Source organism: Somniosus microcephalus, unplaced genomic scaffold (assembly GCF_052327205.1).
Source record: "Somniosus microcephalus isolate GS21.2 unplaced genomic scaffold, FLI_Smic_1.0 unresolved_chr6, whole genome shotgun sequence".
Taxonomy (NCBI): Eukaryota; Metazoa; Chordata; class Chondrichthyes; order Squaliformes; family Somniosidae; genus Somniosus; species Somniosus microcephalus.
The window spans coordinates 16068560-16140648 of record NW_028225184.1 but is presented as its reverse complement, the minus strand read 5'-3'; positions in this window follow the sequence as shown (position 1 = coordinate 16140648).

The following is a 72089-nucleotide window of genomic DNA, read 5'->3' as shown; positions in this document are numbered from 1 at the left end:
TTTGTCACTTCTCTCTGTAAGCCAACTTACACGGCTAGCCGTGAAGTGCTCACTCTCTGTCTGGCCGGTTAACTAGTAGCTGTCTTTTGAGGCACTCTCTCCAGGGCTAATTGAAAGAGAATGCCTTCCAGTTTGCTCAATGTATCTTCGCAGTAAGCTGTGTTTGCACGTGTTTGCTCATTGACGTGCCAAATGTACTGTGTCACTTGGGCGTGCCTCGATTTGTGTACGCGTATCAGTGATGCGCTTGTATACTAATGTGTGCTTCCGTTTCTGTGTTGTCTTTTTCAGTTTTACGACGAGAGTGTTTCGGTCGAGCTTGACGAGAAAAGTCGAGCCTTGCGATTGTGATGGGAAGATATCGAGTTGCCAGCTATCTGTCTGCGGTCTACGTTAACGACTCGGATGTGAATGTCAAAGGTCCGATCGGTAAGTTCGCGGATGATGCCGAAATCGGCAGGGTGGTGTGGTGATTATTCCTATGTTTAATAAGAAGTCTTGTGATTGGTGAATGTGGTGGTTGTTCTCTGTGTTAGTAAGAAGTCTGGTAATTGGTTGTTTGTTTCGACCTTGAGATATATGCTGTCAACTCATTGGTAGTTCATGTCAGGTGATTTGTGGTGGCCGTCTTCAATTCGGTTCTCTCCAGTCATGCTCGGAGCCTGGGTGTTGAAAGATGTGCTACTGGATTTGTTCAAGTTAATCGAGCCTAGATTAGAAAGGCCAATCTCTTCTTTATTTCGGGCGGTCGATAGCGAGGAGGGTAGCCTCGGTGTGCAGGACGAGATAGACGGGTCGTTCAGACGGGCGGAACGGTGGCAGATCGGCGGTGTGCACCGAAGGAGTTATTTGACAACTTGCCAAACAAATCTCTTCCGCTGAGAAGAAAGGGGTGTCCGAGAAAAGACAGCCATCCATGGCTAAGTCCAGAAATGAAGGCTAGTATTCGACTCAAAACAAGGGCATGTAAGTGTCTTGATTTCTTTGTGGGTTCAATAGCGACTCATTTCTGAAAGAGATGTCTTTTTAATCTAAAGTCTATTCGACTCTTTGGAACAGCCCTTACAGAACACACCGTGCTGTGATGCATCGAGAATGAAACTGAAAGTGAAACTCTCTGCCTTGCGTCTCGCGGTCACGTGACCTCTGCCGGTCAGGTATAAGTCATCGATACCTGCAATCGTCATGCTATTGAGGCATCGTCGTCGAACAGGCAAATAACATCACTATTTGCTGATATCATTACAATAAGGTCGCCAAATCTAGTGGGAGGATAGAGGATTGGGAAGCCTTTAAAAGACAGCAAAAAAGAACTAAAAGATTGATTAAGAAAGGGAAGATAGATGATGAAAGTAAATTAGGCCAAAAGATCAAAACAGACAGTCCAAGTTTCTACAGTTATATCAAAAGACAAAAGGTGGCTCGAGTCAATGTTGGTCCCTTAGAGGATGAGACCGGGAAATTAATGGTGGGAAACATGGAGATGGCAAAAACACTGAACGATGATTTTGTCTCGGTCTTCACAGTAGAGGACACTAAGAAGATCCCAACACTGGACAAACAGGGGGCTCTGGGGGGGAGGAACTCAATACGATGAAGATCACTGAGGAAGTGGTACTCGGTCAAATAATGGGACTCGAGGCGGATAAATCCCCTGGACCTGACGGCTTGCATCCTAGGGTCTTGAGGGAAGTGGCGGTAGGCATTGCGGATGCGTTGGTCATAAATGTCCCAAACTCACTGGACTGAGCAAAGGTGCCGGCAGATTGGAAAACTGCTAATGTGACACCCTTTATTTAAAAAGGGTCGTAGGCAGAAGGCTGGTAACTGTAGACCTGTTAGCCTGACATCTGCTGTCGGTCAAATGTTAGAGTCCATTATTAAGGAGACAGTAACGGGACGTTTGGATCCACGTCATTTAATAGGACAAACTCGGCACGGTTTCACGAAGGGGAAGTCGTGTTTGACAAATTTGCTGGAGTTTTTGGAGGAAGTAACGTACAGGGTGGAGAGAGGGGAACCGGTGGACGTCGTGTCTTTAGACTTCCGAAGGGCATTTGACGAGGTGCCGCGCCAAAGATTCTCGCTCCGGATGAAAAAAATCACGGGATTGGGGGTCATCTTCCGGCGCGGGTGGAGGATCGGCTCTCTAAGATAAGGCAGAGAGTGGGGATAAAGGCTGGGGACCCTCCTCTCTCTCTCTCGCACTCTCTCTCTCTGCCCGACGCTACCTCTCCTGTGACTCCCTCACCTTTGGAGGCTGTAGGCTGGGGATCTGTGTCCTTAGACTGGTCCCTGGCCTTTGGCTTTTCCCTTTCTGTTAAGGGCTCTCCTGCGGCTGGGTGCATTTAAATTGACACTCGGGTGACCATGGGAGTTTCTGCGGTGGTATGCCGGGAGACCTCTGTCGTGATCGATAGCATGTCGTTCTATAGTGGACACTAGGTGGAGCTGTAGAGCTGTATGTATAAGACTACGCTACCCAGCTGTATATTATATTAAGACTACGTTACCCATGAGGCTAGGCTACCCACAAGGCAACAGTCAAGATGGCAGCCTGCACACAGGAGCACACGTGCTGCATCTCTACAGATACTGTATCCGGAGAACGTGGACCGAATAAATGACTAGCTAGAAGCTAGCTGTGTTCATAATAAGAATGTCTCGTTATTAATGAGCATAAGAACCTCCTTAGGGCTCCGGCCACTGGGGACGTGTCCCAAGTAATTGGCGGGAGGGCCTCGCCGGTGACGCGAGCCGCCGCCCCCGCCTTTGCGGTCTGCGAGTCTGCCGCGGCCGCAGGCTGATGCTCTCTAGTTTGAACACGGTCGGCCTTTGCTGTCCGTTCCCCTTTCTCGGGTTTAAACAGTTGACGCCGGACAATGTAAACGGCGGGCTGTTTTCGAGTCTCGTCCGCTGCCCTGAACAGGCCTTCTGCGGGCTCCCCGTTCTCTCTCTCTACCAGGATGGCCTTGAGGACGGAATCCTGGGCTCGGACCTGCTTTAGGTGCGGGGCCCAAGCCACCCCGTGTGCCTCCCTTGTCCCGGATTGCGGCTACCGCACCTGCTCTGCAGGGATCCCGGAACTCTCCTTTACCTAGCCCTCTGCTCGGCCACCTCGTCGGTCCTTGGGCCGCCCTCCCGCGTGGTAGGGAGGGATCCTAAATCTATGGCCAACGGTTTGGACCTTTCCCCGGCCTGCTCGCTCCCTGTGACTCCCGTCTGGCTGAACGGGACCTCCTCCGACCTGGGTGAATCGGTCGGGTCTTCCGAACGGACCGCCGTGCCGGAAGCTCCGATGTCCGCCGACTATCTTCCCTGCACCGTCGCCGCTCCCGTCTTAACACGGGGCCTGCCCCCCCCCTCGTCGTATTCGAGGGGACGTGAGTCGACGGGCTGCGCTGGCTCTAGTCGTAGGTCTGGGTTGTACGGGGCAGATGGGGTTAAAGCACCCGTGGCTGTGGCTACCTTCCCCGGGTCAGCCGACCAAACTCGAAGCGCAGCTACGGACGAATCGACTGCGGGGGGGGGTAGAGGTCGGTGTTTCTGTCTTTGGGCCGGGAGCTGGGGAGTTTAACCCGCACTATCCTTCCAAGGATTTCGACGGTCCCTTCTCCGATGCCCTCTTTTCCCACGCCCGAAGCAGTGACGCCTTGTGTCGGAAGGGTGATCCCCTTCCTGGTGCCGTTCCTGCTTACGCCGGCTGGGTTTTAACTCGTGAACCTTTCCTTTTGTTTGCGGTTCTTCTGCCCCTCTACCGTCGCCGTATGCCGGGGTCAGTTGTCTGACCGCTGTCTCCTCGGTGACTCGGGGGGCCCTTTGGGTCGAACCGCAGCTCGGCCTCGGCTCTGAACCGTGGCGAGCTGTCTGCCGCCGGACTCCGGAGGTGGCGAGCCGGCTCACCGGCTCGTCCTGGTTCGTGTTAGCCCGGTCGAGATCCCCATTACGGGCGCTCCTATACGCAGGCCGCAACCTGTCTGCGAAAGCCTGCGGGGTCTCCCCTGCTAACTGGGTCGTCTTCTCCACCCAGGAGAAAGGACGACCGTCGTTCATGCCCATCGCCTCCAGGAGGCTGAAGGGGATGAATGATGGCGGTCCTTCCTAAGGAGGCTGAAGGGATGTAACCTGTCGCCCCTGATCCTCTCTAACTTTTACCGCTGCGCAATAGAGAGCATCCTGACGAACCGTCTCACGGTGTGGTACGGCAGCTGTAGCTACCGTGACCGGAAAGCCCCGCAGCGGGTAGTCAAAACTGCCCGACGCATTACCGGCACCCGGCTGCCGACCTCAGAGCGCATATACCAGAAACACTGTTTACGGAGGTCGCGGTCCGTCGTCAAAGACCCTGCCTGTGGTTGATGTGCCTTTAAGAGCAATTATGGTGTATGTGCCTTTAAGAGCCCCAGGTTTGCGTAATGCCGGTAATTGCCACTTGGCTATATAAGCCTGTGTATTGTGTATATCCTTTAGAAAACCCCCCCCAGACTTGCTTAGTAAATACCTATGAACCAACTCCTGTCTTCAGTGTCTTTATCTACACACGGACACGACAGTGGCGACGAAGTGGAAACGGACTTACCTGCAATTCGGCAGCACCTCAAGGACATCGATTCCTCCAGCGTCCAGAAGACTCAAGGAAGTAAGAGAAACTGTGGTTTCACCAGCTGGCCAAGCTGGTGACAGGTACTGCGCTAATCCTTCCTGGGCGTCAGGCTGGAGCGCCAGCGGCGGGCTCTACAGCTGAGACAGGCAGCGAAATCGGAGGCAAGCAATAACGGACTGGGAGGGTGCACTCGAGAGACGGCCGGCGCGGCAAGCAGGTCAGCGTTTAGACCTCCGTCGGGATCGAGTCTCCAACAGTGAATAAACGGAAACCACAGTAAAACAGCGTTGTTATCGGTAGCAGCAGCGGGAAAGCGCGGGAAGCGCCATATCGTTGCTACAGAGAGAAAAAAAAAAAGCGCGGGAAGCGCCATATCTTTTCTGAAATGTCTAAATCTGGTAATATTGAGGCTTTTGATGGCGAAATAGAAGATTGGACCACATACGTGGAAAGAGTAGAGGTTTATTGCACTGCAAATGGAATAACAGATGAAAAAAAAGCTTCAGTACTTCTGAACTTAATTGGCGCGAAGACATACGGGCTGTTACGAAATTTAATCACTCCAGCCAAACCAAAGGACAAGACTTTTAAAGAAATTGTTGATACCCTGCAGGAGCATTTAAACCCAACACCGCTGCTGATAGCGGAACGATTCAAGTTCTTCAAGAGAAATCAACACAAGAATGAAAGTAACGCTGATTACCTAAACGAATTAAGAAAGCTATCAAAGTACTGCCAATTCGGAGCAGGACTATCGGATTATCTTCGAGACAAATTTGTTTGCGGTCTCTTAAGTGAAGGAACACAAAAAAGACTGCTTTCTGAAAAAGATTTAACATTGGACAAAGCTTTCAGTATGGCTGTATCATACGAAGCAGCAGCAAAAGGAGCTGCAGAGATACAACAAGAGACACAGGACTTCGGCACCCATAAAATGACACAGGAGTTCGGAAGATGTTATCGCTGCGACAGATCCACCCATAACCAGAGGGACTGCTGGTTCAAGGGCAAAGCATGCAGGCAATGTGGTAAGATTGGACACATTGCACGGGTATGCCAATCTGGACATAATAAATCCACTGACAGAAAACAAAAAATCAATAAAGAAAAGTACAGGAAGGTACAAATGATGACGGACAATAGCTCCGAAGACCAGAATAACGATAGCGACTCCGGAAACAAGAGACTAAGCTGTCTCAAATTACATAATGTACTTGCCAAAGAGGATTACCAAACCATTTGGGTTACCCTCACAATAGCAGGGTCCACAGTTAAAATGGAGCTAGATACAGGATCAGCTCTAACCGTAATAAATCGACGAGATTACGAGAGGCTATTTTCGCATATACCTCTAAAAGACACATCCATTATCTTAAAAACATATACGGGGCAGAAAGTCTACCCCAAAGGAAAAATAAGGGTGCCTTTGGTATCTAACGGCAAAGAAATACAAAAGTTGTATTTATACATTCTACAAGATGGTGGTCCACCGTTGTTGGGACGTGAATGGATGAGGAAGATACGTTTAGACTGGCACTCCATTCAGGCACTGACGGTGACCAGTAAGGAAAAAAACAATGATGACATCATACCTGAACGATTAAAAGACATCTTGGCCAACGCCAAAGAAGTGTTTCAAGAGAAACTAGGAACCTTGAAAGGCATCACCGCCTCAATAAAAGTGGAAGATACAGCAACTCCAAAATTTTTTAAGGCAAGACCGGTGCCATACGCAATACGTCCGGCAGTCGAGGCAGAGCTGAAGAATTTGGAAAAGGCAGGCGTATTATCCAAAATAGATTGGAGCGAATGGGCAACACCCATCGTTCCAGTCATGAAAAAAACATTGAAAAATAACTCTGAGGAACAGAAAAAAATTCGCATCTGTGGGGACTTTAAGGTGACTGTAAACCCGGTCCTTCACACGGTACAGTATCCTCTTCCGAGGATAGAAGATATTTTCGCCTCACTATCCGGAGGGAAACGTTTCACAAAAATTGACTTGGCACAGGCATATCTACAGATGGAGGTTGAGGTGACCTCTAAAAAGTATTCTCACAATAAACACACACAAAGGCCTGTACCAGTACAATCGACTGGTTTTTGGAGTAGCATCAGCTCCAGCTATCTGGCAAAGAGCTATGGAGCAAGTCCTGCAAGGGATTCCGGGGACTCAATGCTACCTAGACGACATCCTTATAACAGGAGAAAACGACAACGAGCAGCTTGCCAATTTGGAGCAGGTGCTCACTAGGCTGAAAGAACGGGGCCTACGAGCAAATCGCCCCAAGTGCGAATTTTTCCAAAATCATATCATATTGTGGCCACATAATTAATAAGGAAGGGTTGCATAAGTCACCTGAAAAAATTGAAGCAGTTATAAAAGCCCCAGCACCTGAATGTTTCAAATTAAGGTCATTCCTGGGATTAATAACTTACTATCATAAATTTTTACCGAACTTATCAACTATTCTACACCCTCTTAATGATCTTCTACAGACAGGAGTGATTTGGAAATGGAACGAAGACTGTAAACGTGCCTTCCATAAATGTAAAGACTTAATCACATCCGAGAAAATTTTGGCTCATTGCAACCCATCACTACCAATCAGACTGGCGTGCGATGCATCCCCTTACGGCATAGGAGCGGTATGGTCCCATAGATTCCCTGATGGCTCGGAACGACCGATAGCTTTTGCGTCACGCTCATTGAACTCAGCTGAGCGTAACTATGCCCAGATAGACAGGGAAGCACTCAGCCTGGTATGGGGAGTGAAGAAATTCAACCATTACCTACACGGACAAAAATTTACCTTGATGACTGACCATCAACCCCTCATCTCCATATTCAACCCTAAAAAAGGTGTCCCCATTATGACGGCACAAAGACTACAGAGGTGGTCCCTTTTTCTAGGGGCACACCAATACAACATTGAATACAAAGGGTCAAAACAGCATGGGAATGCTGACGGTTTATCACGCCTACCGTTGCCAACGATAGAAGAGGCACCTACAGTAGGCCCAGTAGAGATATTCCACTCTACCATAGTGGAATGTCTACCGGTGACAAATTCTGCCATTGAAAGGGAGACAAGAAATGACCCTACTCTCTCACGGGTCTACGATTTAACAGTGAAGGGATGGCCAGCACATAGCGACCCACTGTTGCCAGCATTCTCGCAAAGAAGAGAACAGCTGTCAGTGTGCCGAGGAACCTTGATGTGGTGATTCCACCCAAACTCCAGGATAAAGTACTAAAGGAGCTTCACGAGGGGCATCTGGGTGGAGTGAAAATGAAGAACCTAGCTAGGACGTTTGTATGGCGGCCAGGTATCGATGGAGACATCGAAGACATGATCAAGAGCTGCCTAGGATGCCAGAAGGTCCAAAATGCTCCGCCACAGGCCCCTCTACATCCATGGGAGTGGCCCTCATCTCCCTGGCAAAGGGTGCACGTCGACTTTGCTGGTCCATTTATGGACTCAATGTTCTTAATTGCAGTTGATGCACACTCCAAGTGGCCGGAGGTAATAAAGATGTCCTCCACCACCACGGAAAAAACCATCACAGTATTAAGGACCATATTTGCCAGGAATGGGCTGCCGGAGCAGATATGTTCTGATAATGGACCGCAATTTGTGTCCGAAGAATTCAGAAAGTTCTTAAAGAACAATGGGGTAAAGCACTACACGTCCGCCCCATACCATCCCGCCACCAATGGATTGGCTGAAAGGTTTGTCCAGACCTTGAAGGCCATCAAGGCCATGGGTAATGAAGACATAAAACTTCAGCACAAGGTGGATAACTTCTTATTTGCATATAGGAATGCAACGCATATGGTTACTAACCAAACTCCCGCCATGATGTTCTACAATAGAAACCTAAGATGCCAGCAGGATTTGGTCAAGCCCAACATCCGAAGGGACGTGGAGAACCGGCAGTTTCAGGGCATGAATGAAAGGCCAACTAGGGCCTTCCAGATAGGCCAACCGGTTTTGGCCCGGGACTACCGTACCGAGAAATGGCAGCCTGGAACTATCTGCACACGATTAGGACCACTGATGTATACCGTGGACATCGGAGACAGCATAATAAGGCACCATGCTGACCAAATCATCAAGTCATCCGAAAAGGGACAACCTACACCACCACTCTATACATCTAACGATGAAGTAGAGATACCCATATCTACCTCCGATCCGGTGATACTGGAGCCCGATGAACCCGACACTGGCCTTCAAGCTGACTCAGCCTTGCCAGAAGAACCTACTACACCACCAGAAACTACTACAGCCCCGAGGCGTTATCCGGACCGAGTCAGGAAGCCTCCTGAGAGACTAACTTATAATTAATTAATACAGCAATGTATATTATTTTGCATATAACATGTAATTAATAATTACTTAAAATATGATGTACTAGTTAGCTAGAAGGGGAGGAATGGTGGTGTATGTGCCTGGAAGAGCCCCAGGTGTGCGGAATGCCGGTAATTGCCACTTGGCTATATAAGCCTGTGTATTGTGTATATCCTTTAGAAACCCCCCCCCCCAGACTTGCTTAGTAAATACCTATGAACCAACTCCTGTCTTCAGTGTCTTTATCTACACACGGACACTACGCTGCCCACCCCAGCCACGGTCTGTTCGCCCTCCTGCCGTCTGGGAGACGCTACGGATGCATTCGCACCCGTACGACCAGATTTAGGAACGGCTTCTTTCCCGGGGCTGTCGTCCTAATGAACTCCACAAATAAACTCTAAAGCCTGCACATCTGCCGATGCGCTTTATCACGGTTATGTTGACGTTAATGTATTGCAAGCCAAGTGAATGTCGAACGTTGAAATGTCTTAATCTAAATGTCCACCCTCGGGAACCGCGAGCCTACATTTCGTTGTACTGCACTCGTGCGCTAACGATGACGATAAAAGTTGATTTGATTTGATTTCCGACTGGTTTCAGTGGATTTAGGAGAAATCATTAAAGGGTCCTGTATCCACTACCATTTGGACTGATTGGGTGATTGGGCAGAAACATGGCCAATGCACTATAACGTGGATAAATGTGAGGTTATCCCTGTTTTTGCCACAAATGTGAAGGCAGATTATTATTTGAATGGCAATAGATTGGGAGAAGGGGAAGTGCAAAGAGACCTGGGTGTTCTTGTGCACCAGTTGCTGAAGGTAAGCATGCAGGTGCAGCAGGTGGTTAAGAAGGCAAATGGTATGTTGGCCTTCGTAGCGAGAGGTTTCGAGTACAGGAACAAGGATGTCTTGCTACAGTTGTGCAGGGCCTTGGTGAGACCGCACCTTGAGTATTGTGTGCAGCTTTGGTCACCTTACCTGAGGAAGAACGTTCTTGCCATGGAGGGAGTGCAGCGAAGATTCACCAGGCTGATACCTGGGATGGCAGGAATGACGTATGAGGTGAGATTGTATCGATTGGGCTTATACTCAATGGAGTTTAGAAGATTGAGAGTGGCTCTCATCGAAACCTATAAAATTCTGTCAGGCCTGGACCGACTAGATGCAGGAAGGATGCTTATGATGGCCGGGGAGTCCAGAACCAGGAGTCATAGTCTAAGGATAAGGGGTAAGCCATTTAGGACTGAAATGAGGAGGAATTTCTTCACCCAGAGAGTGGTGAACCTGTGGAATTCTCTGCCACAGAGGGCGGTGGAGGCCAGTTCATTAAGTATATTCAAGATAGAGTTGGATATGTTTCTTGAGGCTAAAGGGATCACGGGACATGGGGAGAAGGCAGGGACAGGGCACTGAAATTGGATGATCAGCTGCGATCTCATTGAATGGCGGAGCAGGCTCGAGGGGCCGAATGGTGCAAGGTAGATTTATTAGTATGATACCAGAAGTGAGAGTTTCTAACTATCAAGAGAAGCTCATCAGGTTGTAGCAAAGAGAACACCGAGGGGTGAACTCATCGAGCACTTTACGATAATGAAAGTGTTTGATAGGGAGCGACTGTAGGGCCAGAAATATAAAATAGTCCCTTATTAACACCAAATGGAATTCAGGAGCGACTTCTTAACCCAGAGAGTGGTTAGATTGTGGAAGTGGATAACACAGGGATCAGTTGGGGCGAATACCAAAGATGCATTTAAGTTTATACTAGATAAGCACATGAGTAAGAATGAATGGAAGGATGTATTCAATTCAATTCAATTCAAATCGCTTTATTGGCATGACAAGTTACGTCTTATGTTGCCAAAGCATCGGAAAACATTCATGTTTGTTCACAAAAAAACAGATCTATCCGTACAGTGTATAAACATATGAGTGTATAAATATACTTTCATATAATTTATATATACTCTTACCTTCAGTGGTTGTCCCTCTGTTTATGGCAAGCTGTAACATAGTGTGCCGCTAGTGTTACGCAATCTCTCTCTTCCCCGAGTAGCTATGGGAGTTTTTGGTCGTCATTCAAATGTCTGAATTCCGGGCATATTTTTGTAAATTTTGGGTAGAAATTCTCCCTTATGCCCTGATATTTTCTACAAGCTGTGAGGAAGTGCATCTCTGTCTCCACCATTCCCTGACTGCAGTGAGAGCATATCCTGTCCTCTCTTGGTAGCCGGGTCTGCCTGTGTCTACCTTTTTCGATCGCCAGGCTATGTTCCCCAAGTCTGTACATTGTCAAGATTTTTCTCAGTTTGCTGTCCTTTACCATGGTCAGGTAATCAGCTATGTTCTATTGTCTGTTTAGGGCCAAGTAGCAATTGAGTTTGCTTTGGATTTTGTTGTTTCTGCCCAATATGTCAGATATTTTTCCTTTTGCTTAGCGACGATTGTGTTGGGTCGAATACTTTGTGTTACGCTGTCACTGTCCTGGGGCTGGTTATTGTTAGTAGTGTTAGTAGTTACTTCACTGAGTCCCAGGACTAGTTGACTGAGGGTATTCTTCTTTATGGTCATCTCTTGGCATTTCAGGGCGTCGTAGTGATAGCATTGGGGGTTGCTCACTTCTAGGTGTTTCCAAAATTTGGTGGCTCTTTTTTGGATAGTGATTATTAATGGATATTGGCCTAGTTCTGCCCTGCATGCATTGTTTACTGTTTTCCTTTGAGTCCGGAGGATACTTTTACAGAATTCTGCATGTAGGATCTCAATTGGGTGTTAAAGAGGGGTGGGAGGAGGCTCGTGTAGAGCATAAACTCCAGCGCAGACCATATGGGTCGCACATTCAGTTAGTCTGCTGTAAATATTTTGTACTGCTTCGTACTATTTAGACCACACGTCACACAAACATGGCCGATACATCGTACATCACACAATTATGTGTGACCCAACGCAAGGCATACAAACATAGCCGACCTGATGTCAATCAAACACGGTCGAAAATTTCAGGAAATCATGGCCGCCGCATCACACAGCACACAATCGTGGTCGACACACAGTAAGTCAGATAAACATGGCCGACCTGACTTCACACAAAGATATAGCCCTTGTGTTCATTAATAAGTAGACATTCTTATTATGAACACAGCTAGCTTTTGCTAGACACTTTTATTGAGCACATGTGGACTAGGTACAGTATCTTTAGAGGCATCCATCTTGACTGCTGCCTTGTGGGTAGCCTAGTGCCTCATGGGTAATGTAGTCTTAATATACATACAGCTGGGTAGTGTAGTCTTATACATACAGCTATATACAGCTCTACAGCTCCACCTAGTGTCCACTATAGAATGACATGTTATTGATCATTACACTAGCCACCCGCCTTTGCCCTTTGTCCTGCAGTGGGTAATGCCACAGTACTTGTGCACGTCTCAGTGACCGCGACTGATAGTTTCTGATGTCTTCGGCTCTATCCCCACGCTCGGCTCGTGCCGCCTGTGACCCCGAACTTGGCTTCAAATCCCATGGGGGATGTCCTGAGCTTGGAAAAAGGTACTAACTAAACAACAATGAGTTATTTATTTTAGTATAAACGTTTCATTTCGAAAATTGCGATATTGGAGAAACAGTGATGATGACACCGATCGACTGCAACAGGACATAGAAAGGCTAGCAGAATGGGAAGACGTGTAGCAGATGGAAGTTAATACAGAGAAGTGTGAGGTGATGCATTTTCGCAGAAGGAACAGGGAGAGGCAATATACACTGAATGGTCAGTTTCAAAGAGTGTGCAGGGACAGAGGGACATGTGCCTAGGTCCCTGATGGTGGCAGGACATATTGAGAGAGTAGTTAACAAAGCACATGGGATCTTGGGCTTCATAAACAGAGTAATTGATTTCACAAGTAGCCAAGTTATGCTGAACCTTTTATAAAGCTCTGGTTAGTCCACAACATCCAGTTCTGGTCACCACAATTTAGGAAGGATGTGAAGGCCATTGAAAGGCGCAGAGCAGATTTATGAGATTGGTTCCGGGGATGGGTGATCTGAGCTACAAGGACAGGTTGGAGCAGCTGGAGTTCCTTTCTTTATAGCAAAGGACGTTGTGGGTTGATTAGATTGAGGTTTACAAGATTATGCCAGGTTTGGATAGGCTAGACGTGGAAAGGCTGTACCCACTAGTTGATGGTTTAAGGGCTAGGGTACACAGATTTCAGATTCTGTGCATGAGATAGTGAGGAAAAACATATTTACCCAGCGAGTGGTGAGGACCTGGAACTCGCTGCCCACAGAAGTGGTGGAAGCGGAGACAATCACTATTGTCAAAGGGAGATTGGAAAGGCACCCGAGGGGAATAATCTTACAGGGCTACGGGGATAGAGCGGGGGAATGGGACTGACTGGGTATCTTTACAGAGAGCCGACATGGACTCGAAGGGCCGAATGGCCTCCTTCTGTGCCGCATTGACTCTATAAACCAGTGGCACTCACAGAGGGTGGTGCCTCATCATCCATCTGGCTCCAAGTGAGAGATGAGTGCAGGATTGACGCGACACCCTGGAAGTCCATTTCAACACTGACAGCAGAAAGTGTCCTTTTTTATTTGATCAACTTAACAATTAGAGTAAATGGATATTTTACCACCTTAAGCAACTCTTTTCTGAATTTAGTCTGAGCCAGCGCATAAATACATGTGTTTGTACAGGAGCTAAGCAGTTGAAACATTTCACCAGTGTGTTCAGCGATAAAGAAAGGGTCGTTGTAATCTCTAGGGTCGTAATGCTTCAATATGATCCGGGAAACCAGGAAAAACGTAACATAAGGCACCCACAACACGATGAAACTGCCAGAAATGGTGAAGAGTAAAATGATGGATTTTCTTCGGCTCTGGGTCTCTAGATCACTGTCATTACCACTCGAGCACTGCCCCCGAAGGGCCCGACGGATTGCATTGGCCAGCAAAACATGCCTTATGGTCAGAGCATTGAAGAATCAAATCAGAAAATACGGCAGCAGTGGGCAGAGGATTGTGTCGAGCCAGTCAAACGCCAGCCAGCCAGGTTGCTCGTGGTAGCTGGGTTTGAAGCCGGCTCCCCACTCTGTGTCATCAATTATAGAGACTGGCTGAAAGGCGAAGTACAAGGGGAGGTTTTTTAAACAGAACACAACGCACAAGGTGCATATAACCACCGCCGCCGCTTTCTCAGTGCAATAATTAGGTTTCAGCTTCTGCCAACAAATGGCCACAAATCGATCAAAAGTGAAAGCGACCGTGAACCAGACAGAGCAGTCAATGGACACATAGTTGATAACCTCGTTCAAGGAACGCACGGCTGTGTAGTGCAGGAATGAAAATGGGAAATAGTAACACAGAATATAACTGACCATTACATTAGAAACGATAACCAGCAGATCCGCTGTGGTCATGGCCAATAGGTAGAGAGTGACACCTTTAGAAAGACCACAGTTGCCTCTGAAGAGAACGACGATCGTCAGTAAATTCGCTGTAGAGGAAAGAGAAAGATGGCAAAAATCAGGAGCAAGGTTACACTTTAATAGGATAGATAACAAAATGCCGCAATGAATTGAGAACTCGATTAGTAACAGGGCAGCGTGGTTGAAGGAGTAATACTCCATCTGTGAAGCAGTAACTAATGTTTGCAAATGGGGATCAGTTTAAGATGTTGATATTTGTGCATCGCCTGGTTCAGGATGTGACAGAATCGACAGCGTGGGCAGAGTGGAGCAGGTTGTGGCATGATGGGGTTAATGGGACAGGGCCGGGGTGAATGGAGCAGGATGGGGAGAATGGGACAGGATGGGGGCTAGGGACAGGGTGAGGAGAATGGGGCAGGATGGGGAGAATGGGATAGGATGGGGAGAATGGGATAGGATGGGGAGAATGGGACAGGATGGGGAGAATGGGGCAGGATGTGGAGAATGGAGCAGGATGGGGGCTAGGGACAGGGTGAGGAGAATGGGGCAGGATGGGGAGAATGGGACAGGATGTGGAGAATGGGACAGGATGTGGAGAATGGGACAGGATGTGGAGAATGGGGCAGGATGGGGAGAATGGGGCAGGATGGGGAGAATGGGATAGGATGGGGAGAATGGGGCAGGATGGGGAGAATGGGATAGGATGGGGGCTAGGGACAGGGTGAGGAGAATGGGGCAGGATGGGGAGAATGGGACAGGATGGGGAGAATGGGACAGGATGGGGGCTAGGGACAGGATGTGGAGAATGGGACAGGATGTGGAGAATGGGGCAGGATGGGGAGAATGGGAATAGATGGGGTGAATGGGTCAGTATGGGATAGGTTGAGCACGACGAAACACTGACACATGCTGAGAAATATTCAATGGTAAATCTGAGCCTTTATATCTCGATTTAACATTTACAGTAAGAAATTAGGTTAATTATGAATGAATCTGAGAATTTCAATAACACGTGCTTGTTGCTAACAGTTTGTCAATCAGGTCATTAGGACTCAGTAAATACAAGATTGAAGGTGGAGTCAGTCGGCTCATTTCACACACGGGGCCATTAGAACATGGAGTGTGTAAGGGTAAGCATGTATAGATTATTCAACAGAAATAGCTAATTGACATTATGCAGAATGATCTAATACAGAAGCTTTTAAACACACTAGTGAGAGACACAGAGCGATGCCAGGCAGGCTATTTATCACAGCAGGGTGTGTGTGAAGACCCCAGTGTAGATAAGAGGGTGCACTTCCTTCCATGCTGTCCGTGGTTCCTCTCTCTCTGCAAAGAGATGATTGGACAAGAACTCATGGGTTTCGGAACAGTAAATAAGTGAATCTAAAGTTCATAGAGTCATAGAGTTATACAGCACGGATAGAGGCCCATCGTGTCCGCGCCGGCCATCACGCCCTGTCTAATCTAATCCCATAGTCCAGCATTTGGTCCGTAGCCTTGTATGCTATGGCATTTCAGGTGCTCATCCAAATGCTTCTTGAATGTTGTGAGGGTTCCAGCCTCCACAACCCTTTCAGGCAGTGAGCTCCAGACTCCAACCACCCTCTGGGTGAAAAAGTTCTTTCTCAAATCCCCTCTAAACCTCCCGCCCTTTACCTTGAATCTATGCCCCCTAGTTATTGACCCTTCTACTAAGGGAAAAAGCTCCTTAGTGTCCATCCTATCTATGCCCCTCATAATTTTGTACACCTCAATCATGTCCCCCCTCAGCCTCCTCTGCTCCAAGGAAAACAAACCCAATCTGCCCAGTCTCTCTTCATAGCTGATGCGCTTCAGCCCTGGTAACATCCTGGTGAATCTCCTCTGCACCCTCTCCAAAGCTATCACATCCTTCCTGTAGTGTGGCGACCAGAACTGCACACAGTATTCCAGCTGTGGCCTAACCAGTGTTTTATGCAGCTCCATCAAAACCTCCTTGCTCTTATATTCTATGCCTCGGCTAATGAAGCCAAGTATCCCATAGGCCTTTTTTACCACGTTATCCACCTGTTCCGACGCCTTCAGGGATCTGTGTACTTGTACACCCAGATCCCTCTGACCCTCCTTCTTGCCTAGGGTCTTACCATTCATTGTGTATTCCCTTGCCTTGTTAGTCCCCCCCAAAGTGCATCACCTCGCACTTTTCCGGGTTAAATTCCATTTGCCACTGTTCCGCCCATCTGACCAACCCATCTATATCGTCCTGCAGACTGAGACTACCCTCCTCGCTATTTACCACCCTACCAATTTTTGTATCATCCGCGGACTTACTGATCATACCTTTTACATTCATATGCAAGTCATTAATGTAGACCACAAACAGCAAGGGACCCAGCACCGATCCCTGTGGTACCCCACTGGCCACAGGCTTCCAGTCACAAAAACAACCTTCGACCATCACCCTCTGGATACAAAACTGGCTTAGTGGCAGAAGGCAATGTGCCAAGGCACCCTGGATTGCATGGGCTCTTACCTTCTTGACCAGTCTCCTGTGCGGGACTTTATCGAAGGCCTTACTGAAATCCATGTATACCACATCCACTGCGTTACCCTCATCCACACATATTTGAACAGACAGCATAATTTAACAAAGCTTAGGTAAATTTCCTCCAATCATACACATATAAAAACCTTGAGCAATGCGCTGCCTTTATCAACTCGAAGCACTTTTGGAAGTTCACGTATTGAAAGCTCACGGCAGTCTGCTTCCCTGGCCAAACTGGTACTAGCCTTCAAACCAAAGAGACTTTTAACTCTTGGCACGTTGACTGATCTCACTGAATGACTGAGTCCAGCCTGTCTCTTGGTGGCCAACAACACTCTGTGTGCGAGGAAGTCCCAGCCCAGCAAAGACTGAGGTACCGCTCTCGGAGGGGGCGACTAAATGCTCCGTCAGTCAGGAGTGGAGGCTGATGGGAAATATTTCACTATTCAAGAGGGGACGGTCAGTAAAAAGGGCAGAGGAAGAAGCCTGGGGATGGGAGTGAGAGATGGCCAATCATGTGGATGGATCAAGTGAGGAGGCGAGGCCTATCATCAACCATTTTTTGATCGAATCTTGGATCTCTACAGCAACAAACATGATTTGGACCATTTAAGGGGGCAGTCACTCTGTGCAGTGAGCGACCATTCATTGTTTCAGTTAACTGATCCTGTGAGACAAACAAAGCCATGGCAACTCATAAGGAGGGATTGGTTAGGAAAATAGGGGCAGGAGAAGGTTCTCAGCCCCTCGCGGCTGTTCCACAATTCAATTGGGTCATGGCGGATTTGTACCTCATTGTCGGTCCATGATGACATGGTGAAGCTGGGAGAGTTTGAATCAGCACAACAATCCTGCTGAAGTGTCACTGGGAAGCAACGGTCTATTATTTGGTGTTCAGATTTCTCCTTTCTTCTGTTGAAGGAGTTAACTCCACAAGTGTACCATTCACTGTCCGGTACCTCGCCCACGTAAACGCTGTCTACGGAGGTCACGGTCCATCGTCAAAGACCCTACCCACCCCAGCCACAGTCTGTTCGCCCTCCTGCCATCTGGGAGACGCTACAGATGCATTCGCACCCGAACGACCAGATTTAGGAACAGCTTCTTTCCCAGGGCTGTCATCCTACTGAACTCCACAAATAACCTCTAAAGCCTGCACATCTGTCAATGTACTTTATTATGGTTATGTTGATGTTAATGTATTACAAGCCAAATGTATGTTGAATGTTTAAATGTCTTAATCTAAATGTACACTCTCGGGAGCCGCAAGCCTACATTTCGTTGTACTGCACTTGTCCACTAACAATGACAATACAGTGAGCATTGAGGACCCTATAGCTTCAGTATATATTCTACATTCACAACTTTACTGCCCTGTTGTAGTGCCCAAGAATAGCGATCATCGAACAGATCAGCAATCGGAGCTACCACCTTGAATTCTGCGGGGTCCTGAATCAGGAGGAACATATTCAGAATAAAATGATTTCCTCGGAACTCAGAACATAACATAGATGCAAAAAGGACATCATAAACCATAAATCTGATCAATGGAGCCACTCTCCTTATTAGAATAATAAAAGGAATCATGAACTGCACCAGAGGAGAAAAGAACCCACGTTACAATATCAGGCAGACAAAAAGAACAACCCGGCAGTCAAACAGAAAACAACACATCTGGTTTGAAATCTCACCAGGAAGTCCAAAGAACGCAAGGACGTGATAGTAGCTGAAGACTATCTGCAGGATGACTGGTATTTCCATTTTCTGGGAGCAGGGAGCAATGACAACTGGGCAGTCCCGTTTGTGGTCGTGACACAGGCAATATTCACCCAGAGCCGCCGTTATTTGTACCAAAAAGGGAATCTCCCGGGATGCAGCTAATGTGCTGTGGGAGTGGAATTTGTTACAGTCCTTTAAACAAACAAATTAAGGTCAAGCGTGTCTAAACTTGTCGTGTTTTATGCAACTTATTTCAATAAACTAAACCGCTGGAATTGTCGAATATTACATTACTTCCAGGGGTGAGTGTCGGCCTGTTTGCTGCATCACCTGCTGCACATGTGCCCTGTGACTGCTGTAACTCCGGTCTACAGGAAGTTCTGCAGTAACTGGACCAAAGTTATTGGCCCGCGGCTCCAACCCCTGCCCCCCACTTCACCGAGAACGACAAGAGCAGCAATGTCGTGGTCGCACATTTATCTCCAACTCACCAACCGTCCTGACCTGAACATGCGCACGGTCGTCCCGTCACCCTCACTGATGCACCAACAACGATGAGTCAGCCTACAGAGAGGAGGTCCAGCATCTCGTGAAGTGGTGCGCCGATAACAACCTGGCCCTTAACATCAAGAAAACCAAAGAAATCATTGTGGACTTCAGGAAGTCTAAAGGCGGAAGTCACACCCCCATCCACATCAATGGGGCTGTGGTGGAAAGGGTGGACAGCTTTAAGTTCCTCGGAGTCCACATCATGGAAGACCTCTCCTGGTCCCTCAATACCTCCTCTCTGGTGAAGAAGGCCCAGCAGCGCCTATATTTCCTAAGGAGGCTGAAGATATGTAACCTGTCACCCCTGATCCTCTCTAACTGTTAGCGCTGCACAATAGAGAGCATCCTGACGAACTGTATCACAGTATGGTATGGCAGCTGTAGCTCCTATGACCGGAAAGCCCTGCAGCGGGTAGTCAAAACTGCCCAACGCATTACCGGCACCCGGCTACCGAGCACATATACCAGAAACGCTGTTTACGGAGGTCACGGACCATCATCAAAGACCCTACCCACCCCAGCCACAGTCTGTTCGCCCCCCTGCCATCTGGGAGACGCTACAGATGCATTCGCACCCGTACGACCAGATTTAGGAACAGCTTCTTTCCCAGGGCTGTCATCCTACTGAACTCCACAAATCAACTCTAATGCCTGCACATCTGTCAATGCACTTTATTATGTTTATGTTAATGTATTACAAGCCAAATGAATGTTGAATGTTTAAATGTCTTAACCTAAATGTACACTCTCGGGAGCCGCAAGCCTACATTTTGTTGTACTGCACTTGTGCACTAACAATGACAATAAAGATGATTATGATTATGAATTCCCGACCTTGCGGGATCCTGTGAGCACCATCCGTACAGGAACGGCAATGGTCCGAGGCCAATGGTCAACAGCCCATTCCCAGGAAACTAGGGATCGGCGTCAGCCACATCCACAGAACTATGAGAACAGTACCGACATTAACAAGCTGACTGGATTATCGATCTGTTTAGAAAATAAACGGTGCTCATTATTACATGGTACCTCGAAAGGACATTGAGCTTCCTCACTCTATTGCCCTCTTAATTATGTGAACTCGAGCAGCAAGGAGTTGACCTATTTATTAGATTCTTTATTGAGGTAAATAATATTGAAGTAGCACAGATTACAAATGATGAAACTCACAGCTGATTTAAAATCCATTAATATCCTTTTTAGGTACAAACACAAGATGTGAGTAGATTCTTGGATGGATGAAAGGGAACAGGGTAATGATGTTAGCTGCAGACTGTAACTTGGCACTGGAACTGTGGAAAGACATAGATTAACAAAGTAAAGATTTGTCTTTATACAGTAGCTATTTATTAGGTGAATTAATATAGACTTGTGCTTAAGGCATAGACAGGATGAGCCGAATTAGCACCTTCTAAGAACATAAGAAATAGGAGCAGGAGTAGGCCAATCGGCCCCTCGAGCCTGCTCCGCCATTCAATAAGATCATGGCTGATCTGATCCTAACCGCCAATCTACTATCACAGAACCATCTCCTGAATCTAACAGAATTAGACACACGAAATAGGAGCAGGATCAGGCTACACGGCCCCTGGGCCCGCTCCGCTACCCACAGGGCCACGACCGATCCGAACCTAGACTCATGTGCAAATTCCTGCCCGCTCCCCGTAACCCTTAATTCCCTTTACTTCTAGGAAACTGTCTATTTCTGTTTTAAATTTATGTAATGATGTAGCTTCTACAGCTTTTTGGGGCAGCATCTTCCATGGACCTACCACCCTCTGAGTGAAGTAGCTCCTCCTCATCTCAGTTTTGAAAGAGCAGCCCCTTATTCTAAGACTATGCCCCCTCTAGTTCTAGTTTCACCCATCATCGGGAACATCCTCCCCGCATCCACCCAATCCAACCCCTTCACAATCTTATATATTTCAATAAGATCACCTCTCATTCTTCTGAACTCCAATGAGTAGAGTCCCAATCTACTCAACCTCTCCTCATATGTCCATCCCCTCATCCCCGGGATTAACCGAGTGAACCTTCTTTGTACTGACTCGAGAGCAAGTATGTCCTTTTCTTAAGTATGGACACCAAAACTGTACGCAGTATTCCAGGTGCGGTCTCACCAAGACCTTGTACAACTGAAGCAATACCTCCCTATTTTTATATTCTATCCCCCTAGCAATGAAAGCCAACATTCCATTGGCCTTCTTAATCACTTGCTGCACCTGCATACTAACCTTTTGAGTTTCGTGCACCAGGACCCCCAGATCCCTTTGTACTTCAGCACTTTCCAGTTTCTTGCCATTAAGATAATAACTTGCTCTGTGTGGTATCATTCTATGATTCTGTGATATATAATAAATGTATAATTGTGAGACATGTGAGAGAGCATAGGAAAGGCCAACACATGGCATTGATGGGTTCTGCTATGGAAACTTTCTTTTCATGGGCGGATTAAAGGGAGGTTATAACCTTTAAGATACAACAGGGGAGGAATGAGCAACATAAATGGCACTGACAAACCATTCTATGAAGTATATAAACAGTAGAAAATTAGCCACAATGGGGGTACGACTGCTAAGAGATGGAGGAGCAATGGTCGGGGAGGTTGCGGGTCTGGATAAGCTGGTAATGTGGCGGAGTTTACCAACAGGGGATGGATATTGGGATTGTAGAATCGCCATACTGTTCAATGTACCTCCAACAATTGCTCATCCTCCAGCACTCACCTGATCTTCTGTGGAATTTCATGAGGATATACCCTCAGTCCCTGCTCTTTCGAATCTGTACACTGCCACTCGGTGACATGATGTGTGGACACGATCAACTCACAGTGGATTGTCTATGACACCGTTTAGCTCCATTAAAGGCCCTATATAAATGTAGGTGGTTGTTGTTGTTGTTGTCTTGCCTGCCCCATTACCACTGCGCCACGGCTGTGCTCCCAGACTGCGAGTAACGTTCAATCGCAGACGATCCCGAATTTCCTCCCATTGACAAAGGCATAGACCCATCCCATCCCATCATTTTCTGGGCCTGGAGGAACTCTCCATAATCAGCCCCGGACTCACTTCTTTCCCGTGGCTGCTGGCTCAGTTTTAATCTGACTGTACACAACCTCAGCATGCTGTTCAACTGAGATCTGTGCCTCAGCCATCAGACCCCCTCTGCCCCCTTCACCACCACTAGACTGTACTTCCCCAGTCTCCTATTTCCTGGAACCCAGTCCTCCACTTTCCATGAAATATATGGACAAATGTTCCGCTTCGTACCCCGCTCGCCAATGGCCCCTATCCTTGATAATTTATATAAATGAAATAGTTGTGTTTTTGAATTATTTTTACAGGACAATACAGAACTGCTAATGTATTAAATACTGTGGTGTATGTGCCTTTAAGAGCCCCTGTGTACTGTAATGCCGGTAGTGGCCACTCGGGTATATAAGCCTGTATAGTGTCTTGTATCTGTTAGTTCACCTCCAGACTTTGTCCAGTAAACACCTGTTAAACCAACTCCTGCATTCCGTGTCTCCATTAACACACGGATACAACAAATCCTGTTAAAGTTCATGAGCATTTTAAAATTGGTTTGACCTGTACACGTGTAGGTAATCAAGAACAGTCAGCATGGTGTTGTGAAGGGAAGGCCGTGTCTGACTTACTTGATTGAATTCTTTCATGAGGTAACATGGAAGGTCGATGAGGGCAGTGCGTTTGATGTAATCTACATGGATTTAAGCAAGGCTTTTGTCGAGGTCCCACATTGCAGGCTCATCAAAAATGTAAATAGAGAGTTTCAAATTGGATCCATAATTGGCTCTGGGCCAGGAAGCAAAGGGTATTAGAAACATAGAAACAAAGAAGTTAGGAGCAGGAGTAGGCCATTCGGCCCCTCGAGCCCAATCCGCCATTTAATGAGATCATGGCTGATCATCCAAATTCAGTACCCTGTCCCTGCCTTCTCCCCATATCCCTTGATCCCTTTAGCCTTTGGAAATATATCCAACTCCTTCTTGAATATATTTAATGAATTGGCCTCAACTGCCTTCTGTGGTAGAGAGTTCCACAGGTTCACCACTCTCTGGGTGAAGAAATTCCTCCTCATCTCAGTCGGAAATGGCTTACCCCTTATCCTTAGTGTGTGACCCCTGGTGCTGGACTCCCCCGCCATCGTGAACATCCTTCCTTCATGTAGTGTGTCTAGTCCTGTTAGAATGTTATAGGTTTCAATAAGATCCCCTCTCATTCTTCTGAACTCCAGCGAATATAAGCCTAATCGACTCAATCTCTCTTCATACATCATTCCTGCCATCCCAGGTATCCGTCTGGTGAATCTTCGCTGCACCCACTCCATGGCAAGAACATCCTTCCTCGGATAAGGCGACCAAAACTGCACACAATACTCAAGGTGTGGTCTCACCAAGGCCCTGTACAACTGCAGCAAGACATCCTTGTTCCTGTACTCGAATCCTCTCGCTACGAAGGTCAACATACCATTTGCCTTCTTAACCGCCTGCTGCACCTGCATGCTTACCGTCAGCAACTGGTGCACAAGGACACCCAGGTCTCGTTGCACTTCCCCATTTCGCAATCTATTGCCATTCAGATATTAATCTGTCTTCCTGTTTTTGCCAACAAAGTGGATAAACTCACATTTATCCACATTATACTGCATCTGCCTTGTATCTGCCCAATCGCCCAACCTGTCCAAATCATACTGGAGTTTCTCGGCATCCTCCTCACCACATACACACCCACCCAGCTGTGTGTCATCTGCACATTTGGAGATATTACATCTAGTTCCCTCGTCTAGATCAATAATATATATTGTGAATATCTGGGGTCCTAGCACTGATCCCTGCGGTACCCCACTAGTCACTGCCTGCCACTCGGAAAAAGACACTTTTATTCCAATTATTTGCTTCCTATCTGCCAACCAGTAATCTATCCAAGTCAGTACCTTACCCCCAATCCCATGTGCTTTAACTTTACAGTCCAATCTCTTATGTGGGACCTTATCGAAAGCCTTCTGAAAGTCCAAATACACCACATCCACTGGTTCTCCCTTATCTATTCTACCAGTTACATCATCAAAAAATTCCAGTAGATTAGTCAAGCATGCTTTACCTTTTGAAAATCCATGTTGACTTTGTCCGATCTTGTCACTGTTTTCCAAGTGCTCTGCTATTACATCTTTTATAATGGCTCTAGCATTTACCCCAATACCAAGGTGAGGCTTACCGGTCTATAATTCCCCCTTTTTCTCTCGACCACCTTTTTTGAATAGTGGGGTAACATTAGCTACCCTCCAATCCATGGGTACTATTCTAGAGTCTATCGAATTTTGGAAGATGACCAGCAATGCATCTACCATTTCTGGGCCAATTCCTTAAGTACCCTAGGATGTAGATTATCAGGCCCTGGGGATTTATCGGCCTTCAATCCCGTGAATTTCCCTAACACCATTTCCCTACAAATAATGATTTCATTCAATTCCTCCCTCTAATTAGACCCGATGTTCCCCGAAATCTCTGGAAGGTTATTTGTGTCCTCCTTTGTGAAGACAGATCCAAAGTATGTATTTAATTGGCCTGCCATTTCTTTGTTCCCCTTTATAAAGTCTCCTGATTCTGACTGCAAGGGACCTACGCTTGACTTCACCAATCTTTTACCCTCCACATATATATAGAAGCTTTTACAGTCAGTTTTTCTGTTCACTGCAAGCTTAATCTCATATTTTATTTCCCCCCTCTTAATTAATCCCATTGTCCTCCTTTGCTGAATCCCTAACTCTTCCCAATCCTCGATTCTGCTGCTTTTTCTGTCCAATTTATATGTCCTCTACTTGGATGTTATGCTATCCCTAATTTCCCTTGTTAGCCACGGTTGAGTCACATTTTTGTTTTATTTTCATGCCAAACAGGGATGAAGAAATTCTGTAGTTTATCCATGCAATCTTTAAATGATTGCCATTGCCAATCGACCGTCAACCCTTTACGTAACGTTACCCAATCCATCCTAGCCAACTTGGGCCTCATACCATCGTACATTCCTTTATTTAAATTCAGGACCCTAGTCTCTGATTCAACTACTTCACTCTCCATCTTAATGACGAATTATTTCATGTTATGATCTCTCCGACCCAAGGGGCTTCACACAAAAACATTGCTAATTAATCCTTTCTCATTACATAATACCCAATCTAAGATGGCCTGATCTCTAGTTGGTTCCTCGACATATTGGTCCCGGGAGCCATCTATACTCTAGAAATTCCTCCTCCACAGTATTGTTACTTATTTGGTTAGCCCAATCTATATGTACATTAAAGTCACCCATGATAACTGCTTTGCCCTTATTGTACATCTCTAATTTCCCATTTAATGCCACCCCCAAACTCAGCATGACTGTTTGGAGGTCTGTATGCATCTCCCACTAGCGTTTTCTGCCCCTTGGTACTTCTCAGCTCTACCCATACAGATTCCACATCATCAGAGCTAACATCCTTCCTTACTATTGTGTTATACTGCTCTTTAACCAGCAATGCTACCCCACCTACTTTAGATTTTTGCCTGTCCTTCCTGAATATTGAATAACCCTAGATGTTGCATTTCCAGCCTGTGTAACCCTGGAGCCATGTCTCTGTAATTCCAATTACATCATATCCGTTTACATCTATTTGTGCAGCTAAATCATCCACCTTATTAGGAACGCTCCTCGCATTAAGACACACCTTCAGGCTTGATTTTATAACGCTCTTAATCCTTTTAGAATTATTATTTACTGTAGCCCTGTTTGATTTACACCCTTGATTTCTCTGCCTTCCACTTTTGCTTTGCTCCTTGCTGCATTTTGTTTCTATCCTTGCTTCACTTCCTTCTGTCTCCCTGCAGATGTTCCCACACACCTGCTCTCTTAGTTTAAACACTCCCCAACGGCACTAGCAAACACTCCCCCTATAACATTGGTCCCGTTACCGCCCAGGTGCAAACTTTCCAGTTTGTACTGGTCTCAAGTCCCCCAGAACCGGTTCCAATGTCCCAGGAAATTGAATCACTCCCCCTTGCTCCATTCCTCTAGCCACGTATTCATCTGAAATATCCTTCTATTTCTGCTCTGACTAGCTCATGGCACTAGTAGCAATCCTGAGATTACTACCTTTGAGGTTCGATTTTTTTATTTACCTCCTTACTCACTATTTTCAGCTTTAATAACTCATCCTGTTTGTTACCTATATCTTTGGTACCTATTTGCACCACGACAACTGGCTGTTCACCCTCCCCCTCCGGAATGCCCTGCAGCCGCCCCGAGACATCATTGACCATTGCAACAGGGAGGCAACATAACATGCTGGAGTCTCCTTGGTGGCCGCAGGAAATCCTATCTATTACACTTACAATAGTTCCCCTATCACTATCGCTCTCCCAGTGGTATATCTGTTTGAGAGGGGGATGGCCACAGGGGTCCCCTGCACTACCCACCTGCACCTACTAATCTGACTGGTGGTCACGCATTCCGTTTCTGCCTGTGCAAACTTTACCTGCAGTATATCCAAATCCCTAAACGAGCTATCCATGATGTCCTCAGCATTGCGAAATCTCCAGTATGTATCCAACGGCAGCTCCAGTGCCGCAATGCGGTCTGTCCGTAGCTGCAGCTGGATACACTTCCCGCACACATGGTCGTCAGGGACACAGGAAGTGCCCCTGACTTCCCACATAGCGCAGGAAGAGCATGCCACGGCACCGAGCTGTCCTGCCATGAATTAGCCTTTAATTAATTCAAATTAATTTAAATCAATTCAATACCACTAATTACACTACAATTAAATGATATACACATAGTTGAGGGAAGCTTTTGCGACAGGAAGGTTGTTTCCAGTGGTGCTCCAAAGGGTTCACTACATGGTCCCATTCTTTTGTATTATATATTAATATTTGTAGGGAAATGGTGTTAGGGAAATTGATGGGATTGAAGGCCGATAAATCCCCAGAGCCTGATAATCTACCTCCAAGGGTACTTAAGGAAGTGGCCCTAGAAATAATAGATGCATTGCTGATCATCTTCCAACATTCGATGGAATCTGGAACAGTACCCATGGATTGGAGGGTAGCTAATGTTACCCCACTATTCAAAAAAGGTGGTAGAGACAAAACAGGGAATTTCAGACCGGTAAGCCTGACATCGGTAGTGGGGAAAATGCTAGAGTCCATTATAAAAGATGTAATAGCAGAGCACTTGGAAAACAGTGACAGGATCGGACAAAGTCAACATGGATTTACAAAAGGTAAATCGTGCTTGACTAATCTACTGGAATTTTTTGAGGATATAACTAGTAAAATAGATAAGGGAGAACCAGTGGATGTGGTGTATTTGGACTTTCAGAAGGCTTTCGATAAGGTCCCGCATAAGAGATTAGCGTGTAAAATTAATGCACATGGGATTGGGGGCAAGGTATTGACTTGGATAGAGAACTGGTTGGCAGATAGAAAGCAAAGAGTTGGAATAAATGGGTCATTTTCTGAGTGGCAGGCAGTGACTAGTGGGTTACCGCAGGGATCAGTCCTTGGACCCCAGCTGTTCACAATATATATTAATGATCTATACAAGGGAACTCGATGTAATATCTCCAAATTTGCAGACGGCACAAAGCTGGGTGGGCGTGTGTGCTGTGAGGAGGATGCTGAGAAAATATAGGGCGATTTGGACAGGTTGGGTGATTGGGCAGAAGCATGGCAGATGCAATATAACGTGGATAAATATGAGGCTATCCACTTTGGTTTCAAAAACAGGAAAGCAGGTTATTATCTGAATGGCAATAGATTGGGAGAAGGGGAAGTGCAACGAGACCTGGGTGTCCTTGTGCACCAGTCGCTGAAGGTAAGCATGCAGGTGCAGCAGGCGGTTAAGAAGGCAAATGGTATGTTGGCCTTTGTAGCGAGAGGGTTTGAGTACAGGAACAAGGATGCCTTGCTGCAGTTGTACAGGGCCTTGGTGAGGCCACATCTTGAGTATTGTGTGCAGTTTTGGCCGCCCTATCTGAGGAAGGATACTCTTTCCATGGAAGGAGTTCAGTGAAGATTCACCAGGCTGATACCTGGGATGGCAGGAATGACGTATGAGGAGAGATTGTGTCGATTGGGCTTGTACTCGCTGGAGTTTAGAAGATTGAGAGGGGATCTCGTTGAAACTTATAAAATACTGGCAGGACTGGACAGACTAGATGCAGGGAGGATGTTCCCGATGGTCGGGGAATCCAGAACCAAGTGTCACAGTCTAAGGATAAGGGGTCGGCCTTTCAGGACAGAAATGAGGAGTAATTTCTTCACCCAGAGAGTGGTGAACCTGTGGAATTCTCTACCACAGAAGGCAGTAGAGGCCAATTCATTAAATATATTCAAGAAGGAGTTGGATATATTTCTTGAGGCTAAAGGGATCAAGGGGTATGGGGAGAAAGCAGGGACCGGGTACTGAACTTGGATGATCAGCCATGATCGCATTGAATGGCGGAGAAGGCTAGAGGGGCCGAATGGCCTACTCCTGCTCCTTTCTTCTATGTTTCTATTTAGAGTTAAATGCAGGTGGGATAATAAAGAAATTTGCAGATGATACAATAATTGGCCGTCTAGTTGACAATGAGGAGGAAGGCTTTAGACTGCAGGGAGATATCGATGAACTGGTCAGTTGGGCAGAAAAGTGGCAAATGGAATTCAATCCGGAAAAGTGTGAGGTAATGCATTTGGGGAGGCGCAACGAGGCAAGGGAATTCACATTTAATGGGAGGATACTGAGACGTGTGGAGGAACAGACGAACCTTGGAATGTATGTCCACAGATCCTTAAAGGTACGTTGATATGTCGATAAAGTAGTTAAAAATGCGTTGTTGAGATACCGCGGCAAACGTGGGAGTCGAGACCAGAGCTATTGAAAACACAACTGCTTTATTCCAACCACATGACAAACTGGAACTAGAAAAGCCCGCGCATCCACCTAAATACTTCGCAGGCAGGAAGTGCTCCCGGCAGCCTGTCCCTGCGGGAAACAAGTTGCTGGAGGAAAGGGCCCCCGGCTGGGGGCTTCTGCTTAGACTGTCTGTGCCGCCGTGAGCGGATTATGTCCAGTGGTGGCGTGTCGCCACAGTGGCTCTTTTTTGGATAGTGATTATTAATGGATTTGGCCTAGTTCTGCCCTGCATGCATTGTTGACGGTTTTCCTTTGAGTCCGGAGGATACTTTTTCAGAATTCTGCATGTGGGATCTCAATTGGGTGTTTGTCCCATGTTGCAAATTCTTGTGGTGTTAGCGGTCGCCACACCTCACTGCCATAGAGTGCAATTGGTTCAATGAGTGATTTGAAAATTTGGAGCCAAATGCTCATTGGGATTTCTATTTGTATTGATTTTTGAATGGCATAGAAAGCCCTTCTTGCTTTCTCTTTCAGTTCATTCGCAGCCAGTTTGAAATTTCCCGTCGAACTGATTTTTAAGCCCAAGTATGTGTAGTTAGTGGTTTGTTCAATTTTGGTTGTTCCTAGTGTGATATTTATTTCGGGTCCCTGATGTCTGGATCTTTGCTGGAACACAAGGACTTTGTTTTTTTGGGGATTTCTTGTCATGGCCCAAGTCTGGCAGTACGACTCCAGCAGATCCGGGTGCTGCTGTCGACCCTCCTTAGTTGGTGACAGCAGAACCAGGTCGTCTGCATAGAGGAGGAATTTAACCTTGGATTCATACAGGGTGAGGCCGGGTGCTGTAGATTGTTCAAGTAGTTTTGCCAATTCATTTATGTAAATATTAAAGAGTGTCAGTGAGATTGCTGAGCCCTGCGTCACCCCCCGCCCCTGTGGGAAGTCTTTTGTTTGTTTGTCTGCAATTTTAACTGCACGTTTGTTGTTTGTATACATTGATTTAATGACATCGTATGTTTTTCCCCCTACCCCGCTTTCGAGAAGTTTCAGGAATAAACCGTCGTGCCGGGTGGAGTCGAAAGCCTTCTGGAAATCTATAAAGCATGCGTAGATTTTGCTTTTGTTTGGATGAACGTGTTTGTCGATGAGGGTCTGTAGGGTCAAGATATGATCTGATGTTCTATAGTTTGGCAGGAATCCAATTTGGCTTTTACTCCAGACATTGTGCTCCTCAAGGGAGTTTATCAGTCTTTTGTTTATGATGCTACAGAATACCTTCCCCAGGTGACTGTTTACACAGATGCCTCGATAGTTATTTGGGTCGACTTTGTCCCCACTTTTGTCTATGGGCGTTATGAGTCCTTTGTTCCAGATATCAGGGAAGTCACCGACAACTCAGAACCAAGTTGAAGAGTTTCAGGATAGCCGGTTTCATTTTCTCGTCTGTGTGTTTAATCGTCTCGTTTAGTATGCCATCTGGCCCGCAAGCTTTTCCTGGTCGCAGGTCCTTGAATTTTTCAAAAAGTTCTTTTTTTGTTATTATGGAGTCTAGCGGGTTTTGGTTATCTTTTCTGGCCATTTCTAGCTTTTCCAGTTTTTTGCATATTTGGTGTCGCTCTGGCCTCAGTGTGTTTTTCTGCTCTCATTTTTCCAAGTGGTTTTCCCACGTGTCTCCATTTTGAATGGCCAATTCGTCGTGTTATTTTCTGTGTAATGTCTTCCAGTTGTCCCAGAAACCATTGGAATCAATGGATTCCTCAATGGAGCTGAGTGTATTCTGAATATCTTGCTCTTTTTGGGTTCTGAGTGTGTTTCTGTATTGTGTTAGTGTCTGACAATAAGTAAGGCGTAATTCCTCGTTTTCTGGATGTCTGTGTTTTTGGTTTGATATTTTTCCACGTTTTTTCCTCATGTTATGGCAAACTGGGTCAAAGCATTTTTCATAGTTTTTGGTTTTGGGTTTGTTCTTGCGAGCTTTCAAGTTTGACCTTGTTGCCAAATGATCCAAAATATTGCTGAGGTTATTCACTGCCCGGTTTGCGCCTTCTTTATTGTGAGTGTATATGTTATCCGGAAAGGTGTCCGAGAGAGCTTGAGTTGATTCATTGCTAATTGCTTTCTGGTCTTTTTCCGTGTCGTTTTTGGCCCATCTGTACGATGTTTTGGTGTTGTGCGGTTTACTGGGTTGCGTTTCTGTGTTGTTTGTTTCTGTCTTTTTAAGAGACATAGTAATTTGACTGTGATCTGACAGTGTTGTTTGTGGTTTGACTGTGAATGCTCTGAAAGAGGATGGGTCCAAGTCCGTGTCCCTGACCGAGACGTGTGCCAGAAATGCATCCGGCTGCAGCTACTGATATAAGAACGTCAGAAATAGGAGCAGGGGTAGGCCGATCGGCCCCTCGAGCCTGCTCCACCGTTCAATAAGATCACGGCTGATCTGATCCTAACCTCAAATCTCGTATCACTGTGCATCCAGCCGAACCCATGTGATCTCCCGGGAGAGGCGAAAAACCAGATAAAGAGCCAATGACCAATTTGGGAGAAAGAAATCTGGGCGATTCCTCTCCGAGCCATCTAGGCGATCGACATTCTTCCAGGAGCTCACTCTGTGCCTGTATTTTCTATCGTACTTACCTTCTGTCAAGGCAATCTCCACCCCAGCCAGGAACAGGAATAAAACCATCTCCTGAAAGCTAACACCGAACTAGAACACAGGTAGGAGCAGGATCAGGCTACACGGCCCCTGGGCCCACTCCACTACCCAGAGGGCCGTGACCATCCCGAACCTAGACTCGTGTCCGATTTCCTGCCCGCTCCCCGTAACCCTTAATTGCCTTTCCTTCTAGGAAACTATCTCTTTCTGTTTTAAATTTATTGAATGATGTAGCTTCCACAGCTTTCTGGGGCAGCGAATTCCACAAACCGAGACCGGAGGAGCAGCGGAGGTTAAAAGGGAGCGACCAATGGGATACAGAGTGGAGCTATGGTAGGGGGTGATTTCCAGCCAAAGAGGGAGGAAAAAACAAGTCGGCTGGGAAGGCGGAGCAAATATATGAAGGCAAAAGGGAATACGGCAAGGCTGGAAGGCATTTATTTGAATGCAAGGAGTCTTGCGAATAAGGTGGATGAACTGAAGTTGTTGTCGAACACGTGGGAGTACGATCTTGTCGCTATCATGGAGACGTGGTCGAGGGAGGGTCAGGACTGGCGGCTCCTTATTCCGGGGTCTAGAATTTTCGGCCGAGACAGAGGGGGCTGCAAAAGGGGAGGGGGTGTCGCGAGATTAACGAAGGAGTCGATGACTGCTGTGAGGAGGGGTGATATATTAGCGGGTTCCTCTAATGAGGCCATCTGGGTCAAACTTCAAAACAAAAATGGGGCGAGCACTTTGCTGGGCGTGTACTGTAGGCCCCCAGACAGTCAGGGGGAGACGGAGGAACAGAGATGTAGGCAAATCTCAGAAGTGCGAAAAGAAGAAGGCCATAATAGTGGGGGATTTCCACTTCCCCAAGATGAATCGGGATAGTCAGAGTGCGAAAGGCTTAGCGGGTGCAGAATTCTTGTCTCTCGGTCCCTCTTCCTCGGGGAGATATCTGTCCGCTGACTGGTGTCTCTCAGTCGCTCTCTCTCAGGGAGATATCTGTCTGCTGATTGGTGTCTCTCGGTCGCTCTCTCTCAGGGAGATATCTGTCCACTGACCAGTGTCTCTCGGCCCCTCTCTCTCTCGGGGAGATATCTGTCCGCTGACCGGTGTCTCTCGGCCCCTCTCTCTCTCGGGGCGAGATCTGTCCACTGACTGGTGTCTCTCGGCCCCTCTCTCTCTCGGGGAGATATCTGTCCGCTGACCGGTGTCTCTCGGCCCCTCTCTCTCTCGGGGTGAGATCTGTCCACTGATTGGAGTCTCTCAGTCCCTCTTTCAGCAAGATATCTGTAAACTCACTCGTGTCACTCAGTCCCTCTCTCCCATCGCCCCCTGTACCCACTCTCAGAGAGAGAGAGAGAGAGAGAGCCCCTATCGCCGCCTCTACACTGTCCCGTCAATCACGCCCAAGGCAGGTACAGCAAGGGTTAAATCTAGAGCGAAGCTCCCTCTACACTGTCCCGTCAAACACTCCCAGGGCAGGCGCTGCAAGGGTTAAAGGCAGAGGGAAGTCGATCGCGCCCGGGGGGCAGGCGCTGCAAGGGTTAAAGGCAGAGGGAAGTCGGTCGTGCCCGGGGGGCAGGCGCTGCAAGGGTTAAAGGCAGAGGGAGGCTCCCTCGACACTGTCCCGGCGCTGCAAGGCTTAAATCTAGAGGCAAGCAACTCAGTGCAGCTGAAGGCTGTTAACAAGGGCGAGTGCAGTCATCTGATGAAGCTGCTTCTCCTGCAGTCGGACTCAGCAAGTCTAGCTTGCAGGGCCTATAAAGAGAGGCTCGCCAGTGCGTTCTGCAGGGAGTGCGGGTTCGAACAGAGTGCCGGCAGTTGGGGGAGTTAGGGGAGGCGAGGGCGAGGAGCTTCGGCGGCACAGCGGGCCTGCGAGGGGCTCCGGAGACCAGGTGAGACTGACTTTACTGGTGGGATTGAATGAATTGAATTGAAGTGGATTCCAGGGGTGGGCCGTGCCGGGAGAGCCCAGCCCCGTGACGTGCTCCTCTCGCTCTGTGTGGGAATTCGGGGATGAGGTCCTGTGGCAAGAATTGAGGGAGCTAGGTAGAAGATTAAAGAGCAGCACCTCCAAGGTTGTCATCTCTGCATTACTCCTGTGCCTAGAAATTCAGTGGGTTGCGCCAGCCGCTAACGCCATAAAAGGGCTATATTTCCAGCGCTAGACACTTAGCGCCTGAATGCAGTCCGACCTGCGCCGACGCCCAAATTCAGTTGACATTTAGCGCCGGCGCAAAGTGTTTGTGCCCGCTCAGGTGCGCGCGCAGCTTATGACGTCATATCGTCGCGCAACGCTGTTTGTGCGCCCCAAACCGGAAATTCAGTGGCGCCCGCCCAATGTGGGCGTGGCGCTGCTAAGAACTGTGAGGTGGAACGCAAAAGAGGCCCTGTGGGCCTCGGGGAGCGCAAATTAAAGGGCAGTTACACTGACCTATAAAGCCCAGCCATTTTGCTGCAATAACTTTACTGCTTTGGATTTCTGGACAGGGACCAAGGGACAGAGGTTACTGATTTGGGACAACATAGGAGAGGTATTTTTGGCTTCTGGCCAGTGCTTTGACATTTGATTCATTGTGATTTATCTGTCCTCAACTTTATTATGGGGGCTCTATGGGGGGCCAACCCTCAGTTGCAGCATGATGTGTGAAGGGCTCGCAGACGCTGTGAGAGAGGGCCAGCCATGCCTAGACGCAGAGGGGCCATCAGGCGTCGGCAACGTAGGCCTTACCCACTCAGGCAATACCGGCAGCAGGTGTCCTATCTCACCATGACTGCGGCGCATTGTGTGAAGAGGCTGCGCTTCAGAAGGGAGGTGGTTGCAGAGATCTGCCAGCTGCTTCACACAGATCTGCGTCCACAGCTGATGTGCAGGACGTCTCTCTCGGTGGAAGTGAAGGTCACGGTGGCTCTGAACTTTTATGCAAGCGGCTCCTTCCAAGCCGCTGCTGCGGACATAGCGAACATCTCCCAGTTCGCCGCACATCGCTGCATCCGGCAGGTCACCGATGCACTTTTCGCGAGGAGACACCAATTCATCTCCTTCCCCATGACCCGACAGAGGCAGGAGCAGCGTGCAGTCGGATTTGGCAGGATCGCGGGCTTCCCCATGGTGCAGGGCGCCATTGACTGCACGCATGTGGCTATGCGGGCACCTATCCACAATGCCGAGGATTACCGCAACCGGAAGGGCTACCATTCCCTAAATGTACAGCTGGTGTGTGACCACAGGCAGCGCATCCTAGCTGTCAATGCCCACTTCCCAGGAAGCAGCCACGATGCATTTATCCTGCGCCAGACTACTGTGGCTGACATGTTCGAGGCACAGCCTCCACCAAGGGGATGGCTTATCGGGGACAAGGGCTACCCTTTGTGTACATGGCTCATGACCCCGCTCCGCGCGCCCAGGACCCCAGCGGAGGAGGCATACAACGAAAGCCATCAAGCCACAAGGAACATCATCGAGCAAACGATAGGCGTCCTCAAGCAACGGTTCCGCTGCCTGGATCGTTCCGGGGGATCTCTTCAGCATTCGCCGGATAGAGTCTCCCAGTTCGTCGTCGTGTGCTGCATGCTGCACAACCTGGCTATCCGCAGGACTCAGGCACTGCCACCTGGCATTGCACCACCACCTCAGGAGGACGAGCAGGAGGAGGAGGAGGAAGAGGAGGAGGAGGAGGACCAGCCCAGGAGGGAGCGACAAGGGCCAAGGGCCGTCCGCCGGGGGCTTATTGATCGACACTTCTAGGCCCCCTGTCAGGGAATGGCCTGTGGCAATGAACGCACCTGAATGCAGCCGCTCCGCAAGCCCTCAGCCGGTTAACGCAACAACCACTTCAAACATGACACCTGGACATGCTGAATAAATCAAAAGCTTTATTTCACAAACTCAGGGCCCTTCCCACATGAAACAGAAAAACAGACAAGACCCCCAAAAAACAGTCAAAAACATCTGTCACTCCCAAAACCTGGGGAGGACTAACAAAACTTGCCCATCCAAAAGGCCTTCAACAGCGGCCTTACAAAAATAAGCCCCCCCCCCCACAACAGAGACACCCCCATGAAAACAAAAAATGCCGTGATCCTCGGCCTTAACAAAATAATGCCCCCCACAACACAAGCCCCCCAATAGAAAAGAAACTGCTCTCACCACACTCTAATGGGTGTGCCGAGAGGGCGAGTCCTTAGACAGGCTTCTCCGGCCCCTGGCCGACCTGCTGCTCTGCCTCAACCTGGGCCCTGCGGGTGTGGCGAGGCTGGGGGAAGGCTCATGAGGGCTACAAAGCGTGTCGGCAGATGCCCTTGGGGGTCGGCCTAGACGAGGCCTGGCCCGGGAGGGGCCGGCTGCTGACTGCTGCAGCTGTGGCTGGGCAGCATCAGTCTTAGCAGCAGCTCGTCGCACCTTGGCTGGGGGAGTGGCAGTGTCGGCAGCACCATTGGGGGCAATCTGGCTGATGGCAGGTGCGCGCTGCTCGCCAGAGACACTGGCACTCGGCCGGGCTGGCAGTGTAGCAAGCGCAGCAATCTGGGGGAGGCCAGACCGCTGTGCTGCAGCAGGGCGGCAGGTGCCCTGGCGATGCTTCCATGACACTGCGAGTGTGGCAGAAGTGAGTGCCCGAACTGCCCTGGTCTGTGCCCGCATCGGATCAGCCAGTGTCTGGACGGCACCACTCATCTCGCGAGTCGCGTCCTGCACTGCCGCCAGTTGCTCCACACCCCTGTCGTGCGCTGCGGCCAGTTGCTGGACACCCCTGTCCTGCGCTGCCGTGAGTTGCTGCACACCCCTGTCGTGCGCTGCGGCCAGTTGCTGGACACCCCTGTCGTGCGCTGCCGTGAGTTGTTCGAACCCCCCTGGCCTGTGATTCCCCGAAAGCCACCACACTCTGAGCCAGGGACTCAATGGCGTGAGGCATCTGTTCGACCACCCCCATGAACTCCTGGTGGCGCCGCTCAGACGTCGCCGACATCTCATCGAGGACGCGCACCTCCTGGGCGAGGACTGTGTCCGGACTGGAGGGCAGACTCTCCCTCCGGGGAGAAGGCCGCCGTGCTGGCCGACCCTTCCCGCGTGCGTCGACCCCACTTGGGCCAGGTTCTGCCCTCCCCTCCAACACCTCCCCCCTCTGGGCAGAAGGCCGGCGTGCTGCCGGAGCCTTCGCACGTGCGTCCACCCTACTGGGACCAGCTTCGGCCCTCCCCTCCAACACCTCCCCCTGGCTCTCCTGCAGGCCAGACGTCTCCCCTCCATTGCCATCCCCTGGCGCGGAGGAGGGTTCCCCCGATGTGCCACCTTCCTCCTGGTCCTCGACGTCCTCCTCCTCCAAGGGCCTGGCTCTCTGCGCTTCAGGGACCACCTCCTCCTCACCAGCTGAAAGCAGGAAGGCACAAGAGTAGCTTTAGAGTGAGGACAGGCCGTCAGCGAGGGAGGCCTGAGTGGTGGCATTATGCGCATTTGTCGGTCAGTGGGAAAGGATGAAGATCTGAAGCGCGAGGGCAACGAGAGAGGTGCAACCATTCATGTCCTTACCAGTGGGTACCAGTACAGGGTCCGCCTCGCCGATCGCGACAGGGCCAGTCACCCGGCCACGCATGAGTCGTGCCACGCCCTCCTCCAGATCAGTGAGCGCCTGGTACTCGGGACGGCCTCCACCAGTGACAGCCTGGCTCCTTACATTGCTCGCCAGCTTGGCCTGCAGGAGAAAGGACGGCCTCTAAGTGCAGTGTGGTGCCCTGTCGCTGTGTGCACTGCCTCCCATGGTCGAATAGCTTGGCCAGTGTGGTGCCCTGTCGCTGTGTGCACTGCCTCCCATGGTCGAATAGCTTGGCCAGTGTGGTGCCCTGTTGCTGGGTGCACTGCCTCCCATGGTCGAATAGCTTGGCCAGTGTGTTAAGTGCAGAAAGTGCTATTGATGATCATGCCAGTGCCATTGCTGCGGGAGGAGGGCTGCCCATTAGGCCTTTGAGGTCCCTTTGCCCATAATGTGAGGTGCACATGCAAGGATGAGGGGGACACTGGAAAGGGTACTCACCTTCACCATCTGAGTGAGGTCGTTGAACTTCTTGCGGCATTGGTCCGCACTCCTGGGGACATCACAGGTGGATGACACCCTGCGGGCGATTTTGCCCCAGGCTCTCCTGTACTGGCTCCTGGGAGCCTTCCTGCCACTGTCCGGGCACAGGATCTCTCTTCTCTTCTCCACACCATGAATGAGCACACTCAGAGCATGCTCTGAGAAGCGCTGCACTCGCTCACGGGCCCTCTCCATTGTTCCAGGCGCCATTTTGGCACACCAGTAGTGCTGAGGCCTAGCTGCAGGGCTCCAGTATCCAGGGCGTGGCAGCAGTCAAAGTCGACCCTTCCCCCTTTAAGAGCTGGCCGGCGTCAGGGTGTCTGCTGTCAATCAAAACATGACCGCACCTGCGCTGCGCCCGGCCTCGGCGTTATCAGTCCGCATCGCCGGCTTAGCGCCGGAACACAGCATTTCAACGCCAGTTTCAGCGCTCGGCCAAACTTAGGGCCAACTCTACTGAATTTCGGCGATGTGGCCTACACTTTCCGGCGGCCGCTAACTTTAGCGAGCGCCCGACTTTAGCGCCCCAAAAGTGTCCAGACTGAATTTCTAGGCCCTGGTGTGCTGTCTCTCTGTAGCGATTGATGTGAGTTTTCCAGTGAATTCAGGGGTTGCAGTAAGTTGGGTCGATTCCCATTGTGCGCTGCCACCCGCTGGCTCTTTGGTACCTAGCGACTGCGGTCAAAGTGCAGTCGAGTGCTGTCGAGCGCAGTATGTGTAAGACTTCGCAATAATTGACAGTTCCGAAGATTCCTTTTTTGGATTAAAGTATCCCTGGGCGATGTGCTTTTAAATTTCCAGGGATCGAATGGCAGTCGCCACGTGGCCGAGACAGGAAGGCTTGGAATGTAGCTTCCTGTGTCTGGAAGTAAGGTTCCATGAAGACAAAGGACAATGCTTTGTTTACAAAGCAACTGAATGCTATTAGCATTTGTTTAGATACACCTGAAATTGCAGAAGAGACTTTTGCACCGTGAATGGGAAGCGTTCACATTGCAATGGGTTTCCAATCACCCAGTGCTGGACAATAGAGCAGCTGTATCTCCCTTTTTGTTTCAGCACAGGGAGCTCTGCAAATCGCATTCACTCAATCTAACCACTTTGAGTTAGCCTATCACAGCTTTCGACCCTTTTGGGTGGGGAATTTTTGCACGCAGCCCTTGCGAGGCAGAACGGCAGGGGGGGCTCGCCAGATATCAAGATAGGTTGAGAAGCCAGCTCGCTCTCTTGACTTCCTGGGACCATAGGTGAGCTCTCTCTCTCTCTCTCTCTCTCTCTCTCTCAACATGTGAGCAGAGTTTCTGACTCCACACAAGGCAACCTAGCAGGAGTAAAGGGGGGATGGTGATTTAAGGGAATTGCTAAGATTGTTTAAATAACATTGTAGCCATTGTATCCCTCCTTTTTGCCGTGTGTACCCCCTTGTTATATACTTTTACCATTTTACTGTGTTCGTGTGGGCTAGTTTGATAGTGTGATGGTAGTTTCTTTCAGTTAATGAAGCTTGATTTTTCGCTCTCGTCCAAACCGCTTGTTCCGTTTTCATATCATTAATTATAAGTTCCTCCGCTCGGAACTAAAGGAGGGGTCGCGATTCCAAACCGCTGTTTTCAAAGTGGTTTTATTGGAATTGGTCTGATGTGCAGGCAAAGGCTGCAAGAGCAGGACAATTACTTTAAACCGGTTTAAAGAAGCCCCCGAAATCCTTACATTGGTGCGGTCGAGTAAACTGCAGACCTACGGCGGCACGTGCTCCGGGAAGTTGTCTGGTTCCCGTGCCCGAATCCTGGATATTCTTTGTCTGTAAGGACTTGAGAATGTTATCGATGATTAGTGTACACTGTATGTTGCAGGAAATGTTGAGTTTGTCACTTCTCTCTGTAAGCCAACTTACACGGCTAGCCGTGAAGTGCTCACTCTCTGTCTGGCCGGTTAACTAGTAGCTGTCTTTTGAGGCACTCTCTCCAGGGCTAATTGAAAGAGAATGCCTTCCGGTTTGCTCAATGTATCTTCGCAGTAAGCTGTGTTTGCACGTGTTTGCTCATTGACGTGCCAAATGTACTGTGTCACTTGGGCGTGCCTCGATTTGTGTACACGTATCAGTGATGCGCTTGTATACTAATGTGTGCTTCCGTTTCTGTGTTGTCTTTTTCAGTTTTACGACGAGAGTGTTTCGGTCGAGCTTGACGAGAAAAGTCGAGCCTTGCGATTGTGATGGGAAGATATCGAGTTGCCAGCTATCTGTCTGCGGTCTACGTTAACGACTCGGATGTGAATGTCAAAGGTCCGATCGGTAAGTTCGCGGATGATGCCGAAATCGGCAGGGTGGTGTGGTGATTATTCCTATGTTTAATAAGAAGTCTTGTGATTGGTGAATGTGGTGGTTGTTCTCTGTGTTAGTAAGAAGTCTGGTAATTGGTTGTTTGTTTCGACCTTGAGATATATGCTGTCAACTCATTGGTAGTTCATGTCAGGTGATTTGTGGTGGCCGTCTTCAATTCGGTTCTCTCTAGTCATGCTCGGAGCCTGGGTGTTGAAAGATGTGCTACTGGATTTGTTCAAGTTAATCGAGCCTAGATTAGAAAGGCCAATCTCTTCTTTATTTCGGGCGGTCGATAGCGAGGAGGGTAGCCTCGGTGTGCAGGACGAGATAGACGGGTCGTTCAGACGGGCGGAACGGTGGCAGATCGGCGGTGTGCACCGAAGGAGTTATTTGACAACTTGCCAAACAAATCTCTTCCGCTGAGAAGAAAGGGGTGTCCGAGAAAAGACAGCCATCTGTGGCTAAGTCCAGAAATGAAGGCTAGTATTCGACTCAAAACAAGGGCATGTAAGTGTCTTGATTTCTTTGTGGGTTCAATAGCGACTCATTTCTGAAAGAGATGTCTTTTTAATCTAAAGTCTATTCGACTCTTTGGAACAGCCTTTACAGAACACACCGTGCTGTGATGCATCGAGAATGAAACTGAAAGTGAAACTCTCTGCCTTGCGTCTCACGGTCACGTGACCTCTGCCGGTCAGGTATAAGTCATCGATACCTGCAATCGTCATGCTATTGAGGCATCGTCGTCGAACAGGCAAATAACATCACTATTTGCTGATATCATGACAATAAGGTCGCCAAATCTAGTGGGAGGATAAAGGATTGGGAAGCCTTTAAAAGACAGCAAAAAAGAACTAAAAGATTGATTAAGAAAGGGAAGATAGATGATGAAAGTAAATTAGGCCAAAAGATCAAAACAGACAGTCCAAGTTTCTACAGTTATATCAAAAGACAAAAGGTGGCTCGAGGCAATGTTGGTCCCTTAGAGGATGAGACCGGGAAATTAATGGTGGGAAACATGGAGATGGCAAAAACACTGAACGATGATTTTGTCTCGGTCTTGACAAGTAGAGGACACTAAGAAGATCCCAACACTGGACAAACAGGGGGCTCTAGGGGGGGAGGAACTCAATATGATGAAGATCACTGAGGAAGTGGTACTCGGTCAAATAATGGGACTCGAGGCGGATAAATCCCCTGGACCTGACGGCTTGCGTCCTAGGGTCTTGAGGGAAGTGGCGGTAGGCATTGCGGATGCGTAGGTCATAAATGTCCCAAACTCACTGGACTGAGCAAAGGTGCCGGCAGATTGGAAAACTGCGAATGTGACACCCTTTATTTAAAAAGGGTCGTAGGCAGAAGGCTGGTAACTGTAGACCTGTTAGCCTGACATCTGCGGCCGGTCAAATGTTAGAGTCCATTATTAAGGAGACAGTAACGGGACGTTTGGATCCACGTCATTTAATAGGACAAACTCGGCTCGGTTTCACGAAGGGGAAGTCGTGTTTGACAAATTTGCTGGAGTTTTTGGAGGAAGTAATGTACAGGGTGGAGAGAGGGGAACCGGTGGACGTCGTGTCTTTAGACTTCCGAAGGGCATTTGACGAGGTGCCACGCCAAAGATTCTCGCTCCGGATGAAAAAATCACGGGATTGGGGGTCATCTTCTGGCGCGGGTGGAGGATCGGCTATCTAAGATAAGGCAGAGAGTTTGGATAAAGGCTGGGGACCCTCCTCTCTCTCCATCTCTCTCTCTCTGCCCGACGCTACCTCTCCTGTGACTCCCTCACCTTTGGAGGCTGTAGGCTGGGGATCTGTGTCCTTAGACTGGTCCCTGGCCTTTGGCTTTTCCCTTTCTGTTAAGGGCTCTCCTGCGGCTGGATCCATTTAAATTGACACTCGGGTGACCGTGGGAGTTTCTGCGGTGGTATGCCGGGAGACCTCTGTCGTGATCGCTCGCATGTCGTTCTATAGCGGACACTAGGTGGAGCCATAGAGCTGTATGTATAAGACTACGCTTCCCAGCTGTATATTATATTAAGACTACGTTACCCATGAGGCGAGGCTACCCACAAGGCAACAGTCAAGATGGCAGCCTGCACACAGGAGCACACGTGCTGCATCTCTACAGATACTGTACCCGGAGAACGTGGACCGAATAAATGACTAGCTAGAAGCTAGCTGTGTTCATAATAAGAATGTCTCGTTATTAATGAACGTAAGAACCTCCTTAGGGCTCCGGCCACTGGGGACGTGTCCCAAGTAATTGGCGGGAGGGCCTCGCCGGTGACGCGAGCCGCCGCCCCCGCCTTTGCGGTCTGCGAGGCGGCCGCAGGCTGACGCTCTCTAGTTTGAACACGGTCGGCCTTTGCCGGCCGTTCTCCTTTCTCGGGTTTAAACAGTTGACGCCGGACAATGTAACCGGCGGCCTGTTTTCGAGTCTCGTCCGCTGCCCCGAACAGGCCTTCTGCGGGCTCCCCGTTCTCTCTCTTTACCAGGACGGCCTTGAGGACGGAATCCTGGGCTCGGACCTGCTGTAGGTGCGGGGGCCCAAGCCACCCCCTGTGTGCCTCCCTTGTCCCGGACTGCGGCTACCGCACCTGCTCTGCAGGGATCCCGGAACTCTCCTTTCCCTAGCCCTCTGCTCGGCCACCTCGTCGGTCCTTGGGCCGCCCTCCCGCGTGGTAGGGAGGGATCCTAAATCTATGTCCAACGGTTTGGACCTTTCCCTGAAGAATTTGGAAAAGGCAGGCGTATTATCCAAAATAGATTGGAGCGAATGGGCAACACCCATCGTTCCAATCATGAAAAAAACATTGAAAAATAACTCTGAGGAACAGAAAAATTTTTGCATCTGTGGGGACTTTAAGGTGACTGTGAACCCGGTCCGTCACATGGTACAGTATCCTCTTCCGAGGATAGAAGATATTTTCGCCTCACTATCCGGAGGGAAACGTTTCACAAAAATTGACTTGGCACAGGCATATCTACAGATGGAGGTTGAGGAGACCTCTAAAAAGTATCTCACAATAAACACACACAAAGGCCTGTACCAGTACAATCGACTGGTTTTTGGAATAGCATCAGCTCCAGCTATCTGGCAAAGAGCTATGGAGCAAGTCCTGCAAGGGATTCCGGGGACTCAATGCTACCTAGACGACATCCTTATAACAGGAGAAAACGACAACGAGCACCTTGCCAATTTGGAGCAGGTGCTCACTAGGCTGAAAGAACGGGGCCTACGAGCAAATCGCCCCAAGTGCGAATTTTTCCAAAATCAGATATCATATTGTGGCCACATAATTAATAAGGAAGGGTTGCATAAGTCACCTGAGAAAATTGAAGCAGTTATAAAAGCCCCAGCACCTGAATGTTTCACAATTAAGGTCATTCCTGGGATCAATAAATTACAATCATAAATTTTTACCGAACTTATCAACTATTCTACACCCTCTTAATGATCTTCTACAGACAGGAATGATTTGGAAATGGAACGAAGACTGTAAACGTGCCTTCCATAAATGTAAAGACTTAATCACATCCGAGAAAATTTTGGCTCATTACAACCCATCACTACCAATCAGACTGGCGTGCGATGCATCCCCTTATGGCATAGGAGCGGTATTGTCCCATAGATTCCCTGATGGCTCGGAACGACCGATAGCTTTTGCGTCACGCTCATTGAACTCAGCTGAGCGTAACTATGCCCAGATAGACAGGGAAGCACTCAGCCTGGTATGGGGTGTGAAGAAATTCAACCATTACCTACACGGACAAAAATTTACCTTGCTGACTGACCATCAACCCCTCATCTCCATATTCAACCCTAAAAAAGGTGTCCCCATTATGACGGCACAAAGACTACAGAGGTGGTCCCATTTTCTAGGGGCACACCAATACAACATTGAATACAAAGGGTCAAAACAGCATGGGAATGCTGACGGTTTATCACGCCTACCGTTGCCAACGATAGAAGAGGCACCTACAGTAGACCCAGTAGAGATATTCCACTCTACCATAGTGGAATGTCTACCGGTGACAAATTCTGCCATTGAAAGGGAGACAAGAAATGACCCTACTCTCTCACGGGTCTACGATTTAACAGTGAAGGGATGGCCAGCACATTGCGAACCACTGTTGCCAGCATTCTCGCAAAGAAGAGAACAGCTGTCAGTGTGCCGAGGAACCTTGATGTGTGGATCCAGAGTGGTGATTCCACCCAAACTCCAGGATAAAGTACTAAAGGAGCTTCACGAGGGGCATCTGGGTGGAGTGAAAATGAAGAACCTAGCTAGGGCATTTGTATGGTGGCCAGGTATCGATGGAGACATCGAAGACATGACCAAGAGCTGCCTAGGATGCCAGAAGGTCCAAAATGCTCTGCCACAGGCCCCTCTACATCCATGGGAGTGGCCCTCATCTCCCTGGCAAAGGGTGCACATCGACTTTGCTGGTCCATATATGGACTCAATGTTCTTAATCGCAGTTGATGCACACTCCAAGTGGCCGGAGGTAATAAAGATGTCCTCCACCACCACGGAAAAAACCATCACAGTATTAAGGACCATATTTGCCAGGAATGGGCTGCCGGAGCAGGTATGTTCTGATAATGGACCGCAATTTGTGTCCGAAGAATTCAGAAAGTTCTTAAAGAACAATGGGGTAAAGCACTACACGTCCGCCCCATACCATCCCGCCACCAATGGATTGGCTGAAAGGTTTGTCCAGACCTTCAAGAAGGCCATCAAGGCCATGGGTAATGAAGACATAAAACTTCAGCACAAGGTGGATAACTTCTTATTTGCATATAGGAATGCAACGCATGTGGTTACTAACCAAACTCCCGCCATGATGTTCTACAATAGAAACCTAAGATGCCAGCTGGATTTGGTCAAGCCCAACATCCGAAGGGACGTGGAGAACCGGAAGTTTCAGGGCATGAATGTAAGGCCAACTAGGGCATTCCAGATAGGCCAACCGGTTTTGGCCCGGGACTACCGTACCGAGAAATGGCAGCCTGGAACTATCTGCACACGATTAGGACCACTGATGTATACCGTGGACATCGGAGACAGCATAATAAGGCGCCATGCTGACCAAATCATCAAGTCATCCGAAAAGGGACAACCTACACCACCACTCTATCGTTAGATGTATAAAGTAGAGATACCCATATCTACCTCCGATCCGGTGATACTGGAGCCCGATGAACCCGACACTGGCCTTCAAGCCGACTCAGCCTTGCCAGAAGAACCTACTACACCACCAGAAACTACTACACCCCCGAGGCGTTATCCGGACCGAGTCAGGAAGCCTCCTGAGAGACTAACTTATAATTAATTAATACAGCAATGTATATTATTTTGCATATAACATGTAATTAATAATTACTTAAAATATGATGTACTAGTTAGCTAGAAGGGGAGGAATTGTGGTGTATGTGCCTTTAAGAGCCCCAGGTGTGCGTAATGCCGGTAATTGCCACTTGGCTATATAAGCCTGTGTATTGTGTATATCCTTTAGAATCCCCCCCCCCCCAGACTTGCTTAGTAAATACCTATGAACCAACTCCTGTCTTCAGTGTCTTTATCTACACACGGACACTACGCTGCCCACCCCAGCCACGGTCTGTTCGCCCTCCTGCCGTCTGGGAGACGCTACGGATGCATTCGCACCCGTACGACCAGATTTCGGAACGGCTTCTTTCCCGGGGCTGTCGTCCTAATGAACTCCACAAATAAACTCTAAAGCCTGCACATCTGCCGATGCGCTTTATCACGGCTATGTTGACGTTAATGTATTGCAAGCCAAGTGAATGTCGAACGTTGAAATGTCTTAATCTAAATGTCCACCCTCGGGAGCCGCGAGCCTACATTTCGTTGTACTGCATTCGTGCGCTAACGATGACGATAAAAGTTGATTTGATTTGATTTCCGACTGGTTTCAGTGGATTTAGGAGAAATCATTAAAGGGTCCTGTATCCACTACCATTTGGACTGATTGGGTGATTGGGCAGAAACATGGCCAATGCACTATAACGTGGATAAATGTGAGGTTATCCACATTGGTGGCAAAAACAGGAAGGCAGATTATTATTTGAATGGCAATAGATTGGGAGAAGGGGAAGTGCAAAGAGACCTGGGTGTTCTTGTGCACCAGTTGCTGAAGGTAAGCATGCAGGTGCAGCAGGCGGTTAAGAAGGCAAATGGTATGTTGGCCTTCGTAGCGAGAGGTTTCGAGTACAGGAACAAGGATGTCTTGCTACAGTTGTGCAGGGCCTTGGTGAGACCGCACCTTGAGTATTGTGTGCAGCTTTGGTCACCTTACCTGAGGAAGAACGTTCTTGCCATGGAGGGAGTGCAGCGAAGATTCACCAGGCTGATACCTGGGATGGCAGGAATGACGTATGAGGTGAGATTGTGTCGATTGGGCTTATACTCACTGGAGTTTAGAAGATTGAGAGTGGCTCTCATCGAAACCTATAAAATTCTGTCAGGCCTGGACCGACTAGATGCAGGAAGGATGCTTATGATGGCCGGGGAGTCCAGAACCAGGAGTCATAGTCTAAGGATAAGGGGTAAGCCATTTAGGACCCAAATGAGGAGGAATTTCTTCACCCAGAGAGTGGTGAACCTGTGGAATTCTCTGCCACAGAGAGCGGTGGAGGCCAGTTCATTAAATATATTCAAGAAAGAGTTGGATATATTTCTTGAGGCTAAAGGGATCAAGGGACACGGGGAGAAGGCAGGGACAGGGTACTGAATTTGGATGACCAGCCACGATCTCATTGAATGGCGGAGCAGGCTCGAGTGGCCGAATGGTGCAAGGTCGATTTATTGGTATGATACCAGAAGTGAGAGTTTCTAACTATCAAGAAAAGCTCATCAGGTTGGAGCAAAGAGAACACCGAGGGGTGAACTCATCGAGCTCTTTACGACAATGAAAGTGTTTGATCGGGAGCAACTGTAGGGCCAGAAATATAAAATAGTCCCTTATTAATATCAAATGGAATTCAGGAGCGACTTCTTAACCCAGAGAGTGGTTAGATTGTGGAAGTGGATAACACAGGGATCAGTTGAGGGGGAATAACAAAAATGCATTTAAGTTTATACGAGATAAGCACATGAGTAAGAATGAATGGAAGGATGTATTCAATTCAATTCAATTCAAATCGCTTTATTGGCATGACAAGTTACATCTTATGTTGCCAAAGCATCGGAAAACATTCATGTTTGTTCACAAAAATACAGATCTATCCGTACAGTGTATAAACATATGAGTGTATAAATATACTTTCATAAAATTTATATATACTCTTACCTTTAGTGGTTGTCCCTCTGTTTATGGCAAGCTGTAACATTGTGTGCCGCTAGTGTTACGCAATCTCTCTCTTCCCCGAGTAGGTATGGGAGTTTTTGGTCGTCATTCAAATGTCTGAATTCCGGGCATATTTTTGTAAATTTTGGGTAGAAATTCTCCCTTATGCCCTGATATTTTCTACAAGCTGTGAGGAAGTGCATCTCTGTCTCCACCATTCCCTGACTGCAGTGAGAGCATATCCTGTCCTCTCTTGGTAGCCAGGTCTGCCTGTGTCTACCTTTTTCGATCGCCAGGCTATGTTCGCTAAGTCTGTACATTGTCAAGATTTTTCTCAGTTTGCTGTCCTTTACCATGGTCAGGTAATCGGCTATGTTGTATTGTCTGTTTAGGGCCAAGTAGCAATTGAGTTTGCTTTGGGTTTTTGTTGTTTCTGCCCAATATGTCAGATATTTTTTCTTTTGCTTAGCGACGATTGTGTTGGGTCGAATACTTTGTGTTATGCTGCCACTGTCCTGGGGCTGGTTATTGTTAGTAGTGTTAGTCGTTACTTCACTGAGTCCCAGGACTAGTTGACTGAGGGTATTCTTCTTTATGGTCATCTCTTGGCATCTCAGGGCATCGTAGTGATAGCATTGGGGGTTACTCATTTCTAGGTGTTTCCAAAATTTGCTGGCTCTTTTTTGGATAGTGATTATTAATGGGTATTGGCCTAGTTCTGCCCTGCATGCATTGTTTACTGTTTTCCTTTGAGTCCGGAGGATACTTTTACCGAATTCTGCATGTAGGATCTCAATTGGGTGTTAAAGAGGGGTGGGAGGAGGCTCGTGTAGAGCGTAAACTCCAGCGCAGACCATATGGGTCGCACATTCAGTTAGTCTGCTGTAAATATTTTGTACTGCTTCGTACTATTTTGAACACACGTCACACACACATGGCCGATACACCGTACGTCACACAATCGTGGGTGACCCAACGCGAGGCATACAAACATAGCCGACCTGATGTCAATCAAACACGGTCGAAAATTTCAGGAAATCATGGCCGCCGCATCACACAGCACACAATCGTGGTCGACACACAGTAAGTCAGACAAACATGGTCGACTTGACTTAACACAAATATGGCCGCTCGCCTTTGCCTTTTGTCCTGCGGTGGGTAATGCCACAGTACTTGTGCACGTCTCACTGACCGCGACTGATAGTTTCTGATGTCTTCGGTGTATTGATTTCTTTGTTGGTTCAATGATGAGACATTTATGAAAGAGAATGGCCTAGATATTCAGTTAAGGCCCGCCAGCAGGCTAACGCCCAAAAGTTAGCGCTGCGCGTGGAGCCCGTTACGACCGCCAGAAATTCACTTTTAGCGCCCCAATTCGGAACCGGGCGCTGTTCCAGGGTGTGCCCGCCTCTGCTTGGGGCGCTGAAAGTGAATTTCAGCGCTCCAGCTGCCGCTGCACCACCCGATGCGGTGCGGCAGGCTGGGGTACTGCAGGCCTCCTCCTTCTCTTAAGGAGGAGCTGCCTGCAGCCGTGAGATCGCCGCTGGATTCTGCCAGCAAATGAGCCCGGCACCACGGAGAAGTGCCGGACTCACGGGAATCAGCCACCAATGCCGCGGCGGGGTGGTGGAGGAGGCCGGGGAGGGAGGTGCGGGCAGGCGGCCGCCGAAAAAGAGGCCGGCCGCAGCTCCACCTTAAAGCGCCCCAGTAGCGCAGCAGTACGGCCCCGTTTCACGAACGTTGTTTGCGGCCGCTGCAGAAGAGGCGGCCGCAACTAAATATGGGGTTTGGGCTGGAAGCGGGGCGTTCCCGGGGCACTGCGCACACCGATGACGTCATCGGTGTCGGTGCAGCGCTACCGGCTACCGCCGCCATCACCGCAGCGCTGAATATCAGCGCAACCTCTTATACTGGCGCAGAAACCCTCTTTAGGCGCCAACTGGGCGCAAAGCTTGCAGCGCCTAACTGAATTTCTAGGCCAATGAGTTTTAATCTAAAGTCTGTTCAACTCTTTTATACAGCATTTACAGGAGACATCAGGCCAGTGATGCATCTAGAACGAAACTGAAACTAAAACTAACTGCCTTGCTTCTCTCGGTCACATGCCCTCTGCTGGTCAGGCACAAGCAATCAATACATGCAAACATGCTATTAAGGCATCGTAATCGAACAGGCAAATACCATCTCTATTTGCTGATATCGTTACATTCGGCTCCATCCCCGCTCTCAGCTCGTGCCGCCTGTGACCCCGAACTTGGCTTCAAATCCCATTGGGGACGTCCTGAGCTGGAAAAAGGTACTAACTAAATAACAATGAGTTCTTTATTTTAGTATAAACATTTCATTTGGAAAATTGCGATATTGGAGAAACAGTGTTGATGATACCGATCGACTGCAACATGACATAGAAAGGCTAGCAGAATGGGAAGACGTGTAGCAGATGGAAGTTAATACAGAGAAGTGTGAGGTGATGCATTTTCGCAGAAGGAATAGAGAGAGGCAATATACACTTAATGGTCAGTTTCAAAGAGTGTGCAGGGACAGAGGGACATGTGCCTAGGTCCCTGATGGTGGCAGGACATATTGAGAGAGTGGTTAACAAAGCACATGGGCTTCATAAACAGAGTAATTGATTTCACAAGTAACGAAGTTAGGCTGAACATTTATAAAGCTCTGGTTAGTCCACAACTGGAGTATTGCGTACAGTTCTGGTCACCATATTTTAGGAAGGATGTGAAGGCCCTTGAGAGGGCGCAGAGATTTACCAGAATGGTTCCGGGGATGCGGGATCTTATCTATAAGGACAGGTTGGAGAAGCTGGATTTGTTTTCATTAGCGCAAAGGAGGTTGAGGGGTGATTGGATAGAGGTGAACGAGATTATGACGGCTTGGGCTAGGCTGGACGAGGGAAGGCTTTTCCCACTAGTTGATGGTACAAGGTCAAGGATATACAGATTTAAGGTTTTGGGCAAGATGTACATGTGGAGATGTGAGGAAAAACATTTTTACTTAGGGAGAGGCGAGGACCTGGAACTCGCTGCCGACGGAAGTGGTGGAAGCGGAAACACTCGATGTTTTCGAGGGGAGACTGGACAGGCACTTGGGGGAAATAAATGTGCGGGGCTACGTGGGTAGAGCGGGGGACTAGAGCTGACTGGGTTGCTCTACAGAGAGCCGGCACGGACTCGATGGGCCCAATTGCCTCCTTTAGTGTTGTTCTGTCTCTATGACTTTAAGTTATTTTAACCTTGTATAGAACCTTGGTGAGACCAAACTTGGCGCACTGTTCACAGTTCTGGTCTCAATATTATGAAAAATATGCACAGGCACTGGGGAAGGAGCAACAATTTATCATTGGTGCGAATGGAATAGATGCATTAAACGGGAAGTGTGATAAGGACGTGAGGGAGAAGGGAATAGGAAGACATGTTGATGGGGTGAGATGATGAGGGGTAGGAGGAGTCTCAAGTGGAGCATAAACACCGGCATAGACCTGTATGGCCCGAATGACCTGTTTCTGTGCTGTATCTACTAGGTCAGTTATGCTAAACATCTATAGGTCATGTCACACTTAGAGCACTGTGCATAGTTCCGGACTCCATACTATGCACAGGACATAGGAACACTGGCAAAGTGCTGAATATATGTCTGACAACAACAACAACATTTATTTATATAGCGCCTTTAAAGTAATGAACTCTCTCAAGGCACTTCACAGGAGCGCTATCAAACAACATTTTACACCGAGTCTCCAAAGGAAAAATGAGGACAGATGACCGAAATCTTGGTCAGAGGTAGATTTGAGGGCGCGTCTTAAACGACGAGAGTGAGATACAGAGATGGAAGGGATTAGGCAGGTGTTTGCGTGGGTTTCCTCCGGGTGCTCCGGTTTCCTCCCACAGTCCAAAGATGTGCGGGTTAGGATGATTGGCTATGATAAATTGACCCTTAGTGTTAGGGGGATTAAATACGTGGGGTTACGGGGATAGGGTGGGATATGTGTTGGTGTAGGGGTCACGGGGATCGGGTGGGGTATGTGTCGGTGCAGGCTCGGTGGGCCGAAATGGCCTCTATCTGCACTGTGGGGTTTCTGTGATTTCTGTGATAGTTGCACAGCTTAGTGCCTAGATCAGCAAAAATGGTCAGATGGGTCAAAGACCGAATGGATGAGCTACAGAATTTGTTCATCCCAGTTTGGCATAAAAATAAAACCAAAAAAGGTGACTCAACCGTGGCTAACAAGGGAAATTAGAGATAGCATAAGATCCAAGGAGAGGGCATATAAATTGGCCAGAGAAAGCAATAATCCTGAGGATTGGGAGCAGTTTAGGATTCAACAAAGGGATTAATTAAGAAAGGGAAAATAGAATATGAGAGTAAGCTATCAGGGAACATATAAACTGACTGCAAAAGCTTTTATAGATATGTGAAGAGAAAAAGATTAGTGAAGTCAAGCGTAGGTCCCTTGCAGTCAGAATCAGGGGAATTTATAATGGGGAACTGAGAAATGGCAGACCAACTAAATTCATACTTTGGTTCTGTCTTCACAAAGGAGGACACAAATAACCTCCCAGAGATTCCGGGGAACATAGGGTCTGATGAAAGGGTGGAACTGAAAGAAATCAGAATTTGTAGGGAAATGGTGTTAGGAAAATTGATGGGACTGAAGGCCGATAAATCCCCAGGGCCTGATAATCTACACCCCAGGGTACTTAAGGAAGTGGCCCTAGAAATAGTAGATGCATTGCTGGTCATCTTCCAGAGCTCGATAGATTCTGGAACAGTACCCATGGATTGGAGGGTAGCTAATGTTACCCCACTATTCAAAAAAGGTAGTAGAGAGGAAATGGAGAATTATAGACCGGTAAGCCTGACATCGGTAGTGGGGAAAATGCTAGAGTCTATTATAAAAGCTGTAATAGCAGAACACTTGGAAAGCAGTGACAGGATCGGACAAAGTCAACATGGATTTACAAAAGGTAAATCATGCTTGACTAATCTACTGGAATTTTTTGAGGATGTAACTGGTAAAACAGATAAAGGAGAACCAGTGGATGTGGTGCATTTGGACTTTCAGAAGGCTTTCGATAAGGTCCCACATAAGAGATTAGCGTTCAAAATTAAGGCACATGGGATTGGGGGCAAGGTATCGACTTGGATAGAGAACTGGTTGGCGGACAGAAAGCAAAGAGTTGGAATAAACGGGTCGTTTTCCGAGTGCCAGGCTGTGACTAGTGGGGTACCGCAAGGATCGGTCCTAGGACCCCAGCTGTTCACAATATATGTTAATGATCTGGACGAGGGAATTGGATGTAATATCTCCAAATTTGCAGACGACACAAAGCTGGGTGGGAGGGTAAGCTGCGAGGAGGATGTCGTGAAATTCCAGTATGATTTGGATAGGTTGGGTGATTGGGCAGAAACATGGCAAATGCACTATAACGTGGATAAATGTGAGGTTATCCACTTTGGTGGCAAAAACAGGAAGGCAGATTATTATTTGAATGGCAACAGATTGGGAGAAGGGGAACTGCAAAGAGACCTGGGTGTTCTTGTGCACCAGTCGCTGAAGGTAAGCATGCAGGTGCAGCAGGTGGTTAAGAAGGCAAATGGTATGTTGGCCTTCGTAGCAAGAGGGTTCGAGTACAGGAACAAGGATGTCTTGCTAGAGTTGTACAGGGCCTTGGTGAGTCCACACCTTGAGTATTGTGTGCAGTTTTGGTCGCCTTATCTGAGGAAGGACGTTCTTGCCATGGAGGGAGTGCAGCGAAGATTCACCAGGCTGATCCATGGGATGGCAGGAATGACGTATGAGGAGAGATTGTGTCGATTGTGCTTATACTCACTGGAGTTTAGAAGATTGAGAGGGGATCTCATCGAAACCTATAAAATTCTGCCAGGCCTGGAGAGACTAGATGCAGGAAGGATGTTCCCGATGGCCGGTGAGTCCAGAACCAGGGGTCATAGTCTAAGGATAAGGGGTAAGCCATTTAGGACCGAAATGAGGAGGAATTTCTTCACCCAGAGAGTGGTGAACCTGTGGAATTCTCTGCCACAGAGAGCGGTGGAGGCCAGTTCATTAAATATATTCAAGAAAGAGTTGGATATATTTCTTAATGCTAAAGGGATCAAGGGACATGGGGAGAAGGCAGGGACAGGGTACTGAATTTGGATGATCAGCCATGATCTCATTGAATGGCGGAGCAGGCTCGAGGGGCCGAATGGCCGACTCCTGCCCCTATCTTCTATGTTAATACAGAGAAGTATGAGGTGATGCTTTTTGGCAGAAGAAACAGGGCGAGGCAATATGAAGTTAATGGCACTGTTTTAAAGTGTGCAGGGACTGAGGGACCTGGGAGTTAATGTGTATTAATCCCTGAAGGTGGCAGGACATAACGAGAGTGTTGTTAGCAAAGCATTTGGGATCTTAGGCTTCATATATAGGGGTAATGAGTACAAAATTAGAGAAGTTATGCTGAACCTTTATAAAGCACTGGTTAGGCCACAACTGGAGTATTGCATCCAGTTCTGGTCACCACAATTTAGGAAGGATGTGAAGGCCATTGAGAGGGCGCAGAGCAGATTTACGAGATTGGTTCCGGGGATGGGTGATCTGAGCTACCAGGACAGGTTGGAGCAGCTGGAGTTCCTTTCTTTATAGCAAAGGACGTTGTGGGTTGATTAGATTGAGGTTTACGAGATTATGCCAGGTTTGGATAGGCTAGACAAGGAAAGGCTGTACCCACTAGTTGATGGTTTAAGGGCTAGGGTACACAGATTTCAGATTCTGTGCATGGGATAGTGAGGAAAAACATATTTACCCAGCGAGTGGTGAGGACCTGGAACTCGCTGCCCACAGAAGTGGTGGAAGCGGAGACAATCACTATTGTCAAAGGGAGATTGGAAAGGCACCCGAGGGGAATAATCTTACAGGGCTACGGGGATAGAGCGGGGGAATGGGACTGACTGGGTGTCTTTACAGAGAGCCGACATGGACTCGAATGGCCTCCTTCTGTGCCGCATTGATTCTATAAACCAGTGGCACTCACAGAGGGTGGTGCCTCATCATCCATCTGGCTCCAAGTGAGAGATGAGTGCAGGAGTGAAGCGACACCCTGGAAGTCCATTTCAACACTGACAGCAGAAAGTGTCCTTTCTTATTTGATCAACTTAACAATTAGAGTAAATGGATATTTTACCACCTTAAGCAACTCTTTTCTGAATTTAGTCTGAGCCAGCGCATAAATACATGTGTTTGTACAGGAGCTAAGCAGTTGAAACATTTCACCGGTGTGATCAGCGATAAAGAAAGGGTCGTTGTAATCTCTAGGGTTGTAATGCTTCAATATGATCCGGGAAACCAGGAAAAACGTAACATAAGGCATCCACAACACGATGAAACTGCCAGAAATGGTGAAGAGTAAAATGATGGATTTTCTTCGGCTCTGGGTCTCTAGATCACTGTCATTACCACTCGAGCACTGCCCCCGAAGGGCCCGACGGATTGCATTGGCCAGCAAAACATGCCTTATGGTCAGAGCATTGAAGAATCAAATCAGAAAATACGGCAGCAGTGGGCAGAGGATTGTGTCGAGCCAGTCAAACGCCAGCCAGCCAGGTTGCTCGTGGTAGCTGGGTTTGATGCCAGCTCCCCACTCTGTGTCATCAATTATAGAGACTGGCTGAAAGGCGAAGTACAAGGGGAGGTTTTTTAAACAGAACACAACGCACAAGGTGCATATAACCACCGCCGCCGCTTTCTCAGTGCAATAATTAGGTTTCAGCTTCTGCCAACAAATGGCCACAAATCGATCAAAAGTGAAAGCGACCGTGAACCAGACAGAGCAGTCAATGGACACATAGTTGATAACTTCATTCAAGGAACGCACGGCTGTGTAGTGCAGGAATGAACCTCGGAAATAGTAACACAGAATATAACCGACCATTACATTAGAAACGATAACCAGCAGATCCGCTGTGGTCATGGCCAATAGGTAGAGAGTGACACCTTTAGAAAGACCACAGTTGCCTCTGAAGAGAACGACGATCGTCAGTAAATTCGCTGGAGAGGAAAGAGAAAGATGGCAAAAATCAGGAGCAAGGTTACACTTTAATAGGATAGATAACAAAATGCCGCAATGAATTGAGAACTCGATTAGTAACAGGGCAGCGTGGTTGAAGGAGTAATACTCCATCTGTGAAGCAGTAACTAATGTTTGCAAATGGGGATCAGTTTAAGATGTTGATATTTGTGCATCACCTGGTACAGGATGTGACAGAATCGACAGCGTGGGCAGAGTGGAGCAGTTTTTGGCATGATGGGGTTAATGGGACAGGGCGGTATGAATGGAGCAGGATGGGGAGAATGGGACAGGATGGGGGATAGGGACAGGGTGAGGAGAATGGGGCAGGATGGGGAGAATGGGGCAGGATGGGGAGAATGGGACAGGATGGGGAGAATGGGACAGGATGGGGAGAATGGGATAGGATGGGTAGAATGGGACAGGATGGGGGCTAGGGACAGGGTGAGGAGAATGGGGCAGGATGTGGAGAATGGGATAGGATGGGGTCTAGGGACAGGATGGGGAGAATGGGACAGGATGGGGAGAATGGGACAGGATGGGGGCTAGGGATAGGGTGAGGAGAATGGGACAGGATGGGGAGAATGGGACAGGATGGGGGCTAGGGACAGGATGGGGGCTAGGGACAGGATGGGGAGAATGGGACAGGATGGGGAGAATGGGACAGGATGGGGAGAATGGGACAGGATGGGGAGAATGGGACAGGATGGGGAGAATGGGACAGGATGGGGAGAATGAGACAGGATTGGGCGAATGGGACAGGATGGGGAGAATGGGACAGGATGGGGAGAATGGGACAGGTTGGGGAGAATGGGACAGGGTGAGGAGAATGGGGCAGGATGGGGAGAATGGGACAGGATGTGGAGAATGGGACAGGATGTGGAGAATGGGACAGGATGTGGAGAATGGGGCAGGATGGGGAGAATGGGGCAGGATGGGGAGAATGGGATAGGATGGGGAGAATGGGGCAGGATGGGGAGAATGGGATAGGATGGGGGCTAGGGACAGGGTGAGGAGAATGGGGCAGGATGGGGAGAATGTGGCAGGATGGGGAGAATGGGACAGGATGGGGAGAATGGGACAGGATGGGGAGAATGGGACAGGATGGGGAGAATGGGATAGGATGGGGGCTAGGGACAGGGTGAGGAGAATGGGACAGGATGTGGAGAATGGGATAGGATGAGGACAATGGGAATAGATGGGGTGAATGGGTCAGTATGGGATAGGTTGAGCACGACGAAACACTGACACATGCTGAGAAATATTCAATGGTAAATCTGAGCCTTTATATCTCGATTTAACATTTACAGTAAGAAATTAGGTCAATTATGAATGAATCTGAGAATGTCAATAATACGTGCTTGTTGCTAACAGTTTGTCAATCAGGTCATTAGGACTCAGTAAATACAAGATTGAAGGTGGAGTCAGTCGGCTCATTTCACACACGGGGCCATTAGAACATGGAGTGTGTAAGGGTAAGCATGTATAGATTATTCAACAGAAATAGCTAATTGACATTATGCAGAATGATATAATACAGAAGCTTTTAAACACACTAGTGAGAGACACAGAGCGATGCCAGGCAGGCTATTTATCACAGCAGGGTGTGTGTGAAGACCCCAGTGTAGATAAAAGGGTGCACTTCCTTCCATGCTGTCCGTGGTTCCTCTCTCTCTGCAAAGAGATGGTTGGACAAGAACTCATGGGTTTCGGAACAGTAAATAAGTGAATCTAAAGTTCATAGAGTCATAGAGTTATACAGCACGGATAGAGGCCCATCGTGTCCGCGCCGGCCATCACGCCCTGTCTAATCTAATCCCATAGTCCAGCATTTGGTCCGTAGCCTTGTATGCTATGGCATTTCAAGTGCTCATCCAAATGCTTCTTGAATGTTGTGAGGGTTCCAGCCTCCACAACCCTTTCAGGCAGTGAGTTCCAGATTCCAACCACCCTCTGGGTGAAAAAGTTCTTTCTCAAATCCCCTCTAAACCTCCCGCCCTTTACCTTGAATCTATGCCCCCTAGTTATTGACCCTTCTACTAAGGGAAAAAGCTCCTTAGTGTCCACCCTATCTATGCCCCTCATAATTTTGTACACCTCAATCATGTCCCCCCTCAGCCTCCTCTGCTCCAAGGAAAACAAACCCAATCTGCCCAGTCTCTCTTCATAGCTGATGCGCTCCAGCCCTGGTAACATCCTGGTGAATCTCCTCTGCACCCTCTCCAAAGCTATCACATCCTTCCTGTAGTGTGGCGACCAGAACTGCACACAATATTCCAGCTGTGGCCTAACCAGTGTTTTATACAGCCCCATCATAACCTCCTTGCTCTTATATTCTATGCCTCGGCTAATGAAGGCAAGTATCCCATAGGCCTTTTTTACCACCTTATCCACCTGTTCCGCCGCCTTCAGGGATCTGTGTACTTGCACACCCAGATCCCTCTGACCCTCCGTCTTGCCTAGGGTCTTACCATTCATTGTGGGGCCTAACAAGGCAAGGGAATACACAAAGTGCATCACCTCGAACTTTTCCGGGTTAAATTCCATTTGCCACTGTTCCGCCCATCTGACCAACCCATCTATATCGTCCTGCAGACTGAGACTACCCTCCTCGCTATTTACCACCCTACCAATTTTTGTATCATCCGCGAACTTACTGATCATACCTTTTACATTCATATCCAAGTCATTAATGTAGACCACAAACAGCAAGGGACCCAGCACCGATCCCTGTGGTACCCCACTGGCCACAGGCTTCCAGTCACTAAAACAACCTTCGACCATCACCCTCTGGATACAAAACTGGCTTAGTGGCAGAAGGCAATGTGCCAAGGCACCCTGGATTCCATGGGCTCTCACCTTCTTGACCAGTCTCCTGTGCGGGACTTTATCGAAGGCCTTACTGAAATCCATGTATACCACATCCACTGCGTTACCCTCATCCACACATATTTGAACAGACAGCATAATTTAACAAAGCTTAGGTAAATTTCCTCCAATCATACACATATAAAAACCTTGAGTAATGCGCTGCCTTTATCAACTCGAAGCACTTTTGGAAGTTCACGTATTGAAAGCTCACGGCAGTCTGCTTCCCTGACCAAACTGGTACTAGCCTTCAAACCAAAGAGACTTTTAACTCTTGGCACGTTGACTGATCTCACTGAATGACTGAGTCCAGCCTGTCTCTTGGTGGCCAACAACACTCTGTGAGCGAGGAAGTCCCAGCCCAGCAAAGACTGAGGTACCGCTCTCGGAGGGGGCGACTAAATGCTCCGTCAGTCAGGAGTGGAGGCTGATGGGAAATATTTCACTATTCAAGAGGGGACGGTCGGTAAAAAGGCCGAGGGAAGAAGCCTGGGGATGGGAGTGAGAGATGGCCAATCATGTGGATGGATCAAGTGAGGAGGAGAGGCCTATCATCAACCATTTGTTGATAGAATCTTGGGTCTCTGCAGCAACAAACATGATTTGGACCATTTAAGGGGGCAGTCACTCTGTGCAGTGAGCGACCATTCATTGTTTCAGTTAACTGATCCTGTGAGACAAACAAAGCCATGGCAACTCATAAGGAGGGATTGGTTAGGAAAATAGGGGCAGGAGTAGCTTCTCAGCCCCTCGCGGCTGTTCCACAATTCAATTGGGTCATGGCGGATTTGTACCTCATTGTCGGTCCATGATGACATGGTGAAGCTGGGAGAGTTTGAATCAGCACAACAATCCTGCTGAAGTGTCACTGGGAAGCAACAGTCTATTATTTGGCGTTCAGATTTCTCCTTTCTTCTGTTGAAGGAGTTAACTCCACAAGCGTACCACTCACTGTCCGGTACCTCGCCCACGTAAACGCCATCTACGGAGGTCACGGACCATCGTCAAAGACCCTACCCACCCCAGCCACAGTCTGTTCGCCCTCCTGCCATCTGGGAGACGCTACAGATGCATTCGCAACCCGAACGACCAGATTTAGGAACAGCTTCTTTCCCAGGGCTGTCATCCTACTGAACTCCACAAATAACCTCTAAAGCCTGTACATCTGTCAATGTACTTTATTATGGTTATGTTGATGTTAATGTATTACAAGCCAAATGTATGTTGAATGTTTAAATGTCTTAATCTAAATGTACACTCTCGGGAGCTGCAAGCCTACATTTCGTTGTACTGCACTCGTGCACTAACAATGACAATACAGTGAGCATTGAGGACCCTATAGCTTCAGTATATATTCTACATTCACAACTTTACTGCCCTGTTGTAGTGCCCAAGAATAGCGATCATCGAACAGATCAGCAATCGGAGCTACCACCTTGAATTCTGCGGGGTCCTGAATCAGGAGGAATATATTCAGAATAAAATGATTTCCTCGGAGCTCAGAACATAATATAGATGCAAAAAGGACATCATAAACCATAAATCTGATCAATGGAGCCACTCTCCTTATTAGAATAATAAAAGGAATCATGAACTGCACCAGAGGAGAAAAGAACCCACGTTACAATATCAGGCAGACAAAAAGAACAACCCGGCAGTCAAACAGAAAACAACACATCTGGTTTGAAATCTCACCAGGAAGTCCAAAGAACGCAAGGACGTGATAGTAGCTGAAGACTATCTGCAGGATGACTGGTATTTCCATTTTCTGGGAGCAGGGAGCAATGACAAGTGGGCAGTCCCGTTTGTGGCAGTGACACGGACAATATTCACCCAGAGCCGCCGTTATTTGTACCTCGGAGTCCACATCACGGAAGACCTCTCCTGGTCCCTCAATACCTCCTCTCTGGTGAAGAAGGCCCAGCAGCGCCTATATTTCCTAAGGAGGCTGAAGGGATGTAACCTGTCACCCCTGATCCTCTCTAACTGATACCGCTGCACAATAGAGAGCATCCTGACGAACTGTATCACAGTGTGGTATGGCAGCTGTAGCTCCTATGACTGGAAAGCCCTGCAGCGGGTAGTCAAAACTGCCCAACGCATTACCGGCACCCGGCTACCGAGCACATATACCAGAAACGCTGTTTACGGAGGTCACGGACCATCATCAAAGACCCTACCCACCCCAGCCACAGTCTGTTCGCTCCCCTGCCATCTGGGAGACGCTACAGATGCATTCGCACCCGAACGACCAGATTTAGGAACAGCTTCTTTCCCAGGGCTGTCATCCTACTGAACTCCACAAATAAACTCTAATGCCTGCACATCTCTCAATGCACTTTATTATGTTAATGTTAATGTATTACAAGCCAAATGAATGTTGAATGTTTAAATGTCTTAATCTAAATGTACACTCTCGGGAGCCGCAAGCCTACATTTTGTTGTACTGCACTTGTGCACTAACAATGACAATAAAGATGATTATGATTATGATTATGAATTCCCGAACTTGCGGGATCCTGTGAGCACCATCCGTACAGGAACGGCAATGGTCCGAGGCCAATGGTCAACAGCCCATTCCCAGGAAACTAGGGATCGGCGTCAGCCACATCCACAGAACTATGAGAACAGTACCAACATTAACAAGCTGACTGGATTATCGATCTGTTTAGAAAATAAACGTTGCTCATTATTACATGGAACCTCGAAAGGACATTGAGCTTCCTCACTCTATTGCCCTCTTAATCATGTGAACTCGAGCAGCAAGGAGTTGACCTATTTATTAGATTCTTTATTGAGGTAAATAATATTGAAGTAGCACAGATTACAAATGATGAAACTCACAGCTGATTTAAAATCCATTAATATCCTTTTTAGGGACAAAGACAGGATGTGAGTAGATTCTTGGATGGATGAAAGGGAACAGGGTAATGATGTTAGCTGCAGACTGTAACTTGGCACTGGAACTGTGGAAAGACATAGATTAACAAAGTAAAGAGTTGTCTTTATACAGTAGCTATTTATTGGGTGAATTAATATAGACTTGTGCTTAAGGCATAGACAGGATGAGCCGAATTAGCACCTTCTAAGAACATAAGAAATAGGAGCAGGAGTAGGCCAATCGGCCCCTCGAGCCTGCTCCGCCATTCAATAAGATCATGGCTGATCTGATCCTAACCGCCAATCCACTATCACAGAAACATCTCCTGAATCTAACAGAATTAGACACACGAAATAGGAGCAGGATCAGGCTACACGGCCCCTGGGCCCGTTCCGCTACCCACAGGGCCATGACCGATCCGAACCTAGACTCATGTCCAAATTCCTGCCCGCTCCCCGTAACCCTTAATTCCCTTTACTTCTAGGAAACTGTCTATTTCTGTTTTAAATTTATGTAATGATGTAGCTTCTACAGCTTTTTGGGGCAGCATCTTCCATGGAGCTACCACCCTTTGAGTGAAGTAGTTCTTCCTCATCTCAGTTTTGAAAGAGCTAAGACTATGCCCCCTAGTTCTAGTTTCACCCATCATCGGGAACATCCTCCCCGCATCCACCCAATCCAACCCCTTCACAATCTTATATGTTTCAATAAGATCGCCTCTCATTCTTCTGAACTCCAATGAGTAGAGTCCCAATCTACTCAACCTCTCCTCATATGTCCATCCCCTCATCCCCGGAATTAACCGAGTGAACCTTCTTTGTACTGACTCGAGAGCAAGTATGTCCTTTCTTAAGCATGGACACCAAAACTGTACGCAGTATTCCAGGTGCGGTCTCACCAAGACCTTGTACAACTGAAGCAATACCTCCCTGTTTTTATATTCTATCCCCCTAGCAATGAAAGCCAACATTCCATTGGCCTTCTTAATCACTTGCTGCACCTGCATACTAACCTTTTGAGTTTCGTGCACCAGGACCCCCAGATCCCTTTGTACTTCAGTACTTTCCAGTTTCTTGCCATTACGATAATAACTTGCTCTGTGTGGTATCATTCTATGATTCTGTGATATATAATAAATGTATAATTGTGAAACATGTGAGAGAGCATAGGAAAGGCCAACACTTGGCATTGATGGGTTCTGCTATGGAAACTTTCTTTTCATGGGTGGATTAAAGGGAGGTTATAACCTTTAAGATACAACAGGGGAGGAATGAGCAACATAAATGGCACTGACAAACCATTCTATGAAGTATATAAACAGTAGAAAATTAGCCACAATGGGAGTACGACTGCTAAGAGATGGAGGAGCAATGGTCGGGGAGATTGCGGGTCTGGATAAGCTGGTAATGTGGCGGAGTTTACCGACAGGAGATGGATATTGGGATTGTAGAATCGCCATACTGTTCAATGCACCTCCAACAGTTGCTCATCCTCCAGCACTCACCTGATCTTCTGTGGAATTTCATGAGGATATACCCTAAGTCCCTGCTCTTTCGAATCTGTACACTGCCACTCGGTGACATGATGTGTGGACACGATCAACTCCCAGTGGATTGTCTATGACACCGTTTAGCTCCATTAAAGGCCCTGTATAAATGTAGGTTGTTGTTGTTGTTGTTTTGCCTGCCCCATTACCACTGCGCCACGGCTGTGCTCCCAGACTGCGAGTAACGTTCAATCGCAGACGATCCAGAATTTCCTCCCATTGACAAAGGCATAGACCCATCCCATCCCATCATTTTCTGGGTCTGGAGGAACTCTCCATAATCAGCCCTGGACTCCCTTCTGTCCTGTGGCTGCTGGCTCAGTTTTAATGTGACTGTACACAACCTCAGCATGCTGTTCAACTGAGATCTGTGCCTCAGCCATCAGACCCCCTCTGCCGCCTTCACCACCACTGGACTGTACTTCCCCAGTCTCCTATTTCCTGGAACCCAGTCCTCCACTTTCCATGAAATATATGGACAAATGTTCCGCTTCGTACCCCGCTCGCCAATGGCCCCTGTCCTTGATAATTTATACAAATGAAATAGTTGTGTTTTTGAATTATTTTTACAGGACAATACAGAACTGATAATGTATTAAATACTGTGCTGTATGTGCCTTTAAGAGCCCCTGTGTACTGTAATGCCGGTAGTGGCCACTCGGGTATATAAGCCTGTATAGTGTCTTGTATCTGTTAGTTCACCTCCAGACTTTGTCCAGTAAACACCTGTTAAACCAACTCCTGCATTCCGTGTCTCCATTAACACACGGACACAACAAATACTGTTAAAGTTCATGAGCATTTTAAAATTGGTTTGACCTGTACACGTGTAGGTAATCAAGAACAGTCAGCATGGTGTTGTGAAGGGAAGGCCGTGTCTGACTTACTTGATTGAATTCTTTCATGAGGTAACATGGAAGGTCGATGAGGGCAGTGCGTTTGATGTAATCTACATGGATTTAAGCAAGGCTTTTGTCGAGGTCCCACATTGCAGGCTCATCAAAAATGTAAATAGAGAGTGTCAAATTGGATCCATAATTGGCTCAGTGTCAGGAAGCAAAGGGTATTAGAAACATCGAAACAAAGAAGTTAGGAGCAGGAGTAGGCCATTCGGCCCCTCGAGCCCAATCCGCCATTTAATGAGATCATGGCTGATCATCCAAATTCAGTACCCTGTCCCTGCCATCTCCCCATATCCCTTGATCCCTTTAGCCTTAGGAAATATATCCAACTCCTTCTTGAATATATTTAGTGAATTGGCCTCAACTGCCTTCTGTTGTAGAGAGTTCCACAGGTTCACCACTCTCTGGGTGAAGAAATTCCTCCTCATCTCAGTCGTAAATGGCTTACCCCTTATCCTTGGTGTGTGACCCCTGGTGCTGGACTCCCCCGCCATCGTGAACATCCTTCCTTCATGTAGTGTGTCCAGTCCTGTTAGAATTTTATAAGTTTCAATAAGACCCCCTCTCATTCTTCTGAACTCCAGCGAATATAAGCCTAATCGACTCAATCTCTCTTCATACCTAATTCCTGCCATCCCAGGTATCCGTGAATCTTCGCTGCACCCACTCCATGGCAAGAACATCCTTCCTCGGATAAGGCGACCAAAACTGCACACAATACTCAAGGTGTGGCCTCACCAAGGCCCTGTACAACTGCAACAAGACATCCTCGCTCCTGTACTCGAACCCTTTCGCTACGAAGGCCAACATACCATTTGCCTTCTTAACCGCCTGCTGCACCTGCATGCTTACCGTCAGCAACTGGTGCACAAGGGCGCCCAGGTCTCGTTGCACTTCCCCTTTTCGCAATCTAGTGCCATTCAGATATTAATCTGTCTTCCTGTTTTTGCCAACAAAGTGGATAACCTCACATTGATCCACATTATACTGCATCTGCCTTGCACCTGCCCAGTCGCCCAACCTGTCCAAATCATAATGGAGTTTCTCGGCATCCTCCTCACCACATACACACCCACCCAGCTGTGTGTCATCTGCACATTTGGAGATATTACAACTAGTTCCCTCGTCTAGATCAATAATATATATTGTGAATATCTGGGGTCCTAGCACTGATCCCTGCGGTACCCCACTAGTCACTGCCTGCCACTTGGAAAAAGACACTTTTATTCCAATTATTTGCTTCCTATCTGCCAACCAGTAATCTATCCAAGTCAGTACCTTACCCCCAATCCCATGTGCTTTAACTTTACAGGCCAATCCCTTATGCGGGACCTTATCGAAAGCCTTCTGAAAGTCCAAATACACCACATCTACTGGTTCTCCCTTATCTATTCTACCAGTTACATCATCAAAAAATTCCAGTAGATTAGTCAAGCATGCTTTACCTTTTGTAAATCCATGTTGACCTTGTCCGATCTTGTCACTGTTTTCCAAGTGCTCTGCTATTACATCTTTTATAATGGCTCTCGCATTTACCCCACTACCGATGTCAGGCTTACCGGTCTATAATTACCCCTTTTCTCTCGACCACCTTTTTTGAATAGTGGGGTAACATTAGCTACCCTCCAATCCATGGGTACTATTCTAGAGTCTATCGAATTCTGGAAGATGACCAGCAATGCATCTACCATTTCTGGGCCAATTCCTTAAGTACCCTAGGATGTAGATTATCAGGCCCTGGGGATTTATCGGCCTTCAATCCCGTCAATTTCCCTAACACCATTTCCCTACAAATAATGATTTCATTCAATTCCTCCCTCTAATTAGACCCGATGTTCCCCGAAATCTCTGGAAGGTTATTTGTGTCCTCCTTTGTGAAGACAGATCCAAAGTATGTATTTAATTGGCCTGCCATTTCTTTGTTCCCCTTTATAAAGTCTCCTGATTCTGACGGCAAGGGACCTACGCTTGACTTCACCAATCTTTTGCCCTCCACATATATATAGAAGCTTTTACAGTCAGTTTTTCTGTTCCCTGCAAGCTTAGTCTCATATTTTATTTCCCCCCTCTTAATTAATCCCATTGTACTCCTTTGCTGAATACCTAACTCTTCCCAATCCTCGATTCTGCTGCTTTTTCTGTCCAATTTATATGTCCTCTACTTGGATGTTATGCTATCCCTAATTTCCCTTGTTAGCCACGGTTGAGTCACATTTTTATTTTATTTTCATGCCAAACAGGAATGAAGAAATTCTGTAGTTTATCCATGCGATCTTTAAATGATTGCCATTGCCAATCGACCGTCAACCCTTTACGTAACGTTACCCAATCCATCCTAGCCAACTTGGGCCTCATACCATCGTACATTCCTTTATTTAAATTCAGGACCCTAGTCTCTGATTCAACTACTTCACTCTCCATCTTAATGACGAATTATTTCATGTTATGATCTCTCCGACCCAAGGGGCTTCACACAAAAACATTGCTAATTAATCCTTTCTCATGACATAATACCCAGTCTAAGATGGCCTGATCTCTAGTTGGTTCCTCGACATATTGGTCCCGGGAGCCATCTATACTCTTGAAATTCCTCCTCCACAGTATTGTTACTTATTTGGTTAGCCCAATATATATGTACATTAAAGTCACCCATGATAACTGCTTTGCCCTTATTGTACATCTCTAATTTCCCATTTAATGCCATCCCCAAACTCAGCATTACTGTTTGGAGATCTGTATGCATCTCCCACTAGCGTTTTCTGCCCCTTGGTGCTTCTCAGCTCTACCCATACAGATTCCACATCATCAGAGCTAACATCCTTCCTTACTATTGTGTTATACTGCTCTTTAACCAGCAATGCTACCCCACCTACTTTTGATTTTTGCCTATCCTTCCTGAATATTGATTACCCCTAGATGTTGCATTTCCAGCCTGTGTAACCCTGGAGCCATGTCTCCGTAATTCCAATTACATCATATCCATTTACATCTATTTGCGCAGCTAAATCATCCACCTTATTAGGAATGCTCCTTGCATTAAGACACAAAGCCTTCAGGCTTGTTTCTATAACACTCTTAATCCTTTTCGAATTATTGTCATGATCAATAACATGTCATTCTATAGTGGACACTAGGTGGAGCCGTAGAGCTGTATATAGCTATATGTACAAGACTACACTACCCAGCTGTATATATATTAAGACTACATTACCCATGAGGCACTAGGCTACCCACAAGGCAGCAGTCAAGATGGAAGCCTCTACAGATACTGTACCTAGTCCACATGTGCTCAATAAAGTAACTAGCAAAAGCTAGCTGTGTTCTTAATAAGAATGTCTATTTATTAATGAACATAACATGGTACCAGGGTGGTGAAGACCTGCTGAAAATTGTGAAAAGCGAAATGGAGAATTTGAAGCCACCAGAGCGTTTGAAATTCACAGGAACTTTCGAATCCAATTGGCAGACTTTTAAACAACAATTCGAACTCTACATTGCAGCCATCAGATTCGGTACGAAGCCAGACACAAGGAAGACAGCATTGCTGCTTAGGGCTGCAGGCCCACAGGCGATAGAGGTATTTAATACATTTGTATTTAATCCAGAGGAGAACAGAGAAAAATTAGAAGATGTGCTAAAAAAATTTGATGCACATTGCTCTCCCAAAAAGAATGAGACCTATGAAAGATACATCTTCTGTTCTCGGACACAGCGGCAAAATGAGACTTTTGATAGCTTTATAACTGATCTGAAACTGAAAGCACAGACATGTAATTTCTCTGAGCTCAAAGCATCCATGATTCGTGACCAGATTGTGTTTGGTATTCATGATAAAAAAGTCAGGGAACGTCTGTTGAGAGAAGCCGAACTAAATTTGGAAAATGCGGTGAAAATATGCCAAGCCAGCGAGCTAGCTCGAAAGCACGCAAAGACTTTCAGTGAAATCAATAATGATGCGATTGTAATGAGTGATAATGCTGCTGTCGGTGCTGTGTCCTATAAGGGGAAGAAACATGGGCAGAACAGAAGTGAAAAGCAATCGGTGGATGAAATTTTTAATTGTAAACGCTGTGGTTACAAACACCAGTTAAGACAATGCCCAGCGTTTGGAAAAATGAGCACAAAGTGTAATGGAAAGAATCACTTTGCCAAACAATGCTTTTGAAAAGTACAAACTAAGAAAGGGCAACGAGTTAATGTAATTGAGGACACTGATTTAAATGAGACAATTTTTGTAGGAATGGTGTCATGTGACAATATCAAAAAGGATACAGAAAATGTGCAGCCCTCAGAAATGGACAATGCTGAACATAAAGTTAATGCAGTAAAAGAGGACAAATGGATGATCCCACTGCAGGTAAATGGAGCATTAGTTACCTTGAAACTAGACACTGGGGCAAAAGCAAACTTAATCAGTATGAGTGACATTTACAATATGAAAGAAAAGCCCGAAATACAGAAAAAGTCAGTACTACTGAAGGACTATAATGGACAGAAAATAGATAGCTTAGGTGTATGCAGACTTCAAGTGACAGTCAAAGACAAAGTGCATCATCTCATGTTTTCTGTTGTGGCTGAAAGGCTTGATTCACTACTGGGTGATAAAGCTTGTGAGGACTTAGAACTGGTCAAAAGAGTCTACCGTATAAACTGTGCCATAAGCAGGCCAGATGACTCGGTGGATTCTGTAGTGAATAATTTCCAGGATGTGTTCAAAGGATTTGGAGTTCTACCATTCACTTACAAGATCCAGCTAAAGGAGGATGCTCAGCCAGTGGTACATGCTCCACGAAGAGTTCCAGCACCCCTGCGTGACCGGCTCAGGAATGAACTGGACAGAATGACCACACTAGGAGTCATCAGGAAAGTCGAAGAGCCAACAGGCTGGGTTAACTCCATGGTATGTGTAAAGAAAAAGAACAATGATCTAAGAATATGCATGGATCCAAAGGACTTAAATGCAAACATAAAACGTGAACACTACCAGATTCCCAAGCGAGAAGAAATCACCAGTGAAATGTCAGGTGCCAGATACTTTACAAAGCTCGATGCCTCACAAGGATTTTGGCAACTAAAACTGGATGAAGAGAGCACCAAATACTATACCTTCAACACACCATTTGGCAGGTATTGTTTCCTCAGAATGCCTTTCGGGATAATATCTGCATCTGAAATCTTTCATAGAGCGATGGAACACATAATTGAAGGTCTGGAAGGAGTTTGGGTCTATGTTGATGACATCATCATCTGGGGCTCCACACTGAAAGAACACAATGAGAGACTGACTAAAGTGCTACAGAGCATACACCGGAATGGACTGAAGCTCAACAAAGCCAAGTGTCAGTTTGGCGTCCAGGAAGTCGCTTTCCTAGGAGATAATCTATCTGGTAAAGGAATAGAGCCAGATATGGAAAAAGTAAACGCCATACTCAAAATGCCCCGACCCACTGACAAAAAAGGAGTGCTACGCATCATGGGGATGATAAACTTCATTGGAAAGTTCATTCCTAACTTGTCAGCCAAGACAGCCTGTCTGCGAGACCTGCTACATAAAACAAATGAGTTCGCATGGACAGAAAGACATGAACAAGAGTGGATAAACTTCAAAACAGTGCTGACAGCCACACCTGTACTCACCTTCTTTGACCCAACAAAAAGAACCAAAGTGTCAATGGATGCATCAAAAGATGGCCTAGGTGCGGTCTTGCTACAAGCAGAGGGTGAAGATTGGAAGCCTGTTGCCTATGCCTCCAGGTCTATGACTGATACTGAGTGTCGGTACGCCGAGATTGAAAAGGAATGTCTAGGCTTGGTAGTTGGACTAGAAAAGTTTCATGGCGACATATATGGACTTCCCACCTTCACAGTTGAGACAGACCACAGCCCTCTGGTTGCCATCATAAAAAAAAAACCTGAATGAGATGTCTCCAAGGATTCAACGACTCATGATGAAGCTGCAAAGATATGACTTTGAACTGATCTACACACCAGGCAAATACATTGTGTTAGTAGATGCACTATTCCGAGCACCCACAATGAGTCATGTGAGCTCTACTGAAGAAGACGTGGATGTTCATGTGAGTATGGTCACTGCTGCGCTGCCCATGTCAGACACAAAATCAAAGCAAATAGCAGAAGAAACAGTAAAAGATATATTACAAACAGTAATAGAGAACATTCATCATGGCTGGCCAAAAGGTTCCTGTCCAAAATATTTTCACAAGGTCAGAATTGAGTGTCGCAAGTGGACTATTACTAAAACAGAACAGAATAGTCATTCCACAGGCTCTACGTCAAGACATGCTCAAAAGGATTCATGAGGGGCACCTCGGAATTGAAAAATGCAAAAGGAGAGCAAGAGACACTGTTTATTGGCCTGGCATAAATAAGGACATTGAGAACATGATAGGCAAATGTGCGACATGTCAGAAACACCAAAACAAACAAGCAAAGGAACCAATGATAGTAGCTGACATACCAACAGCACCATGGCAAAAGGTTGGTGTGGACCTTTTTCATTTAAATGGTAAAGACTATCTAATAGTGATTGACTACTATTCTAACTATCCTGAGATGGCGCTGCTCTCAAGCACCACAGCAAGCAGTGTCATAATGCATGTGAAATCCATCTTCGCCAGACATGGAATTCCCAGGATTGCCGTTAGCGACAATGGTCAACTGTAAGGAGTGGCAACAGTTTGCAGCACATTATGACTTTCAGCACATCACATCCAGTCCTTTGTATGCTCAGTCAAATGGTAAGGCAGAGAAAGGTGTTCAAGTTCTCAAGCAGCTACTGAAGAAAGCGACAGAAAGCAAGTCTGATCCTTATCTCGCCCTGCTGAGCTACCAAGCCTCACCTTTAGACTGTGGTTCTTCACCTGCTGAACTACTAATGGGTCGCAAGTTGCGCACCACGCTACCCTGCTGTGCAAAAGAACAGCAAAGTGAGGAACTGAGACAGAGACTTCAACTGTTAAAGCTGAAACAGAAATCATACTTTGACAAGTCATCCAAAACTCTAAAACCATTGACAAGGGATGATGTTGTCAGGATTGTGGATCCAGATGCATGGAACAGGAAAGCTACAGTTCTTGAGGAAGTAGGACCAAGGTCATACACTGTTAGAACTGAGGAAGGACAGATTCTCAGGAGGAACCGCCGTTCCCTCCTAAAAACACAAGAGACTATTCAAGACCAGATTGATGACAATGCCGCAACTGCATCTTGTCATTCACCGCCAGAACAATCTCATGAAGACACATCAGACTTACCCGTGTTAAGAAGATCCACACATGAAGTAAAAGAGCCTGATAGACTTAATCTTTGATTACAATGTAAAGCTTTGAAAATGTGTTGACTGTTTTGAAAATGTTTATGTTTATAGAGCACTAACAAAAGTGTTACTGATATTATCTTTATTGTTTTCTTGAAAGTTGATTGATATTGATTTTGTTAAACCTCAAAGAAAGGGGATGTAATGATCAATAACATGTCATTCTATAGTGGACACTAGGTGGAGCCGTAGAGCTTGTAGAGCTGTATATAGCTATATGGACAAGACTACACTACCCAGCTGTATATATATTAAGACTACATTACCCACAAGGCAGCAGTCAAGATGGAAGCCTCTACAGATACTGTACCTAGTCCACATGTGCTCAATAAAGTAACTAGCAAAAGCTAGCTGTGTTCATAATAAGAATGTCTATTTATTAATGAACATTAGAATTATTATTTACTGTAGCCCTGTTTGATTTACACCCTTGATTTCTCTGCCTTCCACTTTTACTTTGCTCCTTGCTGCATTTTGTTTCTATCCTTGCTTCACTTCCTTCTGTCTCCCTGCAGATGTTCCCACACACCTGCTCTCTTAGTTTAAACCCTCCCCAATGGCACTAGCAAACACTCCCCCTATAACATTGGTCCCGTTACCGCCCAGGTGCAAACTTTCCAGTTTGTACTGGTCCGAAGTCCCCCAGAACCGGTTCCAATGTCCCAGGAAATTGAATCACTCCCCCTTGCTCCATTCCTCTAGACACGTATTCATCTGAAATATCCTTCTATTTCTGCTCTGACTAGTTCATGGCACTAGTAGCAATCCTGAGATTACTACCTTTGAGGTTCTATTTTTTAATTTACCTCCTTACTCACTATTTTCAGCTTTAATAACTCATCCCGTTTGTTACCTATTTCGTTGGTACCTATATGCACCACGACAACTGGCCGTTCACCCTCCCCCTCCAGAATGCCCTGCAGCCGCCCCGAGACATCATTGACCATTGCACCAGGGAGGCAACATAACATGCTGGAGTCTCCTTGGTGGCCGCAGAAAATCCTATCTATTACACTTACAATAGTTCCCCTATCACTATCG